Source organism: Molothrus aeneus, chromosome 5, assembly GCF_037042795.1.
Source record: "Molothrus aeneus isolate 106 chromosome 5, BPBGC_Maene_1.0, whole genome shotgun sequence".
Lineage (NCBI taxonomy): Eukaryota > Metazoa > Chordata > Aves > Passeriformes > Icteridae > Molothrus > Molothrus aeneus.
Window position 1 is genome coordinate 48,805,713 of NC_089650.1, and position 72,089 is coordinate 48,877,801.

Sequence of the window (72,089 nt, forward strand, 5' to 3'; positions counted from 1 at the left end):
GGTTCCTGCAGAGACAGTCTTTGACACCTGCATTCCTAAAACAAGCATCTCAGCTAAATGCCTGGAATTACCTGGAAGGGGCTCTGTGGCACCCAGTTCCTACAACTTCAACCATTTATGTCTGTGGACCCAGTTATGTGCCCACGATTTACTCAGTCATTATCAGAAGGAGAAAGTATCTCCTGGCAAGGCTAAATCTACTAGATAGGTGTTGTACAAAGATGGGATGGGTCATGCTTTAGGGGTTTCTGTCTTTTTCTGTCAGTGATAGAGTGTCTGGAACAACAACCTCAGAGCAGGGACATAACTTTTAGATGGGTGAGAGAAATCCAATCCTAAACGATAAAGGAAAGTATCAATTTGGCAGCTTAACAGTCATCTTGCTCAGAAGGATAAAATAGGCAGCAGGATGAAAACTTCACTGTAATGTTATGTGGGTGTCATTTGAAGTTATTAGGCTCCAATTTGCCTGAAGAGTGGGAAAATAGCTCAGTCTTCATTGCCATTAACTCAATTACTTCCAGCTGTACCAGAGATTTTATGCCAGAGCACTGAACATTCACTATACAAATTTTATGTGATGAAACAGGTAGATTAGATACTAACTGGATAGACTGGAACTAAAATTTCAACTTAATTGTGATGCCCATGATAAACAAAAAAAATATATTTAACTGCAGATACTTTGAGCCCTTAAGAGAAGAGATGGGGAAAGGACCAGTATTGTTTAACTCTGGGATAAAGGTGACAGGTTAAAGAAGATTTTAATGTCCTCAAGTCTTGATCATCTGAAAGGGTCTGCAGATCATCTGATTATCCCTTGCTTTCTTAGTCCTTGTCTAAACTCTAGTGGACAGGGAGAATGTAAATGTTCCTTCATCCCTTTTAATATTTTTTCAATTTCATAACAATAAAAATTATTACCATATTTTCCTAATAATCTCTTTTAAAATATCCTTCCTTCCTTCCTTCCTTCCTTCCTTCCTTCCTTCCTTCCTTCCTTCCTTCCTTCCTTCCTTCCTTCCTTCCTTCCTTCCTTCCTTCCTTTTCTCCTAGACTTCCATTGATTTCCATCTTGTGCTCTGTCTTGGTTGTGCTGTTTAGCTGATTACTTCAACCTCAGTACAAATTTTTGCATGTCTCTAGTCAGTAGAATCCAGTTTTTTCTGGTCATTCCTTACATGTGAGAATTAATTTTTTTTGCACCCTAGGCCAGAGCTCTGGCAGAGCTGTAGGCTATAAAAGATGGTCTACTAAATATGGTTGCAAAATGGTTGTGTATCCTGTGGCAATCGGAAGTGATTTACTTATTTGAAAGTTAATTATTACTTCCATAAGCTTTTCTTAAAAAATTAGTATGCAAAAATCCCTCTTTGTGAAATAGGAAACTTTAACTATTGTCTAATCCATTATTAAATGATTCTTTTATCTGGGAGCATGTGGATTCAGAAGTAATAGAACAGCAGAGAAAAAGGTGCTTCTTGACATTTTTTCTTTGCTGATGATATTTAGAACGGGGTTCCTATATTTGCATATTTCACCAGTTGCAAGATCTTTCCCTTTTCCTCAGTAAAGTGATAATTTCCTTTATGTTCAGAGAAACACCTGTCCTAGATGGCTTGCTCAACACAGAAGCAAGAAATAGCAAAAACCCACTACCTAAAACAATCCTACATAAAGCTTTTGAATTTTTTAATCTCTATCTCACACTCATGTTCTATTTATTGCATAATGATCTAATTATAGTTGTTTTTGTTACCAAGTTCAAATATCTGTATGGTTTGAAAAGTGAAATTGGAAATAAGTAATTCACTCTGTTTTACAGAGGCATTCCAGAAGATGGTATATCATCTTTATATAGACAGTTTGCAAGTAAAGTCAAGCTTAGAAGAAACTGTAATGGTTCTCAAATTACTAGTTGAAGAGTATAAAAAATACCTTCCAGAAATTCTGCTTCTATATTGCAAAGAATTAAGCTATTTGAAATCAAATGTAGTCTAGACATGAAATTCTCATGGAAATTGCCATTTCCTAAAGCTATTCCTTTAGGGTCTAAAAGTATTGGATACTGCTGTCTTGCAGTGTAGTGCAATTTCTAAAGCATACAACAACATTTTAAGACAATGCAAGATAAATAACCCATGAACGCTGTCACTGCTGCCTAGAATCACCATTTCATTTACCATGGGTCTTCCTGAATGTATTTTGGCACTAGCCCTTATGACTCCAAGTAGTTCTTTTCATGTCTTTAACATGTAGATTGCTAGCCTGGGAAAACACTTACCTTTTCTACACTGCTTTGCAATCCAAATGAACTGCTACTTTGTAGCTTTCAGAAGTCATTTAAATTAGTTCCCCAAGCAGGTGAAGCAGTTCCAAGGCAGTTTATAATGCAGATTTCTGTAAGGCTGCATTCCAGCTGTGTTAGATGTGGAAACTTACTGGTATGGGAGCTAGCAGGTAAGCAACCTCCTACCCCAGTCCCTCTGAAAAGTCTTGTTTTTTTATTTTTAATTCAAATTCAGGTAGACATTTTCACACAGAACATTTATGGCCGACTTTAATGGGCACTTTTCTCAGCAGGCTTAGTAAATTGGACACTTAGTTTTTAAAGGTAACAGACAGTAGGGTCTGTTGCTTCAAGCATTCATTTAAACTGAGATTCTTATTTATTTAAATAATGCATAAAGTGCATGAAGGCTTTGTCAGACTGGACTTAAAATGACTTGTATTATTGTTCTCAATATGGAAATCACAAGCAAATCTGGGTCTGATGTCTCACTCCACTAGAAAGGAGTAAAAAGAATCTTCTAGTAGTTTTTACAGAGGGACAAACTACTTCTAGATAGATCTAATGAGAAATGGGTACTGATCTATTCCTGATTTCTTCAGAAGTGATATGTAAGCCAGTAACAGAGAAAGAAAATAAACGAAAAAGGCTTCTGGAACCCTTGAATTTTTTGCAATACAGGAAAAATATTGGTCATAACCTTTTAGTATCTATATTCCAAAACTTTCTTCCAGTATACTAACAGTTATAGCAAAGCTGTAAGGAGTTTTCACTCTCCTTGTCTTTACAAGCAGGCTGTGGGGTGAAAGCAGACTCACCAGACAAGTTTTGAACTCTCATGAGAAAGAACAGATTTGACTCCAAGAAGGTCTTGGAAGAAAATCCTTGAAATCAGTCTGAATCAAGTTGATATGTGCAAAGGTGAGGAGGACAAAAACCCTGTCAATCAACTACACTGTGGAAGACTACTGGATGGGAACAGTTTGATCAAACTATTTTTAAAGAGAAATCACCAATCTGATCTAAAAACTAAAAAACCTATCAGAAACTAGTAGGAAATATTGCAGTACTCAAGAAATTAATCTAGTCCACATTGATGAGTCAAATACTGTTTCTCAGAGCTGGAAATAGAAGAGGCACTGATCTCCCTGTTCCTGCTTGCTGTGCTCCAGTAAAAGACAGCTGAAGGTGATTTGGGCTGCCCACATCTGTGCAACCTGTCTTGCTGCACATGTAGAGATCTTCCAGGTGAGAGATGTGAGGGGGCTGTAAGCCCTCCAGTCACCCCAGACACAGTGGCAGAGTTTATTCCCAGGTACTCTCCTTCCTCCTTTTGCACAACATGTTGTGAAGAAATAACCAGGAAACAAAGCCTCCTCCCCCGTGAGCCTTGTGTGTATCTTTGCTTGGGGCAATGATATCTTTCTGTGTTTGGGGTAAAGGCCAAGACTCTGAACCAAAGATAGTTTTTGCTAGTCAGTATCATCTGTTATATTCTCTACCCTGTGTTATTCCCTGTAATGGCTAATAAAAACATCAGTATTTTAGAAAAAAAGTGGGTGGAGAACATTAACATGGATTTTGCATGTCTACCACATGAGTAACACCCAGGTGGATTATATTTCCTTAACAGAAAATAAATGTTCTGGCCTGTAAGACACATGCTGGTACAAAAAAGTAAAGTCTGTCATCTGAGAACAAGAAGCCAGATTTTCTGAGATCCAGTGCTCCTGGTATCCTAAATGACAAGAATTAAGGAGTCCAGGGAATGCTGGTAAGTGCTTCTTGTCCTCTCCAGTATTTACAGTGGCAAAGTTGGTTAAGTTCCTGTTCTCTGCTGTTGTGGTGAGGATGTGTGCTTCTCTCTCTTCTTCCCAAGTGTGCTTTGAACCTGTCCACATGGAAAGGATCCTCTCCCAGATGACCACATCAGTGCACATGAATAAGCCAGTTTACTTAAAGGCATGATTCCAAATACCCACTGTATTAAGGAATGTGGGTTCATTGGAATAAATCTGCAGACATGCACAGTTAATTACCTGCATTGTTTGGGTTTTCACCAGTGACACTTCAGGATGAGATAAGCTTCAAAAGCAGCCTGTGCTTTTGAAGCTTTTGGTTTAAACTGCAGTTTATATTCCCAAACCTTTTTTTCACTTGGGCTCTGTGAGGAAGGGTGTCTCTCTCTCTGCTCATTTGTTGAAGCTACTGTTTTAATTATGTACATGTGATAAACAGGAATATATCTTTCTTGACAAAAACCTATTTCACCTCAAAATAGGTTTATGTCAAGAAAGATATATTGATTTTAGCTTTCACATTGGAAGATATAACTTTAAAGTGCACTGGCATAGAATGACATAAAAGACAATGAAACATGAATGGCAATCAGGTAATTAGGAAAATTTATTAACTGATTTTTTCAATGCCTATTGTCATGGTAGCTTGGCAAGGGATTAGAAAGATTTAAATATAAATTAGATCTGTCATTCTCAAAATGAAAACAAATTAGTTATTCAAAATTGTAGGAAAAAAAAAAAAGAAATGGCAAAAGAGCCTTCTGTGTTGCCCTTAAAAGCTTAGATGTGACCCCTGTGCAAGCCACATTGTAGGAGGCCTCCCCGGGGAGAGTTATGCTGCTCCTCTCAGTATTTTCTGTGCTTGCACAGAGAAGCACAAGTCAGAGGTAGCATTGCATATGCAAATATGCCAGAAGAGGAAAAATAATTGTAACTGCAGGAATGTGATGCTGTGTCCAAACTAAAGGGTTTGCAAAGACAGCAACAGCAGAGCTGCTCTGCAAATGAGGTGTGGGACTGAAACCTGCCAATTTGGTCAATGGCAGCTTTAGGGCTTAGAAGGTGCAGTGCAGAACTATTCCACACTGAGACCATCTCAGGTCCCAAAAGTAGGCCAGGAAAAATAAAAATGTCCTATACTGAACAAATATATTGCAATTTTTAATGCTTTACCATTTAAAAATCCAGGTTGGTGTCTCTGTATTTCATTGTACCCTGCAGGTAAACGGCTTTATTTGGAAAGAAGGTAAACACTTATTTGGTCTCCATTGCATAATAAAGACTCACCCACAGAGCATCAGATGCCCCAGTGGACAGTAGGAGCTGTCAGAAGCTTGAACTGCTGTAATACAGAAGAGGACTGAATTCAGGACATACTTCCACCTGGAAAGTTTCTGCACACATAGGAAGGAAAATACTCTCTTAGGTTAAACAACAGAATCCTCCCAAGCTCCCTGGTTTTCTTGTATGCTTAATGTATACAAGCTCCCCCTCAGGAGGAGCTCACTGACTTCCATGTCTCTTCCCCAGTGTCCTGGTGAAACTTTTTTCCCAGAAACTTGGTGACAAAGGCCAGAATGAGAACACATGTATTCAGGTCAGTTCCCTGACACAGATGCTCAGACAATAAGATTTGAGGATGTCTACAGTATGGGCTTGTTGGTCTGATCTCTCACAGACTCCAGTCCTAGAAAAAGATTTACAACCTCACTAGCACCTGAAGTGACTCTCTCAAACAAAAGAGGACACAAGTGACAGTTGCTTAGAATGTGCCACCTCTATAGGTAGCTTAACCCCAGATGGGGGGACTTGATGGAGTTTAGTCATAGCTCTCCAAAAAACAGTTTGAATTCTTTAGGCTGGAGCTGGCAAAGAACTGTGGAAAAATATTTAGAAAATCTTGACTAAAGAGAAATAAGTGGTAAATCAAGACAAAGGCAACTGACAAAGTCATTCCTAAATGAGGAAAGCAAATCTTAGATGTGCACAGGGCATGCCAAATGCACGTGGTGCTAACCAGAACTACCAGTGCAACTTGAGCTCCCATAATTTACCTGCAAGAGACACAATGCTGCCTGGGTCTGACTGCATGGGAGGGCAAGGCTCACCAGTGGCAAGAATCCTGGGAGCAAGTGAGGAAAGTCAGCCCCATCTGCTGAAGGGCTGAAGGAAAAGAGTGCCCAGAGCAATGTAAATTGGAGGATGGGTTCTGTCCCATGGCTGTGGTGGGTGAGCATGATACAGAAACAGCCCTTCTGCCTGGGGCTTGTGGAGGTTAGGGTGGTACTTTGGGGAAGTGAGGGTTGGAGGTGGAGATGTGCTGGAATAGAGAAAGAGAAGAGGATCTGAGTGAAGGGTGAGCTTAGGCAAAAGGGATAGATATGGTGTGTGCAGGGTAGGATCTGACATGTGTCACCGAGGCTCAGGGGACAGCTGCTGAGAAAGGTTACAGGTGCCTTAATGAGCTGCTCTGCTGAGAGATGAAGTGGCTGGTGCCAAGGAGGTGGCATTCATCTCAGTGGAATCAGACTGGCAGAAGAGCAGGAGATGTGTGGTGAGAAGTGAAGTGAGATCCCATATCTTCAGATCATTCCCCTGCCCCCCATCACTCCACTCCATGTACCCTCAGCCCTGCAATCCATTCTGCCAAAATCACAATGTTGATTTTTGCTACTCATTAATAATGGGATTACTTCCTCCATGTTTCAGTCTTAGATCATCTGAGTTCAACCTTTGCTTACACTGCTTGGAAGCTTTCCACCAGCTCTGCCTTTGCACATTTTGCATCCTACTTTTTATTTATAGTGTATTGTGGTATTTGAATATCTTTACCAGCTTCTCTCAGCTGCGGCTGTTCTATTATTTCATTTTTCCTGCTGCCTCACAGCCAGCAGGAACACTTAATTTGTGTTATATCAAAGTGAAACAGGAGCCACCCAACAGCCATACTCTTATGATTTGAAGGAGCACAGAAATGTTTAGCACCAGGTTATTGGGTTGAGTCCAGCTCATTCAGCAGCAACTGGAAATTGTTAATGCCTGCTGACAGGCTGGCAGCTGTGGGGCGTGATACTGGTGGCTCTTCTCCAGTTGCTCATGGACAGATGTCCACCTCATAAAACCCCAACCAAAAACTAGCACTGTTGCTGGCAGCCTCAGCAGGGACACATCGAGTGGGCAGTGAGGCTGTTCTTACACCGAGCAGTATCCACAAAGAAAAGCCCAAGAGCACTGGAGTGAACAATTTGCAGGCCACCCTTCTGTGAGACTTGTGGGGATGGGAACCTTCTCTACCAGCAACTCTAAGTCTTGTTTTGAAAGAAATACATTGAATATTTTGATGATAGAAGCCAGGGGGATGTTGATGGGCATTGGAGACAAACTGGTAGGTTTTAACAAGGTGTGAAGAGTGGCTTGACTATTGTTCTCTGCACCTCTTTTTGTTTTGTTTCCCATATCTCTGCAGAGCCATTTTTGTAATTCCTCAGGCTCCTTGGCTTTATTCTATTCTGCACCATCACTTCCACCAAGTACAGTAATGATTCAAAGTCCCATTCAAAAGTTAAGAATTATTTCCTTGCATTATTTAATCCTGCACCCAGCAAGAGATAACTCATTCTGTGAGGAAATGCCTATTTGACTAGGGGAGTGAATGCTAGAGTGGTAAAGATGCTGGGTGGGATTTCTGACTGTAAGAATGCTGTGGAGTGGATCCTGTATCACAAAGACGCAATATTACAGGAGACAAAACCACTGCTACCTGTGAAGTGGTAAAGCCTTGTAGTCCTCAGCTTGGGCTGAAACACCACTGCTACCATGAGTGTCTCTGCAGTAATTTGACCTACATAGTTTAATTACTATTTATCTTCTTTTTCTTGTTTTTCTGACACATAAAGATGGCTGCCTATTTTTCATAAAAAAAAACAAAAAAAAAAGAGCAGGTGGAAGAATTCAATACAGACTAAAACATATTTTAGGACCAAATTTCAAAATTTCAAAACTTTATTTTCATTTCTTTTCTTAACTTTAACCAAACAATATTGATTTAAATTGTTATGCAAAATAAGAGTAATGGATATACTAGCATGTTACTGAAGAATGATAATGTTAAAATGTATAATTTGAAAAGTTCTGTCATCTTCTTTCTTCATCATAGCAAACTGCTTTAGAATATATTTTCTCATAATTTTAAAATAATTTCATAAATTAGTTTTTTAAACAAAATAATTAATTAAAATTGTTTTTCTGCAGTTGACCTTTTAAAAAAAGTAGATAGCTGAATATTTTGATTATTTTCTGATTTGGATGATTTATCATTATATAGACTTAAATAGTAAAAAATATTGCACAAAGAAAACAATGTATGACATCTAAAATGACAAAAACCTTTCAATATAGAAATGACTGCCATGAAACTGAAATTGATTCCCAAGAAAAAATGGTTTTATGCCAGGGAAGAAGAAAAATCGTTTTTAAATTGCAATATTGAAAGTAAATTGCAGTATTGAAAGTATAGCAGTGGGTCCACAGCTCAAAACAACTCTAACATGTGGCACTGCCTGCCATCCCTTTGGTGTGGGAAACCCTCAACCAACCCAAAGTGCTGTGTGAGCACAATCAGAGCAGGGAGTTTAATGACAGACAGTGGTTTGTTGTTTAATTGTACAGCTCCAAGGGTTCTGCCTGAATCCCTGTGAGAGCAGTCAGAGGGTCCAACATGCACTCAGCTCAGTGATCTCCAAGCATGGCAATCTTGGTATCTGTTCTCCAGCACAGGATCTCTTCTTGACCTCGTTTCACACTCTGTGTGAATGCATCACCTGGGGGTACTCTAGATTCTGGCAAAGCAGAACACAGTTTTGCTCTCCCCACCCCATTTCTTTTTAACCTCTGTTGGACAAATCCCTGCTACATTGAAAAGCAAAATTAAGGTAAACCATATTTCTTTATTTTGGAAAAAAAGGAACTATTTCAAAGAGTATGTTCAGTAAACTCCAGAACATGGTGCAAGACTTCTGACAAGTAATGTGTTTTGTACTACTCAACTGCAATCAGCTGTGTCAGGAGACACCTTTCATCAACTACCCTATAATTATGCTAAGGCTTTCACCTAATGACAAATCCCAATTGGCTGGGCCAGAGCCCTGCCTTTCTAGAGAAGGATAATAATTTTGTCCACTCACTGGTTCATTCATTTCAGCAAGTCCTGACCTGTGGATTCACTGAGGTGAGTATTTACTGATTATTTTTATGCTCTTTAAATTTTTACTATTTTAAAATTCAAATCTCACAGAGGGAAGGTAAAATTTGATAGGACTTTCTAGAAAGATTTTCAGGAGTTGTAAGGTGGAACAACCACTTACCTGTGTTACACACACTGAGCTGTATCTATCAGCTGAACTGACACTATCAGCTGTTTTTCTCTCAGTGTATTTTAACTTCCTTTTTTCCATGCCAGTGATTCATTGAACTATTACGCCCACAAAAAAATATTATTAACTGCACATATATAGCTGTCAGAGGTATTAAGTAAAATCTATGTCTCCAGACAAACAAAATTGCTAAAACAACCTTATTTTAGTTAAGTCTTGTTTCAAGCCTCTTTGGCTAAGTCCTTAGTCTAGGCAATTTTTCTCAGCAGGTGGGAATAGGTTTCCTTTACAGGTGTGAGTGTGCTAATAGGGATTTCTGTTTCTTTAGGAATCTGAAGTTTATTGGTAGAGACTTATGCCTCGGAAAATTCAATATGAAGTTACTTATTCCTAGTGAATGCTTCTAATCAGGGGTGAAAGAAAAGACACCTGCATGTTTTCAGCCTTTCAACTCAGGTAAATGATATGGTGCAGTGTAATAGTTATTTTTTACATGAAGCCACAGGCAGGCAAGACAATCCACAAAATATCTGTGGCAAGAGGTTTGAGTCAGAGTTGCATGTAAGCAATGGAGCACGTGCTGGGTAATCTCACACAGGTGAGGGCTGGCATGGGTATCCACTAGAGCCTCCCAGGAGGGAAAGCCTGAGAGAGCGAGGGTGTGGGCAGTGAGAGCCAGGCCTGACTGCCACACACCGTCCCAAGTCCCACTTCCCATGGCAAGTGGTCCAAATTTACTCTCTCAACATGTTAAGGTCTCTTAAAACCAGTAGACCCCGTTGTGTTTCTCAGCTTTGCTGTTTAGTCAGAGTTTGTGAGGGTTTGCAGGTTGTCTCAGAGGATGATGAGATGGTGGGGTCGGCTGTCCCGGCTGTATGTCGATAGAGACAGCACCAACTTTGCCACCCTAACCAGTGGCAGGCCCAAACAAAAAGAACTCATTTCCTCAGCTCAGAGCCACTGAAAATCCTTTTCCTTAGGCTTTCTCCAAGGGTTATGCTAATGTTCTTGCTCAGGCAGGCCCAACTGTGCTTCTTTCTTCTTTTCAGTTGAACTGTTAATTCTCTGCATACCCATTTCCCAAAACAATGCTCGATAAATGCTAATGCCTCCTTAATAAATCACCGGTTTTCTGCATAGCTTTGTACTCACTTTTGTTTTGAGACTTTGACATCTGTTTACCCATCTCTCCCACTTATCTCCAGGGATGGGTGGCAATTAGACAGGCTTCTCGGTATTAGTGGGTTTATCAAAATAACAAAAGGCTATGTGAGGGCTGTGAAGGAACAGCAGGTGAAAGAGAACACAGTACGAAAGAGAAATCACTCTTGAGGCAAGGTTTATTTCTTTACTGCAGTTTCATATTTTTGTCAGATTGTATTTATTTATATACAATCGTGGGAGAAAGGAATATGGAATGAGTTACAGTCCCAGGAGAGGAAGATTAAAAAGAGAGAGCATTCAGGTATTACAGAAGAGAACTTGAAATGTCATACTGTGAAGACATATGCTAATGTACAAACTGGTATGAGGTTAATAATACATATTTATTTCCACGACTAATTTGCTTTGAGGACCCCTCCCCCTGCTACTCAAACCTCCTGTTGCTCTAGCAACACACTCTATGGAGTGTGGCTACTGAATATCCAGCAACAATTTCATCCATGCTAGTTTCATTTACCCCAGGGGTGTTTCTGCTCCCTTACCTTTGAAAGGGAACGCCGTTATCACCTTTCTCGAAGATTCTATTTTTTTTCTAAAAAGGATAGCACAATTTTGTTTGTCAACTGTTTGTGACTCAAACAGTTTCAGATACAGAATTGACTGTTGTGTTAATTTTAATACAGCAATACTTCCGAGGATTATGCAAAAGCCTGTCCTGGTCTCTTTTTCAGAGCAATCTCACCTTTTCCAAAGGCACGGTTACTTTTGTACGGTGTAGATTTTTTTTTTTCTTTAATAAATCCTATATTAGGGTAATAGTTTGTGGAAGGGGAAATATACTTTTAACACAGATGTGAAATGATACCTGCTTTGTAAAGAAATGTACTGCAGTTATCTCTGTGCTGCATGTTGGCTTAGAAGGCAAGGAATATATATTTTTATGTTCAGTTCAGACTTTTTCAAAAGAGTACTCATAAGGGAGATGATGATCATTAAGTGCTTACTAATAGTGGATTATAATCCTCCATATTATGGGCCACCTTTGATAGTGTCTGTACACATGTAGGTGTATAACATTGCCTTGTTTGGAAGAGCTCCCTGAGAAGATCTAGGGAAGTGCTTAGGAAAACTGTTCTTGTACTGCAGCATGCACAGTGATCTACACTAGAGCCCTTTGTAAATATTGCTGTCCATAAGAATTTAAAATTATGCTGGAACACATGATGCTGCAGAAAATATTACACTGGGCATCTTAAGTAATATCCCCAGTGGATGTTGGACCAGGTGACCTTTAAAGGTCCCTCCTAACTCAAACCCTTCTATGACTATGAAAATTTGACTTTCTACTTTGAGAAGTAGTCAGAACAAAGAATAGTCTGAATATACAAGCCCAAAGAAAATTGGGTTTGGGGCTTTTGTTTGTGATTATTTTTTTAAGGCTTCTAATTAAAATTATTGAAAAGGTTTCAGCGTAATATTGTGAAAATATATTTGACTAAAAAGAACCCAAAGAAAACTACTAGATGCTTTTAAAAACTGAGCTGTGATTTGCCCAGTATTCTAAGCTGGGATAGCAGTGGTGTAGTACAGTGATCCAAATATGCCTCCAGGTTGTTCTTGCCTTCAATTAGCTATATATTAATAATCTATATTAATGGTAAATATACAATTATATTTTTAAATTCTATATTGATGGCTAATGTATTTTTCTTGCTATAGAGAATATGGTTGGGCTTGTTTTGCCACAAAATAGTAGAGATTCAGCAGACAGTGACTGTTTTGCAGGGTAATCTTAATGAGATAGTCATGTGTGACTGTAAAGTATTCTGACTCTTTATTTTGTCCTTGATTCCTCTGCAATGGAAACTGTCATTATAAAATCTGGGTTCTGCCAAATCTATTTATACAGAGTACAGCAAAGGAAATTTTTCCAAGTACTCTTGGAAATGTGTTTAGATAGTTTATTTAGCTAACTTGCTAAAAAACAAATCAGAATATCAATTAACAGGCTGTTATGGTATTAAGAATTTTTATAAAATTAAGAATTAGAACTTGCAAGAGAAAAAAGAGAATGAAAAGTACAGAGATTTTACTAAATACATGAAAGAAATCCTGGAACACTGGAGCAGTCATCATAAGAGTAAGAAAATAATTGGGTAAGTTTAGTAAAAATTTATATTTTAACTAATTTCAATAAAACAAGTTAAAACCATATAGTTAACTCATTTAAAATATTAAAAATTTGTTTGACTACTTTTGCATAGGTATTTTTAGGGAGAGTTGTCCACAATGTGGATGCTCAGGTCCTGACATTTATATCATGGGAATATTTTGATTTTTTTTTTTTTCCACAGGCAAAAGTCAGGAATGCTGGCAGAAATTTTCAGGAGGTTTTTTTCAGGTCCTCATGCACTCATTGCCCTGTACTCAGTTATGGGAGTAACCAATGATGAAAGAGATGACTTGGCAGCTCTTGATGATAAGGACAGCCACAGCATTGGGGTGTAGTTTGACAAGCATCTCTTAAATCAGACATGCTGACTAAACTAGCCAGTTTTGCTGGTTCATGTACCTAATTAGAAAAACCCCTTCCTCTCCTCTCTATCAGCTGAGGCATTTTCAACCTCAGCAATTCATTACATGGACTCATTAACAGTTGCCTTAGCCCAGCTGAGAAGAATCTACTGAATTGAGGGTGGAGTTTAAAACCACTGTCAAGATCAGTGCTTACCAAATTGACTTTACAGAGATGTCAAGCTTAATGTGCTTGTAACAATGAGGCCACATCCTCTATGCAAATGTCACCTTTCACAGGTTGAACCTGCCATCAGCTGTGTACCACAGATGGTTCATACTTCCAGAGGTGGACCTGCTTTCTGTGGAGCTTCCTATTCCTCACAAATGTTCATCTTTACAACACCCATGTGTGTTTGTGTTAACTGAGTGTCATTGCCTCTTCTTTAAGAAATACCAAAAATGTCACAAATGGGGAATGCAATACAACTACAAGGTTATACTTCCTTTTCTTCTGTGGCTGTTTCATGACTCTGATACCTGCTTGTAATGAACAAACAGCCTCTAGCCAGAACATGCATCCCTAAAAAGAGGAGGGTTTAATTTGAAGTTGCAACAGTGACACTGTCCCCTTCATGCAGAAGAAAGGCCCCTCCAGAACAGAATGGAAGGGAATGGGGCCATTTCCCACAGTAGCACCACTGGGGCACCCAAGGACAGCAGGACAGATACGAGACACATTGACTGTTTTCTACCGATCTATAAAAAATACATGTGCTGACCTCAGAGAGCTGTTTCCCAGCAGTGTGGGCTGATTTGATCCTATCTAGAGAGACTCTGTATGGCTGCATCAGTATTGTTGGCAATGTTAAAAAAATGTTTTGGATTCTCCTTCAGGTTTCTTCCAAGTTTAAATACCTTAACATTTAATATATACTTAGTCTGCTCCTCAGAAGTTTATTCTATCTCTCCTTAGGACTTAATCAGTGCTGACATCTTCACAGAAGCTAGAATTGGGTCCTTAGACATCTGTACAACTTTATATTTTTGTAACCTTCAGATAAAGGAAAATACAAAGCAACTTTTCCCAAGAACTTAAGTTACACTGTCGAATACCTTATTTTGTCTGTAACATCAAGAGTTATTTCTACACTAAAGTAGCTAGTGCTTATATGAAAACAAAAGACTAAGGAATAAATCCTTAAATATTCTGGTCCTATCTGCATTCTTGACCATATGCCTTACATCACAGCCTCAGGCATTTAAAGACTTAAATGCAAAGAGATTCTTCTGTCCCATAAAAGCCTGCAGTTCTACATGCAACTTTTATATCCATATTTTCTTTGGCATAGGGAAAAGACCAGCCAATTTTCACATCTGTATTTTTTTTGTTATTATGCCATTAATTAATAAGCAATATCATCCTGTTGGTGATCAAAGGAACAGTTAATAAACATACGAGAAGTATGTAATCTGTACTCTAAAACAACGACACTGGCACTACAAGTGTTCTTACATGCTGTTGTTCAACAAGATAGCACAGTTCAGTGACACCCACCTTCTGCCTTAGAAATCATAAAGAGCATGCCTGCTTTCGTGTGTTCAAACTAAAACAGCAGAAGTGCAAGATTTTACAGACTCCTGTTTGAAATTCAGTAAGTGTAATTAACACTATTAACATAACAGATAACATCAGATACTCTTTTTGTTTATTGGCTTAAGTTTAATGTTAGCAGATCTGACTTGACTAAGCAATGTCTAATTATATCAAGGCTGAATGTGGACTCTCATGTCTTATTTTCATAAAAAGCCTCAAAGCTGAATTCCTCTAATGTTTAGTGGCAAGCTTTGAACATAAGCCAAATGGTATGACCACTGCTTTTTGATGCACTACACCATCCATTTTGGTGGATTATGTGAAGTCCAAGGGTATGTATAATACTTCTTTCCCTTTTGTTTTCAGACTCTCTTTGGTCTAGTGGAGCCTTTTCAGAGTCCACTTTTTCGGGGACATATGGCATGGCCCAAATTCATGATTGTGTAGTTTCCAAAACACCAAGAGCACACTTGCACTTTCAACCATGTGTGTTTCTGCAGTCCAGTTTATGCCGTGAAAAATGATGCAATAATTAAGCCAAGAAAATTAATATGATTTCCTGTAATGCTTAACCTTTACAAATGCCAGATTTGGGAAAATGTAAAGTCAAAGCTTTTTCCCTAGACAAAAGGCACTTAGCTCCATCAACATGTATTTCCAGTCAGGTATCCCATGAACAATTAGTGTTAATATATTGTAAAGTAAATGACTTTTTGACAAGGAGAAGGGCAGCTTTCTGACTCAGCTCACTTAGACCACCGTCAAGGAGACTGAAGAGATTAACATTTATCAGAGCTGTCATTGTTAGGCTGGGATGAAGGCAATCCTTTTAACTGGAAACTATCACATAAAATAATCTGTTAACTCATACTCAGTAGAGTACATCACAGTAAGATTTGGGGGAAAATCATTTCCCAACAAACTGTTACATTTAACTTTGCAAAATTAGCCAATAATAAATGAGTTCTAGCAAAACCAGTAAATATAACGTTCCAAACAATGTTTTCCTCTTTTACTTTACATCAAGTCAGCCTATTACTGAAATCCACTCATAAAAACAACCTGACAGGAACAAATAATAAAATTTGTGTTCTGTAGTTTTCTGACTTCAATGGGGGCAAGAAATATCTTATAATCAAAGGCAGAGGAACAGAAAAAGCCAAACTACTCCTACAGCTTCTTTCTGAGGTCTTCCCACTTATGATCAAACCAATCACATAAAAGATCACCATCCTGGCAAATGCTGGTGTGCATCAGCTGGTTATGTGTGAAAATTTATTTAATTTGAATAAGCTGTATTTGCATAAGTGGAAAAAGTATTTCTGCAGAATTTCAGTACAAAATTCTTTAAGTTTGTCCTGTAAGTCTCCATCTGCATTCTCTCAGGGAGTGTCACTTAGGATAAGGCAGGAGCCAGGAAGAGAGATGCTCTGGTGTACCTCATAGTTACAAACAGGAAATGTGAAGACTGGGTCTTGGCTGTAGTGATTATGAGATGGTGGAGTTCAGGATCTTGAAAAGAGGCAACAAAGGAAATAGCAAGATCATAACAACTGCCTTCAGGAAAGCATGTTTTGGCATCTAGAGATCTAGAGGCATCAGCTTGGAAGAATTCCTTGGGAGACAGCCCTGGAGAGAAGGGTCCAGGAGCTGACTGATTTTAAAGAATCACCTTTTCCAAGCTCAAAAATCTCCACATTCAGGAAATCAAGAAATGGCAGGATGAGCTCTTGGCAAAGCTCAGACATAGAAAGAAAGCACACATGAGGTACTAGCAGGGACAAGTGAACAAGAAACACTATTTGAGCTGTTGGGATCTGGTTAAGAAACCCAGAGCCCACCTGGATCAGAATCTGGCAAGATGTGTGAAGGGCTTCTAGAGGTATAGAAGCAGCAGAAGACCAGAAAAATGTGGGCATAGTGCTGGCCGGAGATCCAGTAGCAAAGGACAAGCAAGGTCAGGAACATTTATGCAGACTGGACACACACAAGTTTATGGCACATAATGGCATGTGCCTGCAAGGAGTGGTATGTGCTGAAGAAGCTGCTGATATCATTATAAAGTCACTCTTGATAATCTTTGAATAGTCACAGTGACTGGGGGAGGTTCCAAGGTCTAGAAGAAAGCAAATGTAACTCCTTTCTTAAAAAGGTTAAAAAAAGAACATCCAAAGAACTACAAGCTGGTCAGACCAGCCTCACCCCAAACCCTGGGAGGCTGAGAGAGCAAATAATCCTGGAAAACATTTACATTAGGAATGAGAATGTGATTGCAAGTAGTCAGCATGGATTAACAAAGAGAAAATTAGGCCTGCCCAACCTGGAAGCCTTCTCTAAAGAGATGACTGGCTTGGTGGACAAGGGGAGACATTGGATACTGTTGATTTTAGCAAGGCTTTTAACAGAGTCTCCTGTAACGTTCTCACTGATTAAGTACAAGATAGATAACTGGATAGTGAAACTGAAAACCAGCTGAACTGTCAGGCTCACAGGGTTGAGATCAGTCCAGGATGTACAGCTGGAGACCCATCAAAGTCCAGCTGGAAGCCTGTTTCTAGAAATGTACACTAAGGCTTCATACTAGGTCCAACACTATATAACATCCTCGTTAATTCCTGGGAAAGAGTGTTCCTGTGGCAAGTTTACAGATAATCTAGACTTGAGAGTGGTTGATATGCCACAGGATCATGCTGCCATTTAGAGGGACCTCCACAGACTGGAGAAAGGGACTGACAGGAACCTCATGAAGTCCAATGTATGAAAACATTGAGCCCTACACCTGAAGAGGAATAACCCCATGCACCAGTACAGGCTTGTAAGCTGAATGGCTGGAATGAAGTTGTAGAGTAGGCTCTACAAAGCTGACTGGATTGAGCAATGAATCTTTGCAGCAATGAAGACCAACAGCCTTTTGGGTGGCATTAACAAGAGTATACACCACCACCATGTCAAGCACTGTGTTTGTTCCTTCTCTTTAGCACTGATGATGCCACATCTGGAGTGTTGTGTCCACAACTGAGCTTCCCAGTACAACAAAGCAATGGGCATACTGGAGCAAATCTAGCAAATTGCTCCAAAGATGAATAAGGGATTATAGCATTTGTCATATGAGAAAAATTTGTTTAGCTCGGAGGAGAAATGACTTTTTCCTGCTGTCACCTCTGGGCAGCTGTGGGAAATGCATGCAGACAGCTTTTCTACAAGTTTCGTCAAGCAGATGTCATGCAAATGAGGTACTGCTCTTGAAGCAATTTAAGTGAACAGAGCTACCTTCCTTCCTAGTAATTGGATCTGTGATCCAAGTTTGGTTTATAAAACTGATTCTTGGCAGGGTTTCTTTACTTATCACATCAGCAGCTGTGGAATGATGAAATATCTGCATGAATGTTTAGATTTCAATCCATCTGCTGATTCTATACAAAAATTTGTAGATTCCACTCCTGGCTGAATTCAGTAAATACAAACTAAAATATTATTTGCTTTTTTTCTTGAATCTGTCCTTAGAGATTTTACATTGCCAGCCACTCCATGGCCCACTTCATGGTGACTGCAATATTTTTGTGTACACTCTTGTATAATCCTTACATACTCTATTGCCTCATCACAAGGTCTCTACTACAGAAAGTGTCAAATTGAGGTTTGAACCATTTCAAAATCAGAAGGAATGGAGATTTAGGAGTTACTGCACAGAGAATGTTTCAGCTAGTGGGATTCTATGTAAAAGCTGATGCCTGCACTGAGGCTGTCACCACTAAATGTGACTGCTCATTGTGGGTGTATGGACAGCCTCAGCTTTCCTATTGACCTACCCCCCTGGGCAGACTTTGACTCAGGGCCACTTAATCTGTACATCTCAAATGGCCTGAAATAACATAGAGCCAGCCATATACCATAGTGATTCACAGGTTTTTGAACCTGTTTAAAAGAGGCCTGGACAGAAGATAGAGTGCCTATAATATTTCAGATACCTCACTGGGTTAAATGAGTATCCATCAATTGGTTTTTTGCAAGTGTAAAACAGCCCAGGTTTGTTTTATATTATCTTGTGTCTTCCCTTAAGGACTCTGTAAATTTAACAAATGAAGGATCAGAACTTTATTTTGATGTAGGTGAGAAATATTATATTGCTGTTGATTAAAAGAAGTCACTGTGAAACTGCTCATTTTTACAGACATTTAACTGACAGTCTGGAGTATTTCTGAGCACACTTACTCTGATCTATGAGCCACTGAATACTGTTCCACTGCCTGTTTTAAATCTAGGTTTTTTTAAAATCTATTTTTTAGGCATAAAAATGACAGTGGAATAGTACAGTTTATTTCTCTATGGTTGTACATTGTTCTTTTTCTTCAAAGGGTAATTGTATTCAAGCATTACAATATATTCAATATTAGAAATGGTACTTGTTTCAAGGTTAGAAATTAAATAGTTATAATTTCTTACTTTGCATTTGCTTCTTTTTCTGCATTAGGTCTGAGAAGCTGCTGGAAAGTTTCCTGGAGCCTGAAATGACAGAGAGCCTTGTAAAAAGGACACCCCTATTTCACATCCAAGGAATATTGCTTAATAGGTATTAATCTGAAGAAGTATATTTTACGATAAAGTTTTTGACAGACTACCAACCTTCTGAACACCCAGAGAGCATTTAATTTTTGTCTGATCAGAAGCACCTAATGTCACTGCACATACTGCAATGGAAACTGTGAGACAAAGTTTTGGCACCTGTGTTACCTGTACATACCCTGTAGCAACTGGTGTGGTGTTTGCCACTCTTCTAGTTTCTTGCTGCTCATCTCTGAACATAAGAGCTCGTCCACTTGTTTCTAATTCACCTTTCCTTTCTATCTGGAATGCTCCTACAGAACTTTGTACTGAAAGGACTGGAGTGCAGCTGGACATGAATTTTTTCCCTCTAATTGGAAGTACACTAAAGACATCCATTGGGCAAAACATCACTCTCTTCTATCCAGACAGGCTTGGATACTACCCTTACAAAAATGAAGTCACAGGAGAGGCATTCAATGGAGGACTCCCTCAACTCTCACTGCTGGAAAATCATTTAAAAAAAGCCAAAGAGGACATCCAGTTCTACATTCCTTCAGATGAACAGCTTGGATTGGCTGTCATTGACTGGGAAAACTGGAGACCTGTGTGGATAAGGAACTGGGGATCAAAAGATATTTATAGACAGGAATCCATTGAGTTAGTTCAGCAGAGAGACCTCAGTCTATCCGAAGCCGAAGCCAGAACTATAGCTAAAATGGAATTTGAGTTTGCAGCAAAATCATTTATGTTGGAAACTTTGGAGCTGGGCATAGAAACGAAACCAAATCGTCTGTGGGGATATTACCTTTATCCAGACTGTTATAACTATGATTACAAACAAAACCCCCACAATTATACAGGAGCCTGTTTAGATATTGAAATAGAACGAAATAATGAGCTTAACTGGTTGTGGGAGAAAAGCACAGCACTTTATCCATCTATCTATCTAGAGACAGCCTTAAAATCTTCCAGAAATGCTCAACTCTTTGTTCGCAACAGAGTTCAGGAAGCCATTAGAAATTCCTATGTCTCTAACTCTAGTCATCCCCTTCCAGTTTTTGTATATACACGTCCAGTATTCACAGATGTCTATGAGGAATATCTCTCTGAGGTGAGTGAAGCTAGACCTTAAAGAGTTCAAATTTATATGGCAAAAAATCACCAGGTGAAACTTATTTAGCAAATATACTAACTTGCATCAGAAAGAAGTGTGCAATTTTGTCTAAAAAATTAAATTAATCCATCAAAAAAATTTAACCAAACAAAACACTAAGAGGTCTATTTTCAAACTGTTCTCATTATATTTATCAAATAGTGTTTTATTCTCTGAGTTGTCCTCACATGTAACAAAATATCACAAAACTAGAAAACATATTTAGCACACCTGGTCAGAGGAAAGAAATATGAGTAAAGTTTTGCAGAGAATTAGTAATACTGGGCTCACCTACTGCCTGCTTTTTAAGTTATAAGAAAAAAATACAAAACAATGGAGTCTTTCTTTCCTTAAAACATGTTTAAAGCTAGTGAAAAAAATCTGTCCTCAGTTGTACTCAAGTACAAAAATGGTATTTCAGCATGTCATGGCTTAGTTAAGGTTAGGCTCTGATTAAAATCCAATCATCTTACTGCAGTTCTGGCTATATTTCCCCTCACATTTTTATAGACACCCACCCTATAGGAGATGCCACCACTCCGGAGAATCTCTTGTTGTTGTTCCAGCCCATGAAGAAGGGGAAGTTAGAGTCCTGGTGATGGCATTCTACCTGGTGTCCTCCCACATTCTGGACAGAGCATTAGCAAGTGTTGCCCCCAGTTCTGTGGATACTTTCAGGGAGCAAGGGGTGCTTCAGGGGCCCTGCTGGGATCCCAATTAATAATTGAAATCCTATAATCTTTACATTAATTTTGTGTGTGCGTGTGTTGTGCCCTACGGTAACTTTCTTTTTTATTGTTTTGTCTTTATCATAGTCCTCTCCCACCCCATATACGCCTTAACATTTTCTAGGGCTGGTCTAAGAGCTGACCCTAAAAGGATAAATGAAGAGAAACAAATTTTCCAAATCAATCTCTATAAAAGACCAGAGACATTCTCTGGAAAAGGGAGATTCCTACTGTTGAAAGCTCTTTCTCTTGCATCTTTTCTGTTGTAGCAGTTTGTGGTAACAGAAATTAAATTTAAAAAAAAAGAAAAAGCAAGCTGTGCTTTCCAGTATTTCTATCCCACAGCATTACTGAAACCAGTTGCTACCAACTCTGAGCAGCCAGGAGGCAATGCAGCAAAATAAGCTGTAACACGGCTGGAGGAGTGTATGTCATATGTCTAAGCACTGGCTCAGTTTTACAGCCTTGTTTTTTCAACCAGATGACATTTATAAATTGGATATTGTTGGCATCATTTTCTGGTGTCACCTGTGCAATCCAATTCCAGGATAAAATTGTGCAATTGCGAGTAGGACATTTGTATTGTGTATCATTGCTTGCTGTCTTAAAGTAGTTGTTGTGGATATGTCATTTACTATATGCATTTTTTCATTTGCCCTTATGTTATAAGTTACTTACATTTATATGATTCTTTGCATATTTTCCTTCAGGATGACCTGGTAAATACCATTGGAGAATCTGCTGCACTGGGTGCTTCTGGAATTGTGATTTGGGGTGATATGAATTTAACACAAAATAAGGTATGCTACATCAATTATTATATGAAATTTTTAAGGAGAAATAAAGTAAAAAGGATGTAAAACATTTTGATCACTTACGTCTTCTACTTTTAAAATGATGACTCCATATTGCCAGCAGTTTCTTGTAGTCAAAACTCAAGCATATCTGAGGCTTATTAAGGTCATCATTGGCTACACAGAACAAGAGTTCAATCTTTCAATGTCTCAGTTCTGTTGACTCCGGTAACTGGACAAATTACTATGATAACCACAGGCAAGTTAGCACTTGTTTAATTAGTATACAAAAGAATTACTATATCTTCACTTCATTTTAGTAATGAAGTAAAAAGAAAATTACGTGGGCTTGCCCGGAACAATTTTTAGAAGACTCTTCTGCTTTTTGGAGCTGGTGAACTTGGCAACAATAGAAGTCAGTCTGTAAAAGTACAGCCCTAGCCTGTTCTGCGTGTTGCAAATACTACTTTGATTAATTTCATTGTATGAAACATCTGAGTCAAAGAAAAAAGCTCTAGTTTGTTTTAGGAAGGGGAAATACATAGTTTGAGAACTGTTACAAGGATGTTTTCATAATTCTTTCCAGGTAGTTCATTCATAACCAGGTAAGTTAGATTTAACAAACTATTGTATGGAAAGAGTCTTCTGAGGGCAATAGTGCAATGAACAAAAATTCTCCATCTCTGACAGACCTCCTGTCACAGAAAGCATGGCAAAATACACCTCCACAGTTCTGTAAGGTTGTTATTCCCCAAAGCATGATACCTTGACTTTTTTGTATGTGCCTGCCTTTGAGAAAGAATATCAGTTACACCTGGAACTTTTCTGCCCATTATCTCAATATCAGAATATAGATGAGCAGCAACTTTTATTGTCTTAATTTTGAGATTCCTGTGAGAAAAAAAGAACTCTCCACAGACCAGTCAGACTATGTATTTTTAACACTAATTGCACCTGATTTTTTACAGCTTTCACAGTCACTAGCATTTCAGCAATTAAATATTTCTGTAAGCCTCACTTCTGCATCAACCAAAATTTCTTGGAAGTATTTATATATATACCTAGAAGAAAACTAAAAAACCTACATACATCTTAGATTCACCAAAGTGATCTTCATGGGTATAAATATTAGGCACATCCACATGCAGTATTGGGCAAAGGCCCATAATGTCAGAAACAAAGAGAGAGCTCCCAAACCTTCTGGTTATTAAACTGTGCCATGAATGCACAGAACATAGGCCAATTTCATGATCAGTTAGAACAATCAATTGTCCTAGCATACCTTCAATTTGACCATTCAACCACAATTCTTTTCATTTAAAAATGCCATGAAAGGTCCCTACCCTGTAGCCAAGCTATTCAGGTCAGGGGAAAGCTGGAAAGGCTCAGAGACTACTTGATAGAAAAAGTACTTTTTTAGACTGAAGTAGTGTGAGTTTTTTTTCCCAGACTCATTCAAACTATTTAGATCTTAAAAAAGAACTTCAAGTCTTCATGAAACATCTTTAAATACATCTGATTCAAAAAGCTACATGAAATATAGAGATAAAATGAAAGCTTAAAGACAATTGTTTTCTGGTCTAACTGCTTTTTGTAACATCTCCAGCAACTATACAACATGAATTTGCTAGGATCCTTGAATTTTATAACAGCTTCTCAGATAAATTTGCTTCCAACAACGACTTATAGATATTATCAAATCCTCAGGGGAAACATTTATAGATATGTACTGTGGTACTGTTATTAGAATGACAGCATTTTAATGGTTTCCATACTAAACTGTGGAGGTATAATGCTCTTTTCACAGAACACCTGTAGAACTCTGGACAACTACCTCAGGAGGACTTTGACCCCATACCTCATCAACGTCACAATGGCAGCCAGAATATGTAGCCAAGTGCTATGCCAAGACTCTGGTGCTTGTGCACGGAAAAAATGGAATTCCAGTGACTATCTTCACTTGAACCCTGAGAATATTGCAATTCAAATGACAAAGGATGGAAAATACACTTTACAAGGGCAACCATCATATCAGGATCTGCAAACATTCATAGAAAAATTTGATTGCCATTGTTATGCAGGCCACAGCTGTGAACCTAGAGCTGACATAAATGACATCCATTACCTCCATGCTTGCATTTCAGAAGATATTTGCATTCAGATATCCTCAAATTCACTTTCTAACATAGAAGGCTCTGAAGAAAAGATCCTGTCTAACAGAACTGCATTTTCATTAACCTCTGAGAGTAAGGTGTCATTATCTACACATCCTGAAGTAGATTTCCAATCTACCTTTGGAAATAATATACTTAATATAACAACTGGAGAATATAATAACACTGTTACAGCTGCCAGTAGCTATGATTTAGAAGAAAATGATACTCGTACTTTCATTAGTTCTTCATCCTATAAGATAAGGATGTTTAGTCTGTTTCACTTAATTCTCCTTTTGAGAAACTTAATACAAATGATCCATGAAAGTGAGAATATCCTTTTCCTTGACTATATTTGAAATTCTCAAGGTTTTTTTTACAAAACAAACAAACTAAATAATTCCTGAAAGGCTTATGGTCTTATCAGGTAACCTTTTCTAATCCATAGGTACCACTTCAGCTTGAATGTATTTCCTCAGTTTAGTTCTATAAACTACTATCTGTGCCAAAGAGATATTGGTCTATATATACTGACTATGCTACATGAGAGGATAATCCAGAATAAGAAACATTTTTTTACAGTTTACATTTTTAACTGTTATATTTGGAAAAAAGTAATGGTTGACAATGCGCTTTTGTCTACTTCAAGTTAAGACAGATAAATATATAATATGTAAAATAAGTCATCGGACTTGATGCTCTATGCAAAAATTAATTTCATTCCATATGAATGGAATTATCTCTTAAAATATTTGGCTTATCTTTAGATCTGTGGAGCTTTTCAGCATAAAATTTATCTTATTAATGTAATGTTCCTCCACTTTTCATAAAACCTTTAGGGATGCGGTAGCTTTTATTTTAATTAAATATATTTGTAACTCTTCAAAAGGTTCTAATTTCAGTGTCAATGTTGACTTTGAATATTACAGCTTCATTATTTAAAAATTGAGCTGTAGCAGTTTATCCTTTCTTCTCACAAACCCTCTCCCTTATTTCAGATATCCCTTTCTTAGTTTCCAGTTGTTTTGTCTTGCCAGTACTCACAACTCATCTGCTCTGCCTGTGCATTCCCTGCAGCACAGGTCACCAGTCCTAGTTTCTCCATCCAGCCATCCCTAGGAAGTGCATAGGGCTGTATGTGCCATGTAGACAAAAGTCTGTGCATGGGACTGTGTGCTTTGTTATTCCTGAGGGGTCTCTTTGGTGAAAACCATTTTGCTCCTTAGGAAAACCCAGCAGTGGAGGCAGAAAGATAAGTGTCACTGGAGACCTGAGACAATCTCAGGACCACCTTTCTGATTCAGTTTGCTGACAGAACTGAAAGTATTTGCTTAATACTATTCCATTGCCAAAAGCAGTGAGAAAGTAGCAGAGATACCTCAGAAGAAAACTACTCTCAGTATCACATCAGGAGTCTAGTTATGATAAACATATAGTCAGTTGAAGCATTTAGAAGCAATTAGCTGCAGTTTAGTTGATAAAATAACCTTTTCAAATTATTATGTCAGATGCTTAATAGACAGTTGGCCTTCCGATGGGTGAAGAGTGGCTGCTGGCATGGATACATTAAAAATCTCCCTAGAGCCAGGCATGATCTGCATAAATAAATCACCACCTCTTACAGATATAGCCTGCCTCACTAATGAAAATAACCAGGACTTCAATATAGTGGCCATTTACTTATAAAAAGTTCATCCCTTAATCTAGCAGAAAACATATATTATTATATCCATTTTCTTTGAATTTTCAGGTTGTTGGTCATAACAGAGACGCAGAAAAAATAGATGAAGCCTTTAGACTTAACATGGAGAAATAATGTTTTATGGCTTTTGAAGAGCATGTTATCAAGAGGAAGTAACAATTTTCTCATCCCAGTTACAGTGATAAGTCCACGAATCAAAGCTGTTTCTGCCATTACAGTTCCAAGTGGAATCATGAATAAAAAGATATATGTGCAGCAGACTGTTCAGCACAAAAGAGTCCATCTGCTTTTGATCACCTGTGCAAAAGCATGCTTTTTTCCACTGCAGCTTTGATATTGGTTATTTCATCTTGGGCAAAGAAAAGGCTTGGTATCATAACTCCTGTGCCTGAACTCCCTTCACACAGCATTTGTGGTAACTATCAAACAGTTTCTAAAAACTGGAAACATCACTGGTAATGCCTTAACAAAACTTGTATGACTTATATGAAATTCTATTTTTTTTCACAACACTTTGACATGGCTAAACTGAAAGATACTGGATCTGAGCACTTTATGGCAAGACAGCTTGCAGGTTGTTCAAAAAGTCTGCAGGTCTTGCCATGAACAATTTTGACTATCAGCCAGGTAATATCAAGCAGAAAATTTGTGATGATTCAAGCAGGAAATCACCAAAAAAGGAGGAATGAGAAGAAAAAATCACAGAAGAGTTGAAACAGAGCACCCAGGACCTCCCAATGGACGCAGAGGAAGTGAACTGCAGAAATGAAAGAGTGAAGCAGTAGGGAATGTGGACAGACCAGTCTCTTCCCATTCAGCATTTTTATCTACCTGTTACTTAATATTGAAAACCTTTCCCCAAGGCTCACTGTAAAGATAAAGGAACACACTAACTGATATATTTGACCTATTCATCCAATCCCATACCTTTTTGTTTCTTGAGAACAGCCAGGACCAGGAAAGTAAAGGGAAGATGAGAGGAAAGCAGTCTATTGCAATGAACTGTGCCTTCCTAAGCTGTATGTGTAGCTACCTGCCTTGTGCTCTGATGCACAGTGCTTTGCCAGCCACCTTTCAAATGTTCATTCAGAATTATTTATGTTACCTACGTGTATCTGCAATTCACTCTTTAAATCCTACAGACTTCAGGATTTAGGTCTGCTATGTGTTAAATTACAGTATTTTCCAAATATATTATTTTTCTCTTTTTCTCTTATTATATTTGTCTTACCTATATTCTATGATAAAGAGTCACCATGGAGTCAGTGAGTCTCCATGGAGTAAAAGGAAAAAAGGAAAAAAAGAAAAAAGGAAAGGGCTGCTATGGCTTGCATTGCCAGTGACTGTCATATGTTCAAAGCCAAATTTATTTTCTCCTAAATTGGACCCTTTTCCAATGAGATTTTCTTCTATTCACTGTATTGCCTGTAATCATAAGTTAGCATTTTAGTTTTAATTTCTTACATTCTTGTAATTTTGAAAAGATTAAACACTAGAGGAACAGTTCACTTTGATTGCCATTCATTATTTTTGTATTTCTCCTTTCTAGAGAAACCTCGGGCTGGCAATACTTAGGGACAGGGAAATGCAAAGTGGGTTTGATGAAAGGGTCTGTTTAAGTGAAAGCTGTTAAATACCCTCCTTCGATGTTTTGACATTATGCTAAAATTTTAATTGACATTCTGCTTCTCTAGCTGAAAAATCTGGATCTAGTTTCTTGTGTTGCTTATTCTGGGACATACAAAGATATTAGTACTTCAAAGGGAGATGGCAATTGGCACTTAAAGAATCTGAATAGAATAAAAACATAGTCTGATCATCACCTAACAGGGTTTTTTTGGATAAAAATGACAATATGGAGAGATGTTTTGAGAGGCCAGCAAGATCACTTTGTAGACAGCTTAGGATGTGATACGAATCCTGAAGTGTTCAGCAAAATTTGCTTTATTCCCTGCATCACACTGGGATACCCTGTTGTAAATATATATATCAGCAAAGAATTGTACAGAAGATTTCAGACCTGTGCAATAAGTTCTAGACAACTTCCAGACAGATTAGATTTCTACATGTACCTATCCATCACTTTTCAGTACAAACAACAAGACAGCAGAGACAGTTACATAATTGTAAGACACATTCAGTTATGGAGCACTGATGACCTTTTTAAGATGACAACTAAATTCCATCCTTTAAGCATATGCACTTAAAACTTACTTGAAAGATTTTTTCACACTGTGTTTGTGCCAGTTTTTTTTTTTTTTTTTGCACTGGCAGATAGCCAGCAAAATAGGGCCTGAGACTTCAAGTTGGAGTAATGAGTTTCATTTAAAAAAAAACCATTGATACAAAAAAATGTTTATTGTGTGTCTTAAAAAAATAGTGCTTTGTTTAATGATTTCATCTTTCCTAAAGACTTTTTTTGTTGCTAGTTCTTGTAATTTTTTTACTTGTGCTACTGAAAGCCATTGTATAGATAGGTGGAAACAGATTCAAAAAGCTTACTAGACTAACTTTATCCCTTACCACTTCTGAGTGATTCCCAAAGTGTGTCTATCCCATACCTTCCTGTCTGTTTTTCTGGAAGTGCTCCATTGGATACTAATTCTGCTTCACAATATTTTTCATGATGATGATCATCATGTAAACATGCTGTATTCAAGATGAATTCTAAGCTTTTGTGTATACCAGTCAAGGATCAGGGTCTTTAGAGAATAGTTCTTTCATGCAGTTGTTCCAATACTCTTGCAGCTCTTCACTGTCATCCTCTCTTCTTTGTTACTGACACTCAGGACTGCAAAGCTTCCCACATTTGTTGTCCCTTTGTTAAATATAAGAAAGTAAAGGGCAAGAATGTAAAGGACACCTATCAATATTAACATCCTTAAGGGAATAAATTTGGATTTAATTATGTTCACTACTGTGTTACCACCATCATGGTATATTGATTATAATTCTCCTTAGTAGTAATTAGATGACTTTTTTAGTATATACTTATATAAGCCTTAGTTTGTAACTGACAAAGTATTTTACTGATTAGTAATTAGACACAAACAGACAGCATGAAAATTAACGTGGATCATTACTTTATCTATTCAACTGACATTTTGGCTCTGTGCACACAATTCCAGAGGGTGGTGTTCAGCACAATATTTATGTGGGCTCTAGACAATATGCAATCACCTGTCTCTGCCTTTGTTCTCATATCAGGAAACATATTTATTCAACAGAACTCTTCAGGATCCTGCAGAAGAAATATACCATATGTTAGCAGTCTCATGGACCACACTGCTCCCTCAGGCTACCAGCAGGTTGAGACAAGAGACAGCTTGCCTGTGTCAAGTGATGATTTCCTGAGGCAGGGACAAAACAACCACCCGTTTAAAGGGAGGCTAAGGGCACCCTGCAGCCCCACAACAATAATATGGTTAATGTCACAACAGAGTACAAAGTACCTTGTTGCTGGGGCAGGCAGTAATTAAGGGCACTGGGCTAATAAGAGACTTAGGCTGCCTGTAAATCCTATCTACTATTTCAGCACAAACTGCATATACCAAGCTTAGGCATCCAAATCACAGAGTTTTTGAGTTAAAACCTTAATCTGCCACTTTAACAGTCCTAACAGAAATCCTTCTTCACCTTTTCCCTCACCAGAGCATGACAAGAATTTAGGGCACATACTAGAGCCTCAGGGGCTGCAGCCAGCAGAGGGCACAGATGACACATGCAGACACTGGTGGGTATCTCACTAAAAAGTTCAACACAGTTTTCTGTTCCCTTCAGCAGTGCAGCAGCTTGACTCTGGCCTACAAAAAGAGAAGTTGACTAGTCATTCCCTAATGTAGTGCCTCACTAGTAGAAGTGACTGATTCTACAGGTTTTTTTTCCCCCCAAACATCTGGTATATCAGGACAAACCTGAATATACCAGTGAGACATTACTTCTTCTCATGCTCTCTTCTCTGGAGATTTCATTCAGCTGAAAGCTTCTTCTCCTTAAGACCTGCCCAGGGAGGAGGCTGAATCACCATCCCTGGAAGCATTCAAGAAATAACTAAATGTGGCACTTAGTGCTATGGTCTAGTTTACAAGGTGGTGATCACTCAAAGGTTGGACTTGATGATCTTGGATGTCTTTTCCAATCATAATCATTCTATGATCTTCAGCTGTTTAGTGAATTTTCATGCATTTTAGTGAATGCATGCTTAAAATACAGATTTGGGGTTCAATCTCTTTGGTAGTGCTCCGAGCTACAAATCTGAGTTTCAAACACGTCGTTTCTCCACAAATGTGAAAGATCTGGATATGCAGTGTTGGTTGAAGTCATTTTGCTGACCATGTGCTTATTGCATCCCCACCATTGTTACCTGAAATGTAGGATACACTTTTATAAATTTTTATAGCATAAATAAGTCTCTGCAACAAGTAAGCTGCTTTGCTATCCCTTCAGAGCACTTGGAAGACTCAACAAGCTGGGTGCTGCATGGTCCCATAACACTGCTAAAATGGTCCTGCAGTGTGTAAAACTCAGTAGAAAAGACAGAAAACTAAAATACTTTATCAATGGTTAAATGTTTCCCAGAAAGGTTAAGTGGCTTGTCTGTCTACAGCAACACAGGATAACAGAATAGCTTTTAGCTATGAAAACAAATGTCCTCTGAGCTGCTAATTCTAGCAAGGCAGCAATATGCTTATGTACAATATTCTATTACCAAAGAGTCTGTAAAATAAAGAATTACTTTTATAATCATGCAGTTTTGCAAAAGATATAACAGATAGAACAATATAACAGAAGTTTAAACTTGGACAAACCCCTGAGACATTGTAGAAAACTTCAATTATTGTACAACTGAATTAATGTTTTAGAATTTATCTGTGCATCTTCTGCCAGCCTGTTATGAGGATATGCCTGTAATACCTTTTTCAGTGTTACTATATCTACAATGCATTGTTAAGTAAACTTCCAGCACTACTTTTAAGTAAACTTCGAACACTGAGTCAAGCAGTAAAAATTTAATATTTCTTGCAAAAATAGGGACTGCTGAATTTTATGTGAGTTGTCTTCCATGTTGTAATCAGAGCCACTTCATTCCCAGAAATCACTCTCACAAATGGACTGTCTTTATTTTACACATCACCAGATGAGGAGAGATGGGGGAAATTCTTATATTTATCAGTTTTAAGGCAACTAGAAACATTTCACCTATTCACCCAAAATTCAGTAACTGCTTTGGCCAAAACAAGTTTTTAAAATTGCAAGATACATAGCAGAAAAATGAAAGTTTAGTGACTTGCCTTTGAGTTGTTTCCCAGTCCAACCAGAATAAATCACTTCACCAACTTTTCCACTCATTTCCCCAGTGAATTCCCCATTTAGTTGTAGCGTAAATGGTAAACTGGCCAAAACATTTGTGACTGCTGCTGAGGATGCACCTACGTGTGGAGCAGCCATCTGGCTGCTGCTCAGAGACAAGTAAACCAGCAGAGTTCTGCTACACTCTCCCTCTGTGCAGGATCTGACCTGGTTCCTTTTACTCTGCCACCAATTTTCAAGCAACTTCAAGAGCTGTATCATGCTTTGAAACTGTCGAAGACATGATCAGTGTCACAGTTTTAAGAAGAGGAGCATTCAAAATTCTGACTCCACCCAAAATACCAATGCTAGGTAACAGCATTAGGAGAAATGGACTACCTGAAGCCAGAACAAAACCTGATGCTACTGGGAAAAAAAAAAAAAAAAAGGAAGTGCCCTCTTTTGTTTATTTGAGACTTGCCACTGAATAGAAAATCTGGACTAAAGTAATCAGACTTAAGAGAAGCAATGAAAAATTATTCCCCAATATTACCATTGGGTGGCAGGGCCAGCTCCAGTGCCCAATTTAATTTTGGAAATGTGCAATTAAATTTATAAGACTAATAGCTCAGTACTTTAAGAATTACACTACTAGTAATTTTGACTGTATCTCAAACCAAGGCATGAAAAATCATGAAGTTTTTCACCTCTACAGCTAGCCCACAACCAACTGCTCTTGGGAGCTTCATGATTTTGTGGTCCAACTGACATAACCAGTGAAGTTTTGTCACCAACTGCATCCTCTAGATTGCTGAATTATGTCTCTAAAAAACCAAGAGAACCAAATTTCAAAATGCTTTGATGATTGTGCCATGTTTCAATAGAAAAGGTATCCACAGTAAAGGTGTATATGCTTTTATACCTGTCCTTCATCAACCAATACCACCACAACTGTGACCTTTCCAGAGCATCAAATTTCCAACTGCATCCTCTAGATTGCTGAATTATGTCTCTAAAAAACCAAGAGAACCAAATTTCAAAATGCTTTGATGATTGTGCCATGTTTCAATAGAAAAGGTATCCACAGTAAAGGTGTATGTGCTTTTATACCTGTCCTTCATCAACCAATACCACCACAACTGTGACCTTTCCAGAGCATCAAATTTCAGTTCCAAGTTCTGAGACTGGCAAATGGATCCAGAAGCGTTAGCTCTGTGTGTATGGGAAAAACAAGCCTTTCTCTAATGCTCTATGGCAAGACGATACTGAATGTTGCTTACTCGGTGCAGGCAGAAGATTCTCGGTGAAGTGGCATGTCTTATCATTGATTACAACGCAAAACCACCATCACAAGCATCTCTTGAGCCAAGGAGTCATACTACGGGTGATTTTCCAAAAATTATCACAGGAGAAACCAAATAAAACCATAGGAGGTCCTGGATCTAGAAGCGTGTCACTACACAATGAAGAATTCAAGCAGATTTTCCTGGGAACGGTGGAGGTCCTAGCCTAGGGGTGTGAGAACTGCCACCACCAAACGTGATGAACCTACAAAACCGATGCTGTCACGCAGCCCGAGCCCAGCAACTCTCGTAAGGCCTCGGCCCACCTTCGCTGGGTGGTGGATGCTGTAAAGCCCGCCCATGGCAGCAGGACTATGCCGGGCCGTGCCACCCTTCCACAGCCCAGGGACCGGCTGTTCCCGCACAGGATCCGCGCGGAGTCCGGAGCCGCCCTGCCCCGCCCTGCCCTGCCCTGTCCCTCCCGCTCCCGCCCCGCGGCTGCATCCCCTCGCTGGGCGCTCAGGGCCGCCCGGCCCCGGCCAGCGCCAGCTGCCCGCAGAGCGCGGCTGCCGCTCTCCGTCCCGGCCCGGCTCAGCCCGGCCCGGCTCGGCTCAGCTCGGCCCGGTCTGGCCCGGCCCCGCCCGGCCCCTCCCCTGTCTGCAGCGGGTGGCGGCGGGAGAAGGGCGGCGGCGCCGTCACGTGAGGCCCTGCCTGGCGCTCGGCTCCCCGCCCAGCCCCGCCGCCGCCGCCGCCGCTGCTGCCAGCCCGGCCCGAGCCCCGCCGCCGCCTCGCCTCGCCTCAGCTCGCCTCGGCTCCTCCGGCGCTCCCATGCCCAGCAGCGAAGCGGTGCCGCTGGGGCTGGGCGCCTGCCGCAGGTCGGGGGCGCTGGGCGGGATGCTGTCGCTGGTGGCGCGGCTGCTGGAGTGGCTGCGCTCGCTGTTCTGGAAGGAGGAGATGGAGCTCACGCTGGTGGGGCTGCAGTACTCGGGCAAGACCACGCTGCTCACCGTGCTGGCGGTACGCGGCCCCCGGCCCGGGGCAGGGCGGTGCGGAGCGGAGCGGTGCCCACCGGCGGGGCAGGCCCGTGGGGTGCGGCGGGCGCGGCCGCCCGGCGGGGCTGGAGGGGCCGCCCGCCCGCCCGGGGCCGCCGCCCCGCGGCCTTTCCCCGGCAACAAGTGCGGGCTTTGCTGCTGCGGTGATGCCACCGCCTGCCATGAGGTCCCGCGGCGATGCGGTGGGATGTGGTGGGATGCGGAGGGAGGGAAGGAAGAAGGGGGGCCGGGCGGGAGAGATCATGAGGCAGCTTTTGCATCGTTGCAATCTCGAGAATTTCACAGCAGGAGGCTAAGATGTATGTGAAAGTGTTTTCAGAGGGAGGAGGAAGATGTCTTCTGGGTCTGGCTGCAGAGCGTGCCCATCTTGGAGCAGATTCGTGGGCTTGGACTCTTGCCGTGGTTCAGGTTGCCTTTCCATGGTCAGTGTATCCCGGAATAATACACCGTGCATCCCTCAAGGCCGCGAGTTGTCCGTTACTGAATTCTCTCCTCCCAGCAGCTGCAGCAATACTAATGCCTCCCACAATTCCTCCATAGCTCTTCCCCAGCATTCAAGTCTGATTCCAGCATTCCGTTCCCTGTCTGGTGATGGCCTTGCAGCCTCCCTAGTGCTGACACCTACCATGACATTTTCTCTTGTGTCACCATGCTGAAATACATTTCTCGTCTTTGTTTGCTGTGCCCTCCAAACTGAATTTGGGTCTATCCCAAAGATTTGCTTTCCATCAGAGGATGGAAATATATACATATTTATGTTATATTTGCTTACTACTAATCATGAAGCTTAGTGAAGCATTTCTGCAAGGTGGTATGTCTTATTAGGTGTATCGCAGCTCCAGCTGCTAGAAGATGAAAATTTCTAGATGTTCTTCAGTCCTTATTGTGAAAAGCTAAAAACTAAACTGGGAGGTGTATGGGTTAAAGTCAGAGATTGAGGCAATGAAAACCTGAGATATGATATTTGGTACTTGCATTTGTATATGATTATAGAATAAGGGAAAAATAAGAGAGTGTGCATTAATGTGAATGAAGAAGTGGAGAGAGAGTAGGAGAAAAAGGAATGGCAAGTGTCCAGTGAAAATATGTTTTGGGTCACATCAGCAATCAATGGAATACACCTGTAGCTGGTGTTTTAGTTGGTTTGTCAGGCACGCAGGTACTCTTGCTGAGATAGGCCTCGGTGCATTTTATGCCCATTGGAAGTGTTCATTTCCCAAGGGAGGGCCTTGCTGAGGAATGGGGAAAAGGCATGACAAATTACATTGCTTCTTGCATTGTTTTCATGAACAGAGCAGAGAAGAGCACAGCAGCTCAGAGACCTCAGTAGCATGTGGTGCCAGACGTTGTGTGTGTAACTGTTTGTCCACTCCCTTGTACTGTACCACCAGTGGAATGGCACCGTAGGTGTTTGGGATGTTATCTTCAACATCAGAGTGCTCCTGTTACTCTAGGTCTGATTTTCCCTGCAGATGTTATTTCTTAAGAGTATTCTACAAGGCATTCATGTTTTGTGACTTAGGGAGGGTCACACATTGCAGGTTTTATAGATTTTAGATCTTCCCGTCTGGAGATGACATACCATGATAATCACCAAAGAAAAGTAGTTGGAGATTTTTGAAAAAAAAAAAAAATTAGGACAAGGCTAACTAATATTATACATAATAACTGTATATTTAATAACAATAAAATAATATTCATATTAGAATATTAATAATATTTTCCTGTTGAATACCGTTGATATGTGAATGGCAAACAGATTTAAAACTTTATGTATGTTTGTGAATACTTATCTAGAGTGTGACAATGAAAATAGCTGTTGCAAAATAGTGGCTACTTAAAATGCATGCTGCAGAGGATCGAGAAAAAACATTGGAAATTACAATTCTTTTCACTTTGCAAGAGCACTCAGAGATCCTATCATGCTAAGACTGAATATATACCCTTTGAGACAGTCTCTGCTCTTCAGAGTTTGAGCCATATTTAGTCCTTAGCTACCAATGGAAAACTTGGATAAAGTCACTGCCTTGTACTGTGGATGTGCATTGATATAATGGAGTAGAATCTGGTTTGATTGTTGATATGGCAGGGGGTAATGACACTGTTCATTATCAGCTCAATATTCAAAAACTTTTAGAGGACATTACAAACTTCTTAGCATCAGTTATTTTTCATTTGTGTCAGGAGGTAATCTGTTTTTATTGAAATATGACAATAAAGTTTTTTGCACTTCTTAAATATTCACAAAAATAGCCAATTTTAGGTCATGTAACCTTCCTTAGCAAGCACAGTAGTACAGACTTTTTACTTTATGGTGGTCAGGTCATTACAACACAGTAAACAGCTCTTGAACTAACTTGAGCAAACAATTGAACCTATTCCTGTCTTTTCTTCACTGTGTGGAAAAATAAAAATCTGTAGACATAATACTTTCTTTGTATCTGATTCCCTTCAACCAGAATGGGGAATTTTTAGAGCAAAAGACAGAAGACCAATGAAGAGCATGTTAATTCTTTACTTTCTATCCCCAATACTAGAGGAGTTATGGTGGTTTGGTTTTTTTATTTATTTTTTGTCTTCCAGTTTAGTGTATTACAGATGATGTATAATTTGCTGACAAAAGTAGAATTTTGACTTTCTAAAGCCTCCTGAATTAACTCAGATTTTTCAGGCATTCCTGTCCTTGAGTAATGATGCTACATTTTCAGTGTTTATGTGTTCATATGTGTTTATACATCAGTCCTCCACAAATACAGGTACTACATATTTTTAAAAAATCATATAATTACAGAATCATTAAGATTGGAAAAGAACTCAAACAGCATCAAATCCAACATTTGACCAAACACCACCCTGTCAACTAAGCCATAGCACAAAGTGCCACATCCAGTCCATTCTTGAACGCTTCTGGGGATGGTGACTCCACCATTTTCTTGGACAGACCAGTACCTGTGTGGTACTGGTCTGGTACCCCCACAAGAGGGTTTACTGGTTGGCTTTGTCTTACTACATCCAGCTAAAAACTTCTGTCAGTGCTGGGTATGTGCATCTGTGTGAAACTGCATGGGCTTTTATTTTCACTTTATTTTTCCTACTGCTGTTGACAAGTTACTGATGCAGGGAGGAAAAAGACAAAAGATGATGAAGATGTATAGTACAGAATTTAGCAAGAAGATTCCCATAAGTAATGTTGAACAAACAGCTGATGGAAGTTGTTTCTTTCCTCAAGGATCTAATTCCAAAATCTTGTGAGACAATCATGTAATTGTCAAAAGTTGCACAGCTTTTAAAGCCCCAAATTAAAAATTGTTAAGCTTTAAGTGTAAATGCAAACTGGAGGCTGAGTGTATTCTCACTCCACAAACAGGAAAGGGAAAAGTTTCAGAACTTGTACAGATCCCAGGAATAGCCCTGGAGGGGTAGACTGAGAGATACATTGCTGTTCCAGTGCTCCTTCAAGCTCTGATACTCCATTTCTCAGATGAGAGGGAACTGATGGAACATGGCTGCATCCTGCTTTGTCCATATACCCATGTTTTCTTCAAAAAAAACCCCCAAAACAACTAACACCCTATGGCACAAGGGTTGATAGGTAAATATGGGCTGATAGGTAAGATTTACATTGGTTTGATGAGAAGTGTCTCTGTTGTGAAAATATTTCTTGAACTGGGGGAGAAGGCAGCATTTTTGTGTTGGGGGTGTATGTTTGGGGTTTAGGGCACACTGAGTTGGCACTTTGTACTTTTCTGTCTTAATGGCATTCTCTTAGCTCTGCAGCAGGATTCCTCTGCTGTCACCTACTCAGAAGGAACAAGTCTGCACATAGTACTCTCTGAATGGGTAATTGTTAACTATTTTTATATTGGGAGTTAAACTACTGGTAACAGTAGTAAGAAACTACAGGAAAAATCATGGTGTAGCCAGTTTTATAATATTTTATCATACTGGGTGTAGGACTAGGTGACCTTTGAAGGTTTCTTTCAACTCAAATCATCCTACAATTCTGTATTTTGGCTGTGCTGCCAAAGGATCAGATAAAGAATTATCTGAAGTCTCGTGGTTTCTGGGGTGATCTTTGTTGCTGAAGAGAATAAAAGATCATTTAAAGGGACTGAGATGAACAGTCTTCCATGATGTGACAATGCAGTAATTGAAGTGCTGGCCAGTGCTCTTGCTGAAAATGAATGTGATAATTTACAGTATTGTAAAATAACATTTTTTAGATTGCAAATGAGAACCTTTCTTGTACATATCAACTGTTTTATAATAAATACAATTTTGGTTTTATATTCCAGTCAGGGCAGTTCACAGAAGATATGATTCCTACAGTAGGCTTCAATATGAGAAAAATAACAAAAGGCAATGTTACCATAAAGGTAGGTGTGCATGTTTGAATTAATACAGAGTGAATAAATAATAGAGTAATTTCAACTGGAAATATGAAAGACAGGAAATTTCTTTTAAGCTTATAGGGTCCCTTATCTGTTTTTCTAGCTCGAGACTAACTTTTTTTAAAGCAATAGTAATATATATCTCTGTTATATTAATCTGTGTGATTTCATTGTATTCCGTGCCAGTCAGAAGCTTTGTTGCACTTTTTTGATTTAGGCAGGTCATAAAATGTGGAGATACTGAGTTAGCTGAGTTGACTCCTGGGGATATATCTATCTTCTCTCTTCCCCTTCCCCCTCCTCCCAACTGTAAGTAAAATCTGGAGCAACTTGACTCCTTACTTAGGTATCTCAGTGGAGAGTGTGGTTTAGCTCACATGCTAGCTATGCTGAAATAGAATATCTAGCTTAAATCAGTTATCAGAGAACCATCTCTGACAGCTCTAGAGACACATAGGCATCAAAATAGAGATAAATCACTCCGGTAGCATTAAGACACTGCTGTTTTTTGATTATGAAGGGAGCCTGGTTGATTAATCTTGATGAAATTCACAACTTCTAGCTAAAATTAGATCAAGGGAATCTGGATTTTTGTCTTTACCTTGACTTTTCCCTCCTTTTCCATAATTTGTAAGTTCTTGTCTCCCTCAGTTCTATAGTTACTCTTCCTCTGGTCTGGCATGACTCCTAAACCACTGATCAAATTCCAGAGGTGCCATGGTCAATAAAAAAGTTACTGCATTCAGCCATAGTTGATAAATAATCCACAGGAATAGGAGTTTCCTTTGTTTTTTTTTTCTTTTGCACAGAAGCAATGAGGCCATGATTAATAGAGAGAAAACATGAGGCGTAGTTGGAGGGGTGGTGTACCAATGCTGCTGCAGAATTGTCAGATGTAGAAGAAAACAGAAAAGTTGTTGATTGTTCATTAAACTAGGCAAAAATCTTTCACTAGTAAGCAGTTGTCAAGATAAAGTATTTTTTGAGCCAGGATAGTTCAGAAGGAACTGACTAATAGTTTATACCAGGGTATAAATGAGCAAATGATGTTGCAAGATTAAGTTGTGCAGAGAAGGTGTGGGTGAGTTTCTGTGGAACTGTGCCTTGTTTTACTCTTTGATCTCAAAAGTAATTTTATATATAGTTACTATTATAGATTTTTTAATAATAAGGAGATAATGCTAACATATTGAATCTGTTTATTAGTTTCAAAAAACATATTTAATTTGGAAGCCAGACTGCATAGGACGATATCTTGACTCATTCTCACAGTCTCTCTGCTACAACAGCATTCAGTGCAAGGAGGGGATGTAGGGCAATATGACTCTTAGGCATAGATGCTTATTTCCTGAAGAGTCTGTCAGGATAAACTACTTGTATGTCACTATTCCTGTATCTAGGTTAGAATCTTACAGGTTATTGCTACATAAGGTTTGCAAAATCATTTTACTTAGAGAAAAATGACATAATCTTTTGATAAGTTGGTGACTCAAGAATGATGGGGCAGTGCCTCTTGCTAGAACCCTTTTATGAACAATTTGCAGCCCTGTAGCAAGAATTCACAGTAAATTTTTCTTTAGCCTTTTTATCCCAACAAAACAGGTAACCCTTCTCACAGAAATATTATGATATTCAACTGTCAGCTATTAAAACTAATGGATGAATTATTATTTTACTAAACCCATGAAGTTCTTTAAACATGACAGAAATGTTATTTATGCTAAGCAAAGACCTGACATTGTGTCTGACCTTTTTTGAAGGTTTCATGGGACACTGCAAAACAGAATCAATTAAACTTACTATAAAGTTCAGGCTGAGAAGTCAGCTGGGTCAAAAAGTCATCAGGTGAAAAATTGGCATTCTAGAAATATTAAGATTGATCACTTTTGGAAAAGTAAGTTGCAAACCCAGCAATTAGGTGATACTAATCCTTTATCTGTTTTTTGCTCTACCTTGGGGTAGGCCACTAAGAAGGAAGTACTATGCTAGTGCAGTGTCACTGCCTGGTTTGTTTACTTCAGTTCTATCTGCAGATTCCACACAATTCCATAAGGCAGAAAGAACTGAAACCCATGGTCTTCTTTCCCTTCTTCTGATTTTGGCAGTCATTTCCAAAAGGTGGTAGATTTATTCTCATTTTTAGTCTCTAATCTTAATGTGTAAATGTATGGTCACTGGTGTGCGTGTATGTGTATTTATCTGAACCACACTAAAAGAAAAACACTGATTATTTACTTGAGACAAAACATTTTGTAGGAAATGCCAGTTTCAGATGTTCTCGAATTGAAGCTAAACCTGTTTAGAAATGTAAGGCTGTCAGCTTTAACCATGAATTGTCAAATTTTGACTTAACAATATGTTTAATAACCTGTCACCTGTTACTTCCAAGAAGAGAAGGCAATAAAGGAAGGATTTTGCCACACAGTGTTTGAAATCTAAGCAGGGAGCTTTATATTTTGAGGTTGTGGTTGAGGTATTGAGGTACAGGATGATTTCTAGCATCAAAGCATTTAATATACTGCAATGTAGGGATCTGCTAGAACTATTCTATTGAAGTTCATTACAAAACTGATGGCTATATTTTTTTCCCTGAGAAAAATATCTGACTGAAGTGCTTTGAGATTTTAACTCCAAACAAGTTTTTCTGTTTGGTGAGTGATTTGATTTGATTTTGATATTTTTTCTGGATCTGCTTGGTAGCAGTCCTTTTGCTTAGGTGAGATTTACTGTTCAACGAGCTAGACAGCAATTAAAAAATTTTACTTTAGCAAGCCAAGTTTTAAGAACCTCAGAAGACTTGAATTGTGAACTGCTATTTAAAGTGATTGGGAATCTCCAGCCTAGCAGCCTTTGGTTTTTGCAGCAATGGTCTTAGAGCAGTCTCAGTTAAAAGGAAATAGAGCACCACAGACATGTGTATGCACAGATAATGCCATAGATTCATTTCCCTTGCTCTTGCATTGGTTTTTCTTAAAACAGCATGGCCAGGCAGATTCTGCACTTCCCGGCCATGGTGCTCCGGAGGGAGTGGAGAGCAGGTGCTCAGGGCGCTGGGGCTGGCGGGCTGGGCTGTGGTCACCCCGGCTGTCACCGCTAGGTGCCGGTGTCCCTCCACCGCAGCCTGCACAGCCTGCCTGCTGGAGAGCACGGCTGGGCTTCCTGCTGCTTGCACTTTGCTCTGGAGAGGCAGGCGAAGGATACCGGCTCTGGGCATTCCTCTGCCAGCTTCCTTTGTTGCAGCACTCCTGCTCTGGACAGTAGTGTTTTCAGGTCTCTATGCATCCTCACAGAAGCAGAATCCTCCTGCTTTATAATGCTTCCTCCTACTAGTTAGGATTTCTTACCTGTCACATTGTCATTTCAAATGCCGTGCAGTAATACAAGCTTAGGTGTGTACTCTTGAGTGTAGCTCCAGCAGTGTTTCAGCACATACTGGCTATTCTGTATGACTTGGATCACTCTGAAGAAGCTGTGCTGTGTCTGGCCTGATTTCAAGTTAAAGTGATTATTTCTGTAAAAAAAGAATTTTTGCTGGATGTCCCAGTGTTTAATGATAGTTGTCTGTAAGGAAGAGCTGTACTGGTGGTTCAAAAGGGCTGTGATCCACAGCAGGAAGCCCAGTTACTGGTGCTAAATCCCAGGGATTGTTTAGTGTGTTCATTAGTGACCTGGCTGGTGGGACAGGGTGCACCTTCCACAAGTTTGCTGGTAGTACAAAACTAGGAGGAGTGGCTGGTGCAGCAGAGGGTTCTGCTGCCATCCAGAAGAACCTTGACAGGCGAGAGAAATAGACTGGTAGGACCCTTAGGAAGTTATGGAAGTACAAGGACTTTGCTTTTGTGTTCTGTTGATCCTTCTAGCGTTGCGTTTTGTGTCTTATAAAATGGCAAATAGCCTCTGATCACTTAGAAATACTCCCTCCCATGAAAATGCCTCTGTGCTTGTTGTCAAGAGTTGAAGATCCTTTGTGAACATTTTCTCTTGCAATTCTATCTCCAGTTCTTCAGCGGAAATATTATGATTAAATTATGAACATTGAAACATGCATATAGTTTTTTTCTTTTATTAACAATGCTGTGTTTAAAAGTTGGACTTTATCACCAGGGAGGAGGGAGAACAGAGTTCTTTCAAGGGCCAAGACTGATTTCAAAGAACATACTGTTCCAAGAAATATTGCCTGCAGAAAATGTAACCACGTTGCACATTTTTTTTGACTCTTAAGGGTGACTATGAAGGCATTTCCAATATCTAGGATAACAATTAGTAAGTATTCTAAAGTAGTAAGATATTCTAAGTTCCATATTAAGTTACATGGCTGGTAGGTACTAGAGGTCAGGCTGTGTAGATTTGTATATGTAGGGCAATTTATTAAAAAAATTAAGCTTATTAGGTTTTTTATTCTTCTGTTTATTAGGCAAAAAAAAAAAGATATTTTTGGTTTAAGATTCCAGTCTAGAATAGGTGATTGTTTAGGATTTGTCCCTCATGAGCTTAGCCAGGCACTGAGTAACCCAGCCTGAGCCAGTTGTCTGAACTTGCTGGGGAAGCAGTGGGTGCTTCACCAGGTAGCTAAGGTGGGTGAAACAAACAAAAATTTCCTGCTGTTGGTGCCCTCTGAGCACTTCAGTAGTCAAAGAGAAATTTTGGTCACCTGGATTAAATGCCTAAATTTTAGGTGATTGAAGTTGTCCCATGCTTTCCAGTTGCTCCCTATTACACACTGAGTTGGCCGTGAGTGCAATGACTGCTGTGTATGTGTGAGCTCATTGGTCACATCTTAGGCTTCTCTGTGTACATTGTGGTAGTGGATGTTACTGGTGCTGCCTTATTCTGTCCAAATACTCCTCTCTGCTTAACAAATTCCTCACCTGTTTGTTTAGGTTAGGTTTTATGGCTTATACTTTTTGCATACTTCCAAGAGGAAAGATACATTTCCAAGTTCGAATATTTGCAGTGTTGGATTCATCTTGCAGGTTGAGATGTCTGCATGTAAACAGCTATATGTCTGCAGTGAGGCTTAAGCTCTTTTAATAATAGTCAGAGGAGCTGTCATCAGTGCTGTCAAGCCTAGAGCATAATTCTGTCATCCTAAACAAGATGTTATATCTGATCAGCTGAAAGGCTGTCTAGACTTTGCTGACTGCTGTGAGATTGTAGGTACTGAACCCACACACTGACATCAAGATAGAAATTTGTCATTGTAATCTCTGTCCACAAGAAATCTCCTACCCAGCATATCTGAAAAAAACCATGCAACATGACATCTAGAAAACGCTTTTCCTGCAGCTTCCTCATGAACCATCAAGCCTTCCCACAATATGAGCTAATTTGAAGAAACACAGCTAGAGTGTTAATGAGCCTTTCAGTAACGGAAAGCTCTCAAAAATCTTTGAACCTATCCATGTGCATTTTTGCTCAACTGCCATGATAGAGCTCTGTGCAAAAGAAAAGAATCTGCTCCTTAAACACAGCTAATAGCTACAGTCTTAAGATGGAGCCTTCGATCCTCCTGAAAGAATTGGAAAGAGATAAATCCAAAGTTTCCTCTTTTAGAAGAATTCAATGTATCTCAGGTAAGCACATGGTAAACAGTGGTTCCATCCTGGTGATCTAGTTTACAGATTAAAACATTGCACTAATTAATGACACTGTAGAGCTGCAAGTACAATAAGAATTACTACACTACAGAAGTAGATAGGAATGAATAAAATAGATTAAAATGCAGTACCAACAAGATATGTGCCTTTGAGATTGAGCCTGAGCAACAAATCCTTGAGATTTTAATCTCCTGTGAGGCAGTGGTACTGTGTATCAAAAGAAACTTTCTCTCAATTTGGTCATTCTGTAATCTTTGCTGATTCTTAAAATCACAGTTTTTATCAATCAGAGTAAAATTACCTTTAAATATTATGAAACTTTTATTCCTGAGGGGCCAGTAAAAGCCATGGGAGGAATTTGAAGACCAGCGTCTTTTAAAAAGCAACCAGACAAAGTAAACTTCTTGTTATAGCTAGCTGTATGTTCAGCTGTTAAGGTTTAGTCTCCTGCCTATCCCCATTCATACCCAGAACATACTTTTTACCTGTGTATTAAATACTGGGATGCAAAAATAGTTGATACACAAAACATGCAAGGCTCCTGCAGGAAAACTTCTTTAACACTAAGACCTCTCCCCTTTCCTTCCTGGATACCTCTTGTATTCTCACAGTTCTGTCTGTTCAGCCGTGTACTATGAAAATGGTTTGGTGCAGCAATTTGTGTTTTGAATTAAGTAGTTAACTCTTTCTATGGCTATTCAATATAATAAAGAGTATTAGAAAGTTACTATTAAAACCATTTTGATTTCAAAGAGAAAGAAGGATTTTTTTTAATTTAATGCATTTTTTTCATATATCACATAATTATTACTATGTTGATGTAAATTTGTTTCTAAAGCTCTGTTAAAAACACCTAGTCTATATTGTGTCCTTCATGTTGTACTTTAATGAATAGTTGTAAGCCTGATTAGGGAAACTGACTGGAAATGACTTATCTTTCCATTGTTTCAAGGTGACTTTTTCTCCTAATGAGAGTAATCTTGTTCTGCAGTGCAATTTAATGCTGCAAGATATGTCATCAAGCAAGGACAAACCCAGGATTTTTTATCTTGTATTATTTATTTTGTGATTAGTCCATGCTACATTGTCTTGTAGATTTTCATGGCTATCAGAATTCCAAAAATCTAATCTGACTACTAGTCTGCCTTATCATCTTTCCCTTTTTTTTTTCCTCTGCTCTACCAAGAAAACAATGTAGTTTCTTTTTCAAGACATGCAGATGTGCACCAGATGGCTTTGGATAGTTTCAAGGTCTTGATGAGTTATTGGAGTAATTAGTGTTGGTGTAAGTTTTGTCACCTAACCATAATGCTGAATACTCATTACATTCAAGCTTTTAAAGTATAAAGGTTTATTTTACTAAGACCTTTGATACAGTGCTTCAAATGTCAGTACAGATATTAATTGATACCCACTTCATGATTAGAAGGTCTTTCATGTGTAAAATTTTTTGATCTTATTCAGGGGATCAAAAAGCACTCTACATTTAGGTGATACAATAATTTTATGTTGGAAGGACTGTTAAGATATCAATCAGGGAATTATTTTTATTGGTGAATTGGGAAATACTTCTTTCTAAAATAAGAATTTAAGATATTGAAAATTATATAGAAATTTATACATAAAAATTATTTACAGGCTGTGAAATTAAAAAATAGTGGACATTAATTGAAAAAGGGCTTACCCCATGGCTCTGTGAAGCCTTGCTCTTTTGTGAAAAGCTTTGTTGCCACAGAAGGCATAATTTGGATTTATAGGGTAAATGTGAGGACAACTCTTTAAAAAATTTGTTTCTTTATATATTACTTCCAAATTCAGTTGCTTCTGTAATATATATGCCTCCTAGATCTGGTATACAGTATATATTGTTTTGATAGCTAAATCTGCTTAAAATAAGAAATAATTACTTCTCTTTGTCCTTGGCAGAGGAACAAATCCATTACTTTTATTTTTCAGTGTTCATCACTGTCTTAATCTGTGTGTCACTTGTAACAGGTCTGTCTTTGGATGTAGCTGTAATAGATATGTTACCATGTAGCCCCAACCTGTGTGATGTGTATATGTTAGCTGCTACTTTGATCTGAGAAACAGTTTTGAAACAACATACTGTCATCCACCAAAAATACCAATTGTTTTGCAAGTAAAGCAAAATATGTAATTCCTGTACAGAAAAATAGTGTGTTAATGTTTTAACAAATTTAGGAATTCCATGGGGTTGCTGGACACTAATAGCATGTGTAAGTATTTATAGGATTTGAGCTTTTGTAATAGGATAAGCAGAATTTGAGCTTTCTTTCTTTAAGAAACATTGCTTAATCACTTCAGGCCTACCTATACTACTGTTTCCTTTTTGGTTCTGATTAATTAATCCTAAATGTGTCTGTTAAAGCACATTTGTTGAACCAGTGGGAGAACTGTGGAGGTAGTGGAGCTCCTTGGAGTGGGGAGCATCATCCCTTATGTGGATTCAGTCTGCTCTCTGACCAACTCTTTGTTTATTTACTATCTGTCTTTATTCTTTTTAAAATCTGATACCTTCTTAACTCAGGTCTCCCTAGCTACATTAAATATTAACTTGCATAACTGTTTCATACAATGATGATACTCTTTTTTGTTTTGAGACTGTGCATTTGCAATAATTCACTTCAGTATCTGAGTAGGACTTTTCTTTCAGTGAGTGGGAAAGGGTAACATTCTTCAAAAAACATTTGGAGCTTTTAGTGTCACAGGCCTGACATACTCTGTGAATGTGCATGTCCTCCTCCATTAGCTAGAAGGTGCCAAGAAGACCTTTTAATAAAATTTTGGAATTGGCAATGCAACCTGCATGCTGCATGTAAGAGTTAATTTATTCTGTTGGATTAGGGCTATGTAGTTAAAAAGTGTTTTGAGGCTGGAGTGTTTGTACTTTTTCAGGTGTGGGACATTGGAGGACAGCCAAGGTTTCGAAGCATGTGGGAGCGCTACTGCAGAGGAGTCAATGCAGTTGTGTAAGTTTTCTTTTGTATGTCCATAGAAAATGTTCTTTGTAATATATATTATTATAAAATTAGGTATTACATTATATCACACATAAAGAAAATAGATTTTTTTTCTGTCCACCTCCATCACATAAGAAGACCCAGTATAATAAAAGTAGTGTGTTTTGCACGTGCAGCAACCCAGACATGTAAGTAATTGCATATTCCGGGCCATTTTCCCCCCACAGGCTGTATTTAGCAGCCTAAATCTGTTATCTTCCTGGATCAATATCTTCCTATCTCAATAAATACAGGGCTTACACAACTTTGGATTTTTCTAATGCTCTTGTCAATATCAACACGTTTGTCACATTTCAGATGTTTTAATGCAAATTCCTGCAGTTAATGGTCAATACCATAAATAACTATTTTTTGTTGCAGTTACATGGTGGATGCAGCAGACTTAGAAAAAGTAGAAGCTTCAAAGAATGAGCTTCACAGTTTGATAGATAAGCCACAATTGCATGGAATTCCAGTAAGTATTTTCCTTATTATTCTTACCTGAATGTTGACAGTGGCCTAAATCCTCCTGTGTTGGTTTCTCTGGTCTCTTAAAAATACTAGGTTATATATTGATGCAGCCTTGATACATTGAGCAGTCTTAGAAAAATTACTGTGATTTTTTTCTCATACCACTCAACAACTTAGGAGTGCTGCTTTGTGTTTGTACATTTTCTTGTCTAAAGGTGAGAATAGATTTCAAAAATTTGTGTTTTCACGTGTTGCATTATCAGACAGTAATTACTTCCAGTCAGTCCCTTGTTGGCTGGGTTTCAGCAGTGACCCAGGTATGTTTCTGGCAGTTATCTTATGGCATGTGAGATCAATATTTCTGCAGGTTGGCAGACAGTAACATCAACTAGTGTCCTCTGCCTCCAGAGATTGCGAAGGAGCTTTTTTTATTTGTCCTTACTTTTTCTTGACTTAGTATTTCAAACTAAATTGTGTGGAAAAAATGCAAATATGCATCTGTTCTCCAGTTGGAAGTGTCAAAGAATAGTGTATTCAGCTGAAATTCTAATGAGGAATACAAAGGTGGAGACTAATGTTGTTTACTTAAATGTAATCTGCCAATTTAGGAATCCATCAGGTTGTCATTGGTCTATGTTGACATCACCAAACAAGAGTTCACACCTTGATTATAAGAAAGAAAACAGTCTCACATACAAATGAGGAAGAAATAACTCACAACTTGATGGCTATTCCTTGGCTCCTTTTTTTGTAAGCAGTAATTTGGACACTTGGCCACTACAAGTAATCAAAGTTACCTGAGGGTGAGTGGACAGTGTAAGGACTTAAAGAATGCACTTGAAGTGTGTCAAAACACTGTCAAAGCCACAGAAGAAACTTCCCATAAGATAAGCCACTGCAGCAGGAACATGAGATAAGCACAGATGCCACAGCAGGCAGGAGCTAATTCCAGCCTAATGGAGCATCTAAACATGCTGCCTGTCTGGATGTTGCCACCATGGCAAACCGTGGGGAAGGAAGTGTTTGTACACATGCCATCAGGTATGGGAATGGCATCCACACCCATGGATACCTGAGACTTGGTCTGTATCAAAATGGTACCTTCAGCATGCAGTCAGCCTCCCTCTCTCTCTCTCTCTCCTTTCCTCCCACTATTCTCAAATGAGAGTTTTTCAAGTGATTCACCATCTTTTTTATAAGGTTTGCTCTTTTTGTTGTGATTTTGTACGTTAATTATCTATTGAAAAAATCCTGCAGAAATGGACAGTTATGCTGCTCATGGAGAGTGACATTGCCTGTCCTTTGCACTCTCTTTGCTTGCTCTTTTGCTTCTCACTTTTCCTTACTGAAATGATTGGTCTCTCATATCTTCAGTAGTATTTAATTAAGTTCCTTGCCACTTATATGTTATAATATCACATTCCAAATCCCCAGCCTGACCCACACAGTAATTTCCAAGGTGCAGTGATGTATTTTTTACTTACTTTTATTTCATATGTAGTAATTAGTATTGAACTTCCTTCAATTTATTGTGCTCAGGATCTGGCACTGTAGATTTTAGAGCAACTTTATTAATCTGGACTCTAAATTACTGCAAGTAATGACTTTAATATGTTCCAGATTCATGGGGTATAATGGGACAGTCTTAGAATTGTAGCACATCTGGAAAATAATAAAATGCAACCATAACTAGAAATACCTTCCATTGCTTACTTTATCTTAGTATGTGCTCAACCTATTTATCTGACCTTCATTTATACTTGAAGCCTTAAACAGGAACTCTGAAGTTCCAGCATCTATTCAATAAATTTTCTGTATTTCATGGACTTAATTCCCAGTGTCTGCCTTCAGATTTCAACCATGGATGCTCAAATTGGACAGAGGGGTGGCTGGTGCCCAGGTGATACTTGGTTTGTAGGCTGAGCTGTTCAGTGCATCAGTGTTAAGAGACAAGAGAGGAAAAAAACATAGAAAGAATTTTTTCTGAGTCTTTAGGACCAACCTCTGCTGCTGGGGCCCTACTTTTGATTAACATCAATCTGTCCTCTGAATTGAATATCCTTTGGTGGCTTGAGTGCACCTGATACATGCTGGCTTCTAAAATTTCTTTGCATTTAATCTGATACCATCCTGTAATGCCACCCAGTATGGAGTGATTCACTTCCAGAGAGACTTTTGATACTAACACACCCAGAAATAATTCAATCCAGTTTTCAGAGGGTGTACATCCAGCATCTGGTCCTGACTAGGTGCAGGATTTCCATGATGTTCCCACAGTCATTGATAATTTTGAATATATCCTCCATTTTAAATAGCTGCAAGATCCAGAATAATGCCAACAAAAAGTTACAGACCAAAAGAAACTTTTGTTGCCCCTGGATTTAATAGGTATATGAATTATTTCTTTCAGGTGTTAGTTCTTGGAAATAAACGAGACCTCCCAGGTGCACTGGATGAGAAGCAGTTAATTGAGAAATTGTAAGTAGCTGGCTTTTGTAAAAAGCTGAGACACTTTGAAGTTTGATATGTAAGTCAAAATTATTGGTAGTCTGTGACAATAACTGGCTATAAAAGATTCTATTTTGCATGCTCAGATATTCCACTTCGAGCTCTGCTGGCGCCTGATGTAGTGATCTAGGCTGATAACTGACCACAGTAGATTTGAATCTTTCTTGATTGTTGTTTGGTTGTGTGAAGTTATTTCAGATAATCCTGTTTTCCCATCACTGAGGAAAGAACTGCTAGGGATACTGAAAGGGTCATTTTGACTTCTTGCAGTACAATGCAGTGTCAGTTTAATGCCTGAATGGCATTAGAACAGAGCCATATCAATCTAGTGTTGGTAAATTTAAGCAAGTCAGGTATTTTTGCCAAATATCCAAAGCATAACTTAGGGATTACTGAAAGTAACAAATTGATGCATAGTAAATGTAATTCTAAAGAAAATATACTATTTTGTAAAAATGACCAGTATAGTACTAATTCTGTAAAATTGGATTCCCACGTCACATAATTTTAATTAGTGTGAAAGTGAAGTTTTGCTGTAGTAAGGGTGGTCCAAAGACTGGGCTACTAAACTGGGGCTCTTAGAATGGCTGAGGTTGGAAGGAACCTTGAAGTCATCTACCTCTGCTCAAGCAGAGACTTTTGCCCATTGGAGCTGCTTGCTCTGGACCATGTCCAGACAGCTTTTGAACATCTCCAAGGATGGAGACTTTGCAGCCTCTCTGGACAGCCTTTGCTAGTGCTTGGTCACTCTCAGAGCTAAAAAGTGTTTCTGTGCGTTCAGAGAGAGCTTCCTGTGTTTCAATTTGTGGCCATTGCCTCTTGTCACATCACTGGGCTCCATCTTCTTTACAGGCTCCCTTCAGATTTTTGTACATATTAATAAGAAGTTCCCTAAGCCTTTTCTTCTCTAGGCTAAACAGTCCCAGCTCTTCAGTCTTTCTCTTAGTATGTGAGTTGCTCATTAGTTTAGTTGTCCTTTGTGGGGCCCTATTCCATAGATTCGTATCCCTCTTGTACTGATGGTCCACAGCTGATCAGGTACAGCCTTCCTGGTGCAGAGTAAAAGGGAAGGTTCACCTCCCTTCAGCCTGCTGGCAGCACTCCTAGTGCACCCCAGAATACCATTAGCGTTTTTACCACACTGCTTGATGGTGTTCAACCTGGGGACCCACCGAGGCTCCCAGGTCCTTTCCTGCAAAGCTGCTTTTCCAGACAGTTGGCATTTGACCTGTTCTGGTGCCTGGGGTTGTTTCTCCCCAGGTGCAGGACTTTGCAGTTTCCTTTGTTGCACTGCATGAGGTCCCCTGACAGCTCTTTTCTCCAGCTTGTGGAGGTCCCTCTGGGCGGCAACACGACCCTCTGGTGTATCAGCCACTCCTCCCAGTTATCTGTCATCAGCAAATTTGTCCTTTGCCCCATCATTTGCAACAAATGAAGTTGTAGAACAGGATTGGACCAGTATTGGTTCTGGTGTACACCGGTAGTCACTGGGTTCCACCTTGCCTTCATGCCACTGATCACCCCAGTGTTCAGCCAGTCTTCAGTCTACCTCGCCATCTGTGCATCCAACCCATACTTCCTCACCTTGTCTGTGGGGATATTATGGAAGGCACTGTCAAAGCCTTAATCAAGCCAAGGTGCACAATATCTGTTGCTCTCCTGTCATCTACCAAACTGTAGATTTCATTGTAGAAGGTTATTGAGTTGATCAAACGTTATTTCCCTTGTGTGAATTCCTGGTCACCTTCTTGTCTGTCACATGCCTGGGAATAGTTTGGATTATTTGCATTATCGCCTTCCCAGAATCAAGGTGGGGCTGACTGTCATGTACTTCTCCGGGTCCCCCTTTTTCTAAAGAGTGGCATTTGCCTTCCTGTGCTCTCAGGCACCTCTCCCAGGTGACATGGTTGTTCAAAGTGGCCTCACAATGACATCAGCCAGTTCCTTTATCACTTGCAGGTGCTTCCCACCAGGGCTGATGGACTTCTCCATGTCAAGTCTGCTTATTTATTCCCTGGTTAGATCATTTTCCATCAGGGGTACAACTTGTTTGCTCTTACTCATGATCTCCGGGGTTTCTGAAGGCTAATCTTGTTAGCAAAGACAGCATTTTCATGTCCTGTGTAACCAGGTCCCCTGTCTCATTGAGCAGTGGGTGCACATTTTCTCCTGTCTTCCACTTGTCACTCTCTAGTTTTCTTTGATATCCCTCATGAGATCCAACTTCAGCTGGGCTTTGGCTGACCTGCTGGTGTCTCTGCATTCTTGGACAATGTTGCTGTATTCCTCCCAGGTTACCTGTCTCTGCTCCAACCTTCTCTCTGCTTCCTTTTAATTACCACGTTTATGAACTCATTGTTCATCCACTTGATGTCTTTTGGCTTTTTTCCCAGGCTAGTTAGGATAGGTTATTCTTAAATTTGGAGAGGAACTTTGGATATTAGCTGGCTTTCTTTAGCCCTTCCTTGCTACAGGGCCTAACTGCATGGGACTTTACCAAGCAGATCCCTGAAGAGGCCAGGTCTGCTCTCCTGAAGTCCAGGGAGGTCTCTCTTTAGTTCTCTTCTTTGCTACTCTTGTGTGGTCTTCAGACATCTCAGTGCCTTCACTTCCCACCTGTCCCTAAAAAATTTTTTGTGCATGTCTGTGTCACTTGTGTGAGGATAAATAAATGAGAAAATAAGAAAGTGTTCAGAAGCTCTGAGGGGAGTTGGAGAATTCCCAGAAAGAAGTTGATTAAGAATCAGTTTCTTCCTAAATGCAGAGGCATCCTTTCAGTAGGAGTCAGATGTGATATATTAAGTATATAGTAAACATCCTAAAGATAAATGGTGTGATCATTTGAGCACTAATACTTTATTATGATTTACTGGAGAAAAAAACTCTGAATTCTTAGTGAAAGGTGAATGATAAGACATGGGTAATACTTGGTTGCATAACAAGATATAAAAATAAAAATAATAAAATGTTATTTTTGGCTTATGAATTTCTGTGGTTTTATTTCTCACTATTACACTGACCTAATGAGAAATTCAAATTTTTGTGAAATGACTTTATAAACTTTTAATCCTTATCGTTTAAGAAATGTGTAGTTTTCTATGTTCAGTGGCATATTTTAAGAATTTAACATCTGAGAATAGAATTTAATCCACTGAGTAAAAAGCAGAAAACATATAATTTAATGGAAATATCTGTTCTCAGTGTTTATGGGGTTATAACAGCACTTACTGTTTTCATTTCTGTAGAAACCTTTCAGCTATTCAAGACAGAGAAATCTGTTGCTATTCTATTTCCTGTAAAGAGAAGGATAACATAGGTAAGCTTCTTCTAGTGTCATCAGTGTATGATGGGTTTGTACTTTGGATCAGATCAGGTTTGAACATCTACCTCCATTATATTATTGGAGGTCTCAATAGATCTCAATTTACATTGAAAGATACTTGGCAAATATTGTAGGCCACTGTATTTGTTTCAACATAGAATTATGTTTAATTAAGAAAAACCTTGTAGAAATATTTAGGTCCATGAGAAGTTAATTTGACAGGGACCATGGAAAAGTGTATTTAAAGCCTGGAGTAATTGAATCCTTTACAAGAAACCTGTGTTACTTTTGAAGAAACAGTAGCTTTCTATGAAGGCCTTCCAATTATTAGGTGATCCTAAAAAAACTGTTGGGGATTTACTCCACACATGGTTTTATTTGGTAAGCAGGTTTTATGAGTGTGTGGCTGTTCCTCAAACTGAGGGATGGGTGCTTTTTCCAAGAGGAAATGCAATGAGTGTATCCTGTCATCAGTGAAGATCTATCTCCCTGTCTTCCATCTGCCTTTGATTTTGCCTTTTCCTCTCTCCCCTATCTTCCACTTTCCTGTCTCTTTGCTCTGTCATTTTCTCCCATTCCCTTCCCTCCACAGGGCAGGAGGAAGGGATGAAGCACAGGCTGAGCTAGCAGCAGCAGCAATTGTCTGGGGCCGTGCCACCTCTGTGCCACCCTTCTCTGCATGCTGCTGAAACAAGTGGTGCTGGGTGGGATGGGATCCAGCCTGGCTGGATATTTATAGCTGCTATGTGAGGAAACCAGACTTGATAGAAGAGCTGGGCAGCTCTGTAGGGCTCAGCTGAGTGAGGAACTGTGAGATTGGGAATAGGAAGAAAGCCACTTCCTCTCAGCTGCAGGGGAAATTTCCATCCTCCACAGAGAGAACCAGGTAATGGAGATGGTGAGGAGACTGTACCGTGGCACCTGGACTTCATTGAGCTGGGGGAGAGTTCAGCTGTGTGCAGAGATGTGTTAGGCAGGAGGGCCTCTCCTGCAGGTGGTGTAGATGACTTGGGTGTGTTAGTTAGAAGGAGACTAGACACATGTTTGCAGCTTGGGGTGCAGCTGTTATCTCTGAGTGAGGAAGATTAGCCTTCAGGAGATAAGGACTGTAGAAGACAACACAGGATAATCTCAGTAGTTGAAGTACAGTGAATTTGATAGAGGTTTTTGAAATGCTGTGCTTGATCCTTATCAAATTGGCAAGGCTGCAGTGGAGGTTCTTAAAAGTGGGATTGTGACTGGAAACTAGTAAAACCAGCTTAATTTCTGAAATACTAATGGAGAAAATAGATTTTGATCCTAGTCTGTTTATCTGGATGTCCTGGAGGAGAAAAGCATGCAACAAAAAGTATCCTAAAATTTGCATGAAAGAATGATCATTAATGCAGAACAGTATAGATCCCTTACTTGTGGAAGTTCTGGGAGTAGTGATGAAAAAATCCTGAGACTTGGTCAGGTATCTTCCAGTGTAATATTGTGCCTAGAAAGACTAGATAGGTTCTTGAATATTTGCAAAAAACAAAATAAAGAATGGGAGCACACTGCGTGTACCATTTCAGACTGTGGGCATTGTTGGAGCACCATATGCCATATTTTGAGGAAGACCTTGAAAAAAGAGGTTGGGTGAGAAGCTAGGGACACCAAAGGACTGGAATGTACCATTTATAAAGAAAGACTGTTATGCTAGCTTATTAAAGTGATGAAACTACTAGTCTGTTAAGGAGAAGACTGGCAGCTGTCTTCTTCCTCTGTGTTCTTGGCTGATGCCAGCACAGTTGAATGAGATGATACTGGTTTTTCAGCGTGAACTGCAGCCTAGTTAACTGGTCTCATCAGGAGGTGTAGGTGTAAGGCTGCTAGTTACTGTGTCCTGAGAGACTGTGGAAGATAATTATATAGTTATTAGCTTTGATGTAAGTGCAGTGAGTTGCTTTTTTCTGCAGTCTCAGAGCCTAAGCAGGTTTGCAAGGATATTCATGGAGTGCTGTCTTGAACTTAAGACAAATATGGCAACAAATTTCAATTTGAGGGCTAGAGCTGCTGCTGCCCCCTGACATCCTTCCTGCCTTCCTGACAGATGTTACTGCCTTGAGGCAAAAAAATCTAATCTGCTCATGAATCAGTTTGTGAACTGCTGCAGTTTTCAGCTCAATGCCTTGGATTGCATCAGGAGGGGTGCCAATTTCAGCTATCAAATTTTAGTCCAGTGTTGCATGTCTTTCAGAGACCTTGGACTCCTACAACCTATCTAAATAGCTTCTTAATATATTGTCAGATGTTTGCCCTTCTCATTCCTTCTGTTTGTGTATTTGCCTTTGTTCTCACTTAGCATTCCATTCTAGTCTGGATTTTACAGTTTGTTTTATGGTCATCTTAAATCTTTGCTTTTTCAACAGTTCCTTATCTATCTATGGCTTAGAGAACTTGATGTCAGTCATTGTATTTCAAGAAAACAAAATGCACGTGATTTAAAAACATACAAAAATAACCAGAAAAGGACCACCTGGAGGTTGATGTTCTGAACTTCAATTATGTGTGAATGAGAACCTGTGGGTTTCTGGGTTTTGTTTGGTTGGGGTTTTTGTATTTGTATTAACCTGCTGGTGTTCTGTTGTGCTTCTACAGTCTGCAAACAGGCTGTTGAGTTTTTAATTTTGTTTCATCTATCCTGACAGACATAACATTACAATGGCTTATTCAGCACTCCAAATCAAGAAACTGTTGAAGAAACTTTTGCTGAAGATTACTCTTCCCCAATCACTTTGATTCCTATCACCTATACACACTGAAAAGATAAGGAATGCAACTGTCTACTACCAGGACTCACTGTGGTCATATTTGTTAACAGAAGTAATCTGACTTGCTGACTTGTAACTTGTCTGTCTGGTTTCTTTTTTTTTTTTTTTTTTTTTGAATCCAGATATTTGTCTGCCTAGGTGAAATTCCTGAACGCCTTAATACAAGACTGGAAGAAATCAATAATTTTTTGAGCTGAAATGTTTTGAGTTTATGCATGCAAATTGTCAAATACATAGTACTTTTTTTCTAATTTGAAACTTAATAAATTGTGCAGTGGAAACAAATGACTTTTTTTTGAATGTAGCATATAATTATTCACACAGAATTTCTTCCCTCTGAACACATGTAGTTAAGTACATTCAATCAATTAAATCAATTAATCAATTAGAACTATAATTAAGAGCTTCTTATTTGAACAAAATGCTGATATTCAGAACACTTTCACATACTCTGGAGAAAAGTTATTTACAAAGTTATGTATCTGTAGTTAATTAGTTTTTCCAGTCACTAATGTGAATTATTCATATGAATATTCTTTTGGAATTGAAAAATAAAATATTCTAGACAATCTTCTCCTTCTTTATTGGGAAAGGAAAGAGTCTGGAATTGTAGTGGGTATTTTTCTTTTTTAAACAGAGAAGGAAATAGCTGGTGAGATCATGTACATCTTCTCTGACGTTAATAACCCCCAAAATTCATGGATTTCTTAAGCATTGTTACTGTAAATGAAATGGTGTTTATGGACTACTCTGTCCATTCCTCAATCTTTAGAATTTTTGAGTATACAACATAAAATAGCTGTGATCTGAAGTAGGATTAGTCCTTTGGAAACAGATTAAAGAAGCAATTAACTTTTTAAATTTTGATGCTTCACAAGCATCTTACAGATACCTTCTTCCAAGTACTTCACTTAAAATGCACTCTGATGGGAACTTTTCTGTGAATATGGAAATTCTATTTACATATGGAAATTTCATCTCAAGAAACAGTAGACACACTCAGTGGCCAAGTGTTTCAAGGACACTTGCAGATCTAAGAGGGAGAAGTTCAGGCATGGTTTTCTAAATATGCTGTAAATCAATCGATTGCTGTAGTATTGAAAGGGCTGTAAGTCATGTATGCAGTTCTTGCACTTCATGAACTATAGAAATAGCAACTTTTTTCTCACTTCTATTTGAGAATGCTTTTAGGCTAGTGGCTCTGATAAACCGCTAAGAACTTAGAGCACAGACTTGATAAAATCTTTCTTGAGTGTTACAGGAATGCTACTGCAGACATGGTAAACGTTACAGCACTTGCTGATAATATCTGCAGTCTCACCTGTAGGACTGTGGCTACAGGGGCTCATTGTTCTGTGGTTACATGAAAATAATTTGGCTAAGTGCTGAGTGCTCAGTACATAAATAAGTGGTGGATGTTTCTGAAGGGATGGTGCATATGACCTTCCGAAACCTGACATGTAATCCATCTAGCGACAATTCGCATCTTGAAAAAACAGCACTCGGTGGCAAAGGTGGTGAATTTCAAATGCTCTTGTTGCTCATGGACTTTTGAAGGCGTAGAGCCATTGTAAAATACAATGGAGTTGTACTCACTATGGATACAACACATGAGAAGAGCTACTTCTGCATCAGTGGTCTCAATATCATCCCTTTATCATGATTTTTTGGCAGTAGTGCCTCATCCTTCAGAACAATCATCCTGGCATGGAAAGTCATGCTTCTGGCATAAGAGCTCCCCCTCACTGAATCACTCTTTAATCTGAACTTCTCTCACCCCTTGCTGCAGAAGGCTTGTGGGAGTGGACACAATTTCTTTGCAAGTTTATTGCAGTTGGTATAAAAGCAGTGCTGGCTCCTATCCTTCCCTCGCTTTGCCCAGTGTAATATTTCCTTGGGAGGTGACCAGTGAAGTAACCTTCCTCTGTGTGGTGCCATCAAGTACCAGTGCAACCTAAGAACAGCCCGTGGAGGGAGGAGGTCAGGTTCCAGATTAGCCAAATGAATCTTTGGCAAAAAGAGGTGAAAATAAGCAATTTTTAAATTAAAATTATCCCATTATGCACCATATGCTAATTTTTTTCCTCATTTCTCCTACTGTGTGACCTTGTATCCATACCTTAGGCAAATCAGCACGGGCACTGGTCTCACTGTTCCTGTTTCCAACAGCCTGTCTGTTTTTCAACAATTTGCCTTCAAGTAATTTTTCAGAATGTGCTTAGCTGAAGGTGTGTTTACTGTCACATCCAATAGCTTTGTGGGAAAGATGAATTGTCAATGACTGACAGCTGTGGCATCTTATTTCTGAAACTGTATTGCTGGGAAGGGTTACAGAGATCGAAACCACCAGAGAGATCATTGCACCAAAATTGTTTGGAGAGGTCACAAACATGCCAGCCAGGGAGCCTCCGTGCAGGCAGTGTCCCCTTGCTCAGGCAGCAATACATAATGTGGTGCATGGATCCACACTTGGTGTTTCAGAAACAGAGACAAGAGACACTGCTTCCTGCTTCTCAGCACTCTGAGAAGGTGACTGACTGAGAGACAGAGCATCAGAAGCTGCTGTTGTGCTCTGGTTCTGCCTGGGAGGTGGTGAGTACCCTACTGTGCCCACCCAGCATGTGTGGTGCTGGTACTCTGATCTACATGCACAAAATCCTCCAGGCTCTGGGAAAAGAGCGGTGTTGGGGGATGTGGACTGACCTTCAGTTTAGGCACAGCTAGAAATCCCTCACCCTACAACGTCAAGAACCCTAAAGTATTACAAATGTAACAGTGATACAGACGAGTTCCACTTCCTTTTTTTCCTTCTCCAAGTGTAGGAACAGTTCTAACTGTCACCCAGGATTATAAAGGACCACCAGGTGCCAACCATCTGTTTAACTTCCAGCACATTTTATTAATTTTTTTTCCTGCTAGCGATGTAATTTCCCCCATATTTCTTCTCCATTTGCATTGTGTATTGTGGGAGGCAATCATGAACATAAAATTTTAGTTAAATGATATTAAAAAAACCCCAAAGTCAAGTTTTTAAAAAATGCACTATAAAACTTCTACATTTATTGCAGGGAGCAGTGACACATACATAATTTGTTCCTGAATAAGCTATTTTGTAAGATGCTGTTTTTTCAGTCACCTGAGCAGCATGTTAAATTGAATGCCTCTGTTCTTGCTTTAGGACAGGGTGTACGTAGCAGCTGTCACAAGACTTTTGAGCAGGTGATGGAACAAATACAAGAATTGTGTATAGTGACCTCAAAATTTTCAAGTTTGTGAAACAGAACAGGCTGTAGTTTTGGCTCGTGTCTTATCTGCCTCTGGCTGTTCCCCAGCCTGGTCAGTGTCATGCACACTGTGATCCTGCAAGGGCCAGCACAGCAAACCCTGCCTAACCCAGACCACAATGTCTTCACTTGGAAGCCTGTAAGGGAGTGGGGTTTGGGAGAAGGGCTGGCTTCTGCTTGTTTTGTGCACTGTGGTTTCCAGGCCAGTTCATGCCTTGGAGTCAGTAAGTACCCATCTATAGAGTACACCTGTGCAGCATTTGTTCCTATGGATTTCTCTTACTCAAATGCCCTAATAGAGCAGGACACATTTGTACATTTCCCTTCAAAGATCCCAGGGTACACTGACCAGAGCCTTAGTATGTCTTCATTATAGGCTTATGCTTGGGACCTAAGAAACAAACATACTCTTTTGTGGGGAGTGCTTGTGAATCCAGTCTACAGCCAGAGGTCAACAGCACAGAGTGTTTGATAGGGGACAAGGTATTGAAATCAAGTAAGTGTGAAGTGTCCTTATGTCCTCCTTACTTCTGGAGAAGGATGGTTTTAAGATCTGTGGGGCAATGAATAATATCAATCATCATGTGACATCAAATAGGATATTACCAAATTTTATCCCTGGCAAGAGATGGTGTTGCACTATGCAAATCAAATGATTCATGTCATCATGGACTACCCATCACTAGTAAATTAAAAGAACACAGTATTCCAGGTTCTCAGAAAATATGGTCATCTAAAAGCCTCAGGGCATGGAACAGGGTAAGCTACTTTTGGTTTCCTCCACTGCAGAAGAAATGGGAGGTCTGTGAGGAGTCATACTCTGTTCCCTCAGCAGATACAGGGACTCCACAACAGACTGCAGACTGGATGCTTTAAGCAGAAGACTTTCCAGATTACTTGTAACACACTGGCAATGGTGTCACTCTCCAAAGCAGCAAGCTCTGCCTTTCTCAGTTGGCCCCCTGCCACGACAGGCATTTTCTCCTGCAATTCAGACAAGTGACCTGGCAGCTGTCCATCCTGGCTTTAAACCTTTTCAGGAGCCGCTGTTTATTTCTATTCTCCCTACACTTTGCTTCCTGGTAAAATGGGCATAATTCAAAGAGTCTTCTCAGTGCTAAAATGATCTTGAAAGAAAACATCATATCCCATTTCTTGAGGACACTGTCTTCATTGCAGCATCACATCCAGGACCCCAAGAAGAAAAGGAAATCTGGAACTGGGCTAACAAGAAAAGCTGAAGAGGAAATGCAATCCAAGTTGTATGGGCGATGTGAGAAAACATGAATTTGTAGTGTGCTACCATCACGGATAGTCCCTTCACCAGGCCCCAGTTCTGCAAAGAACTGCAGCAGAGCCAAGCAGCAGACAGTGGCAGCCCTTGAGTGCTGCATGCTTGGACAGTGTCCAAGCCCCTCACTTATCCCAGCCTTTTCTCTACCTGTGTGGTTATATTTTTCTGGCCCTGGAATACTGCCTCTCTTGCCTTTTCAGGTGTGGCTGCTGAGCAGGTCTTCACCAACTCCTGGGGAAGGGCAGAAAGCTGATGCTGCCATAGTCCTGCGGCAGCTGAGGGGGTTGGCCAGCCCCCTCCTCAAGGCTCAATGCTTCCTGAGCCTTGCAGGCCTGATGGCTTGGAAATGAAAAAGGACAGGAAATGTGCAGCTCATGGCAGCCATCTGTGAGTCTCTGCTTTCCACTTGGAAAGGAGGGAGCAGGATAAGGAAGACTACTGCCCTGCTGTACAGTTTCTCCTTGATCAGTTGGGTGCCAGACTCTTTGTGACATGATTAGGTAATCCTCCTTGCAGGCACCTGGAAGTGCACTCATTCTGATGAAGGATGGGATCATTTATTGTGTCGGGGAAATTTTGAAGAAGCACAGCTTTTAATAGAGTGGGCAGGCAGTCCTGTGACCTCTGATGGAACAGACTTTGTCCAGCTGCTGCTAGGATGCACTGGTGGCCTTGGTCCCTCTGGAGGTGACTGTCAGCCAGCAGAAGCATTTGGATTTGCACTGAAATAAAATATTGAGAAAGGTTAGCCATCTCTGTATAGATTTTCCCAATATCTCTCCAAGGCCATGATAGTGTGGACAAGGTGTGCAGCCTTTTAATATTTTGGTTTGAGAGAGCTGCTGCACTGGATGGGTTTATTTTTCATGGGCTTTTCATGTTTCCAGCACATCCTGTGATGGAGTCAAAGCTCCACTGAGTTGAAGAAATAGGCAAGTGATTTCTCTGTAATCTTTGAACACCTAATCCCTGCTAATAGAGGCAATTTGTTCCTCGGAATCAAAGGTAGTCATTTAGAAAATGCTTTTGTTTTTTGTCTGAGTTGGACCAGATTGCACCTAGTGCGTATAATTTTGCAAAATGGTCCCCAAGGAGCGTGGCTTGTCTACCTTTGAGTTTCAAAAACTGAAGGACCATGATGCATCTGTGTAGGCAGTATACTTTGTCAGGGTAAGTTATTTGCAGGTAAGTGCACTTGAAGTGAGTAGATTTGTTAAGCAGCATTGTCTGACTCTTTGCTTATTGTTATCTATAGATTTCAAGGGAAGTATTTTCACTCTAGGGGAAAGCAAGTCAATATATTTCCCTAATCCATCCCTCAATGTAAAACCAGGCATGTGCACTGCTGGTATTTAAAGTTATTTGCCAATTAAAGGACAAGAAATCCAAATTTGCAGCATGTCACTTGATTTGGAGGTAACATGGTACAGCCATATTGGACCAAGAACTGTGTTGCAAAGATCCAAGAATAAAAGATGTCCCATGTTTTCAAACAGCCTGTTGCTTGTAATGTTGATAACATTACCTAAGCAAGGTTATCCTCCTTATATGCTATGGTGAAGTTGTCCTCTAGTCTGAAAAAGAGACTGGAGTAGATCCTAAAGTAGTCAAGACCATTTATGCAGCATCTTGTACCTTCCTTCATCTTTTTTTTTATTCCCAAAGTTTTTAGCAGTAGGACTTGAATAGAGTATTTTCAAACACCTAAATAGCTGTACTTTTTTTATTTTTGGCAGGTGTTATGAAGTCTGGTGGTGAGATACGCTTTGTCAGCTTCCCCTTTCTGCTCACATAGGGTCACAGAAACTCTATGGATGAGTAGATCTCACAGAGTAAACTGCTGCTTCTGTATCCAGAAATGCAACTTTCTGGCTAAGAAAGAGGTGATCTGATGCCTCTATAATTCATAACCCAGCATAGAAATGTGTATATATATATATGTATATATTAGTGCATGAAGTGGTTGAATGTACATCAGACATAGACAAGGAGAATTTCTTGACATCTCTTGGACAATATGTAAGTGTATTTTTCAAAAAATAGCTAAAATTAGACTTTTAGGAAAACAGTCACACCTTTTCAGTCCATAGAAAGAAGTAAACTGTATTTTGAAGGCTTAGGCTTTAGCTTTATTTTTAAACCTTTAATCTAAATCCACACCCTAGGTCTTGATCCATTTGCAACCCCAAACACACATGCAGGAACTTTGATGGGATATAAAAGTGTACATCCATGTACTTTACATGTAGTTGTGCATGCAGATGTACATGCAGCTGGCTACCTGCCTACTTGATTAAGGTCAAAATGAACCAGATATTTGGAAGGAGAGGTCATCAGTCACCAGGAAGAAAGAGCCCTACACAGCCTCTCTTCTGTAGAAATTAATGTGGATTATCTGTAAGCATTTTTGGTGTATTTACGATGCATGGAGGTCTTTAAGTGCTCCAGAAAGAATCTATCAAGATATTCCATGTTAATTTTGATATTTATTATACACTGTGCCACTCAATTCAGCTTTCAGATCAGATGAATTAAGAGCCTGTAATACCACTCCACATCTGACAGCCTTCGGCACGTGCCATCTTGGATCATTCCTCAGCATCCCAGAGTTCAGCTCCCAAACTATCACTCTGCCCATTTTCTTGTGTGCAGCAGCTGGAAAATGCCCTGAGCACTCTTGGTTGGACTGTTGATCTGACAACTGCCACATTAAGACAACTTTTATGTTTCTATAACCTCAGCTTCCATGCTGAGTGAAGGAAACAATTTTTATCATGCACCTATTTATCAGATGATTTATCCCCTTGTACTATACAGAAAACTCCACTGGTTTTCTTGAGGACCTCCTGAGGAGTGGAGAAATGGGTTGGTCAAAAAGTAAGTTTCATTTGCCTTGAAAAATTGCATCATCTTTGAAAAAGATAAATTACTGTCACTGTAAAGCAAGTCTCCCATGAAATGAAATGGAAGAGAATATATGCTCTTCATATAAAATTCTCTGGAGGGCTGTCTTCTATTTCCAGGACTTGAGAGTTTGATTTTGTTAGTTTTGCTTGTGAGGAAGCCAGATATTCCAGGCAGTGAGCCTTTTAACTTTTTTGTCACCTCAGACCCTGTTTATTTGGCTTTGCACAGTCTTCTCTGCACTCTGAGATTTTTCCATGTTTATGACCCAACCTGTACTGAACTTCTGAAATGTTATTAGCTGTGAGTTTCAACCTTTTGGGTTAGCAGCTCTTTTGTAAATGCACTGAGTGAAATAAAAGTGGATAGAACATAAAATACCTGTTTGAAGATACTATTTTAGTTAATATAGTGATGACTTAATAAGCCAGAAGTGCTTTATGTTTTGCCCATGACCATCAGCAAATACACATGATTTATTCTACATGCTATTCCTATTGCTGCTAATCTCCTTGGTCTGTTTGCTGCATGCTCTAGAAAGTAAAGGTATTTTATCTGTGAAAAGTTAAGTTAGCATATCACACAGCATGGCTCAGGTTGAAAGGGACCACAGTGGATCATCTGGTTCAACCTCCCTGCTCAAGCAGGGTCATCCCAGAGCACATTGGATGAGATTGTGTTCAGAAACTTTTTAGTATCTCCAGTGAGGGAGACTCCACAGCCTCTCTGGGCAACCTCTTCTGGTGTTTGGTCACTCACACAGTAAAGTTCTTCCTCATATTCAAGTGGAACTTTCTATGCATCAGTTTCTGCCCATTGCCTCTTGTTCTGCTGCTCAGCACTACTGAGAAGAGCCTGGCTCCATTCTCTTGGCACTGTTCCTTCAGATATTTATAGTCATTTGATGAGACCACCTCTCAGCTGGCTCTTCTAGAGGCTGAACAGGCCCAGCTCCCTCAGCCTTTCCTCTTAATAGACATGCCCCAGTTCCTTAATTATCTTTGTTGCTCTCTGCTGGACCCACTCCAGGGGCTCCATTTCCCTTGTCCTGAGAAGCCCAGGCTTGAACACTGTGGCCTCTCCAGGGCTGAGTAAAGAGCCAGGATCACCTCCCTTGGTGTCTGTCAATGCTCTTTCTAAGGCACCCTGGGATTCCATTGGCCACCTTGGCTACAAGGACACATTGTGTGGCATTGACAGCTTGTTGTCCAGCAGAACCTCCAGATCCCTCTCTGCAGAGTTGCTTTCCAGCAGGTTGTTCCCCAGCCAGTACTGGTAACCTGGGTTTATTCTTTCCCAGGTCAGGGCCCATTCAGGCTTGGAGGCAGAAGAGGAGTTGGAAGGCATTTTGATCAGTGGAAGAATGAAATAATCTACTGTGTTCTTAACCTTCTTTAACTCCTCAAATTCTCTTCATTCTCATTTCTCCATTAACTAGGAAGTCCTAAAGCTGTTTTTCATGCATTTAACAAAACACTATTACATGCTTCATTTGCATCAATTACACAAAAATCAGAACTGAATGGCCTGTAAGTGGGGGTAGAATGATACCTTTAGTGCTTCAAGAAAGCAAGATTTTAGAAAGACTACTCAGAAAAATCTATCATGCTAGCACCAACCATTCTCTCTGAAAATACTGTGCTTTGGAAATGTAGGAATGAAGAAAGAGAATGGAATACCCTTATGACTTATATTTTAAAGATATTGCTAATGAGATTAGCAATTATTCCCATACAAATTTGCAATTTCGTTGCTTGGAGTATTTCTTTGAAATCACATTATAGTAAGGTCACTGAAGCCCTTTTTTCCTTTATGTTTACATGATCATCTGGAAATATTTTATGAGTGGGTTGATAGACTTCTATAAGCAAAAACCAACAAATTAAAAGAATTGAGAAACAAGGCAAGTTTTATTGAAGGGAGTGATTAATATTCACAAGAACTTTGTTTTTCTACTAATTTTCTGACTGGTGTTTATTAATTGATTTTCATTGAAAAGAAAGTCAAGCTGCCACACTGCCTTACCAACACAAAGTTCAAAATTGTAGCTCAGTCTATGTTGAACTAAGCATAAAAGAAGAAAACAAAATAATGCTGCAGTAGTCAAACTGTTGGGAAACTGAGTGCTAATTAAATCTGGCATAACTGTCAAAATAACTGTGCAATATATTTGAGAAATGAGACTCCAAAGTCACATGTAAGAAATCTGAGCATCAGAATTTCTCAATTTATTTGAGCTGTAAACTAATAAATCAATGTCTTTAAAATGAGATGAAATATGAGGGAACAGCAAGAGATATTTTCACATTGCACAGAAAAAAAGGTATTAATAATCTTTGTGGATATTTTTAATGACCTTTAATTGCTGCACTTTAAGTCTTAAACAGAGAATTTTAATGGGCACTGTAAAAATTTTGCCATTAGTTTTCAGTGCAATAAAATTTAATGCCTGATGCTGAGCTGGTATAAATCAGTGAAGTCAGTCACTGATACATGGAGGCTCAAGTCCCTTATTTTACACCAAGTGCAGCCAATCTGCACTATCAAACAATCCAAAACATGCTGTGTGAAACCTGGAGTGGGAATGGCATCTTTTGGGGAGGAGAGTTGGAGGTCATTATTGCTGACTGAGGCTTGCTGGTCCAGGGGCAAATGAAAACTGACAGATTACTCCTCAGGAAAAAAAAAATCTCACAAAAATAACAACCATGCAAATTAATGTGATACACAAAGGGGGTGAAGATTTATGTGGCTGTTTCCCGCATCCCTTTCATCTGGCTTCCTTTTTTTGTGCTGCTCCCTAATGATGCTCATTTGTCTGCTTCACTTACTGCTGCCTCCCGCTCCTCCCATGCCACTCCATTACTGCTGGAGTACATGGGGCTGCACCTTGCTGGCCTCTCCGCCACTGAGGTGGTTTTGATGGCAGTGGAGCTGTTGCAGCTGAGGAAGCTCCTTAGCCCATTTCTTCATGCCACCTCTGTGCCAGAGTGATCTCCTCAGAGCACAGGTGCTGGGATGGGCTGCAGCCCTGCACTGCAGCTGCAGCAGCTCACAGCCTTGGTGCTGTGTTAGTTAGCAGTCTGTGAGGTGCTGAGCTAGGAGTGAGCTGGTTTATTGCCTCCTTGGTTAACCTCTGCCTGCCAGGCTTCACTGACAGAAGCAGTGAGGCAGAGCTGGGCTGCTGAGGTGGCAGCCCAAGCCCATGCTGGTCAGCAGGAGGATTCCTGCTACTTCCAATGAAAATAGTACAATGGCTTTAGATTGCACACAAGACTCAGTTCTGCTGGGACTTTTACAAAGAGTAAGGAGATTCATTCAAGCAAAATATGAGTAAAGCTCTCATTTTTGTCCTGCCATATTGCACCTAAACTCAGCTGAGAAATAATGCAGTTACCTTTCTTTACTTCCCTCTTCCTTCTTACAGTCCCTCACCTACTGTCTCTGCGCTGGTGCATCTGAAATTAAATATTGGCTTCTTAGAACAAATTCCCTGGCTTTCCATTTAAAGTGCAAGATATTAGAATTTTTGGAATGTCCTGATATGACAAATGTGTAATGGAAAATCTGTTTTCTGCACTTAGAGAGTAATTAATCCTAGGTCTTTTTCCTTCCTTCTGGGAATGGAACTATCAGCTACCTCCTGAGAGGGAGGCAGTTGGCAAGAGGCAACCTTCTTGATGAAGTGAGATGCAGGGTGGATTTCCCTGATATTGAGCAGGGTCTGTATATGACCAGAATGAAGGGAAAGGAAGGGAAATGGAGGAGAACTGAGGAAAACCACTTTGTTGCCTCCTTGTCCCCCAAAGCCAGGAACATATTGATGTCAGAATACAGTAGTCACTCAAGGCAAACTTCATCCTGCTTTTGATAATGGAACAAGCACTTAGGATGGATACTACAGCTATCTATTTGCAGGCTAGGAGGGTTAAGTGGCAGAAAGATATATTGGTTACCCAGAATCATTCACATGTTCTGCTTGCCACCAGCTGATGTACCTTCATCATTCTCCCCTGAGAGTAATAGTGATATTTTCCATTGTCTTTGTGCATGTGACAGACCCTGAGCTGAATTCAAGGGATTGCAACAAGATAAATCTATTTAAAGCAACATAAATCACTGGTAAGATTTGGGGTTGCTTTCTTTATTTCTTTTTTCCTTTCCTGTAGGCTTTCCTGGAGCACGCTTGGCTGTGTGTTAGAGTGAATGCTGTGTTTGTTATTGGTCAGAGCAGTAAGTTTGCTGAAATGCTGCCTCTTCCCTGAAAAGAACAGCAATCATCACTCCATAGTTTGGGAGCTATAGTTGGGAGAAATCGTTGAACGCTCTTTACTCCATGGAAAGTCTGTTCCTATCTTAACTGAACTGGATGAATGCAGGGAAAGAAGGGATTTTCTTAGTTCTTCACTGTTCCTTGAAAACACTAGATTTTTTTTAAAAATACATAATCTTAGAATAGTGGCTTTTAGCTAATACCTCTATAAAATGAAGTTATGCCTTGCAACATGAACTAGTGTCATGCAGTACCCAAAGAAAGGGAACAGCTTTCAATAGAGTGACTTTATTTGCAGTGTGACGGAGACACACAAGTTTGGTGTAACATGTCACTGATTGTGAGACAGACTTCACAGAATAAGTACCAGGCAGACCCTGCTGGCACTTAAGGTACAACAGGATAAAAGACCCCACAGATTTGGGAAGGATCAGTACTGTCTTTGCTCATGCCATTTCAGACAAAGCTGTAATTTTGAATATCTCTACCAAATGTTGAGTAAATGCAAATATAAGTGATGGGTATCTTTATTGCAATTTTGCCAACTACAATCACTGATGTATTCAAGCTACAACCTTTCTTCTGCTTATTGTATCATGATAAAACTATGTAAGGAGTTGGACAAAGATTCTTTTTTCTTTAAATTCCATTTTTTTTTTTTAAATTCAGCTTTCTACCCCAGAGAGCAGCAAATTCTCTGAATAGACTACATTCAGGATCTTGGAGGACATAGGAGCAATACTCCTGGAGATGTCTCCATCATCCCAGAGAGGTACTATATGTGCACAGGATGGTTTGATGACATGCACAGTAAAATGCAGCCGAGTCTTTGAACATATGGCACAGCAACAACTGTCTGCCTGCACAGATGGGGTGATTTATCTGTTCATGTGCAGCAGCAGCTTCTGAGACACAGCACAGTCACTGTGGCCATGGAACACATACGATGCTAGCTGGGCTGAACAGCCGTTCCAATACTGATTAATGCATCCTGTGACCAGTCCAAGCAGGCTTTTGTCCTTATACTGCAAGATGACATCAGCACTCTGTTATCTGCCTGTATGAGGCTGAGCAAAATAGGCACCCTGAGCCAGGTTCACAGGTGTTAACAAGATAGAGGGAAATACTAACTTGTATTGCCTTGAAAGTTACCTGGTTATGAGAGCCTGGTCTCAGTGTCTCAGCAAGCTTTTTCCTCAGGGTCCTCCTGGAGATATGCAGTCTCCATTAAGAGACTGAAGAATCACAAAATAGCAGAACATGCTGAGTTGAAAGGGCCCAACAAGGATCATCCAGTCCAGCTCCTGCCCTGCACCATCCCAAATAGTCACACCCAGTGACTGAGAGCATTGCCCAAATGCTTCTTGAGCTCTGTCAGGCTGGTGCTGTGACCACTGCCCTGGGGAGCCTGTTCAGTGCCCAAACACCCTCTGGGTGAAGAACCTTTTTCTAACATCCAACCTAAACCTCCTTGACAGGATTTCAGGCCATTCCCTCAGGTCCTGCCACTGATCACCATAGAGAAGAGATCAGTACCTGCTCATTCTCTTCCCCTCATGAGGAAGTTGTAGACTGTGATGAGATCCCAGAGTAATTTCTCATGTTGCTTCAGTCAACCATTTTCCAACTGCCTCTACTTGATGATTTCCCCTACAGACCAAGAGCTTTTCTATCTCCTTATGCTTTTATGAGGGTAAGAGTTAAAATAATATTTTTAGGAATAATAATGGGAACCATATCATAACCATACCATTATAATGTGATCAAATAACACTTGAAAATATTCTTTGTAATCCACAACCTGAAAACTTAGAATCTTCCTACCTTTTCACCTTTAACTGAAATGATTATGTTTTAACTAACTCTTTAATTTTTCAGCGATTTCTGTAAGTTCAGGAAAGCCTCATAAGGTTAAGTTCCACAAACTAATGGTGTGTTGTGTGAGGGTCCTTAAAAACCTGTAGGTCTCTCTCCTGTCATGGGAGGCTTTATCTCAAAAGCTACTGTATGGTTCAAAGGCCTGTACAGCAGATTTATCTCTAGTGGGAGAAATGAACAACTTTAGTTTTACTGTAAAGCTCCAGGCATTATAGACAGCCAGGTAATATCCTGACTCTGCTTAAATCACTGGCAAAATGTCTGCTGACTTCAATAAAGCTGGGATTTCATCCACGACATCTTTAATAATCTGTGTCAAAATGAGATCAGTTCTTTGCTGTGAGTGGGAAGACATGAAATTGTTCTAAAATGGAAAATGGACATGTTGCCAGTAACTAAGAGACATCAGGGAATTTGAGAAGCTTCCATCTGGGAAACATCTTCAGTTAGTCTTCCATATATATAAAAATATGTTTCCTGTCTTTCCCAGCTAATTAGCTAGGAAGAAAAAACAATTCTCCTGTTGGGTATATCCAGTACTCAGACTATGATATAAAATCAGCCAGTCTGTCATTGTCCAAAATACTGCTGGAATTTTGACTTTTATTAAATTATCATCATGCCCCTTTTTTTCTTTAATCTGTACATCAGTCTGTAGCTGTTGAGCTAAGCTGCTCTTTACAATTAATTAATATAATTTAATATTTTATAGAACAATTAAGATAAGAAGATAGGACTTTAACCTTCCAGGTTTCAAAAAATGTGAGCTCCAATACAGAAAACACCATATATACCACTATTAATTTTGGCTGAGATTAACTGACGTCACTAACAACAGACATGATATTATATTTTAAAATTCTGTAAGTAACTTTTCTGCCTTCTTTGAGGAGTCAGCAACACTAAGTTAATGTTATAAAAAGGGAGAAATCTGATTTCAAAAATGTATACACCAAAGTTCACAGGTTTTCCATTAATTATGTAAACTAATACCATTACAGAACTACAAGGATAAATGAAATTCTCTGATCTTATTATAATAATAAAGTAGTTATTAAAGTTATAAATGCACCTTTATATCATTAGATAAGTCAGACAGGTTCTCTGGTAAGTTTTTGCCGTTCTGTAGACTTCTAAACGTCCATCTATCAATTGATCAATCCATAGCTATAGATACAATTCCCCCAAATTAAAATACACCGATTTTCCTGTGAAAAGCAACCAGATTCCTTTTCACCTGATGCTGAAGATTTGCCCAGAAAATTTTGTTTTGTATCTTTGCTTTTTAAGCAGTGGCTGGTTATCCATCTGTGGTCCTCTGTGATAATCTGTGATAATCACAGCTGGATTTTTTTTCTCTCTTTAACAGCAGTAATCTTAAGAAAGTAGCTGTTGGCTTAATCAAAGTGGCTTTCTTTTCAATTCCATATGCAGTGGAGCTTCTAAAAGGCCAAGGCAAATGCTCTGTTGCATTCAGGAAATATTTCCAGAGAAACATTATAGCTATAAGTTAAACAGAGAGCATCTTCTGCTAAAACTTGACATTTTTCTGTGGCAGCGTGATAAAAAGAAAACAAAGCCAATATAGCCTCTGAAAGACCTGAATTGCTTTCTACTCTATGGTAAAGCGAAGAACACAATGCTGTGGAAGTCTGGGGAATAGTATTGGTTTCCTGTATTTTGCCCATTTATTGGGATAATCACATCAGTAGTAGAACCACAATTTTCAGAATAGGAAAAGTGTGTCTCCACTCATTTTATAATAGCTGCTGATATAGTAAAATTTAGAGCCCTGCAAGAAGGGGCCTTTACCTCACTTACTATTGATTGTAAAGCTAAGTTTCTCAATTGTCCTCAGATTTGTTTGCCCTTATTGATCTCGCTGTACCACAGCAGAGACAAAGAAAGAACTTATTTATACACAGAGTCCCAGATACTGCAAATATACACCTAATGAATTCATGTTGCACGTTGAGGAATATTATCAAACTATCAGGCAGAAACGAGGAAATGTGAAAGAGTTCTTGATGGTTCTGCTTGCCAGTCAGTCCTACCCACCCATAGGATTGTTTATGCATCTAATGACTGTATGAAAAAAGTAGAAATAACCCAAAGATATCACATGGCTTTGCCATCTTCTAATGAGAGCATAACCCTCTAGGTAAAAATCAGATTTTCTCAAGTTACCATTCTCCCAGTACAAATCTTACGTTTGCCGGCTTTACAGTGGTTTGGACTGAGCAGGGAAATGGAGGAGTGATCCCACATGAATCCTTTCTCCTCTGACCCATGGCCACCCTCCCTGGACCAGGGAGCTGGAGAGCAGCACCCATTCCAGGCTGTGGAGAGCCCGGATTCAGGGCCTGCTCTTGCTTGGCAGGGGTCTCTGGAGAGCAGACTGCTGTTCAGGAAGCCAGGAGCGGCACTGCTGTGCTTCAGACGGCACGAGCAGGGCTGAGAGCCTCTGCTGAGTGCTGGCTATTGATCAGCTCAGGCTGGCTGCCTGCTCAGCTGTGCAGGGACAAGTGGCCCTTTGAGTCTCCGCATACACTGAGAAGTTGAGAGATGCAAACTCCTGATTTAGGCTCTCTAAATTGCTCTCTGGAGGTGTTCAGAGCTGTCTTGTCCTGTCTGTTGTGCATTTAAAGCAGTTGGGCATGTTTCCTGCACAGCTTGCACTACATATAAAAGGACAGTTGCCTGACTTTAAGATGAGCTTAGTTTGGTAGGGTGGAATCCAGCTAAGGCTCACTGTGTGGGTGTTCTCCATCTCTGACATGGAAATGACAGCTCCCTGCATGGAAGTTGTGTAGTTTTGTAAACATTAAGAAACTGATGTGCCTCTGATTATGTTAATGCCATCATTGGACTGAACCCCTTCAAACCCCTCAGCTTGTCTGTGCTGCACCCTTCT

At 39.6% G+C, this 72,089-nt stretch overlaps 2 protein-coding genes across 2 annotated transcripts; both read left to right on the forward strand.

Moving 5' to 3' along the window:
• The first annotated feature begins 19,295 nt into the window (after positions 1–19,295).
• Positions 19,296–27,319, forward strand: SPAM1 (sperm adhesion molecule 1). Its single transcript, XM_066549905.1, has 3 exons — positions 19,296–20,392; positions 21,873–21,962; positions 23,764–27,319. Exons 1-3 carry the CDS (start codon positions 19,430–19,432, stop codon positions 24,466–24,468), a joined length of 1,758 nt encoding a protein of 585 aa, XP_066406002.1. The 5' UTR covers positions 19,296–19,429; the 3' UTR covers positions 24,469–27,319.
• A 5,801-nt stretch (positions 27,320–33,120) lies between these two features.
• LOC136557083 (ADP-ribosylation factor-like protein 8B) lies at positions 33,121–55,618 on the forward strand. The gene is made up of 7 exons (XM_066550657.1): positions 33,121–33,400; positions 37,731–37,811; positions 46,340–46,413; positions 46,825–46,918; positions 49,325–49,392; positions 52,668–52,738; positions 55,420–55,618. Exons 1-7 carry the CDS (start codon positions 33,212–33,214, stop codon positions 55,467–55,469), a joined length of 627 nt encoding a protein of 208 aa, XP_066406754.1. The 5' UTR covers positions 33,121–33,211; the 3' UTR covers positions 55,470–55,618.
• The last annotated feature ends 16,471 nt before the right edge of the window (positions 55,619–72,089 follow it).

Bases quoted from the DNA above. Each gene is read 5' to 3' on its own strand.
- SPAM1 (XM_066549905.1), top strand. From the start codon at position 19,430: ATGGAAACTGTGAGACAAAGTTTTGGCACCTGTGTTACCTGTACATAC. The intron at 20,393-21,872 runs GTGAGTGAAGCT...ATTTTCCTTCAG, and splicing joins ATGAGGAATATCTCTCTGAG to GATGACCTGGTAAATACCAT. The intron at 21,963-23,763 runs GTATGCTACATC...CTCTTTTCACAG, and splicing joins TGAATTTAACACAAAATAAG to AACACCTGTAGAACTCTGGA.
- LOC136557083 (XM_066550657.1), top strand. From the start codon at position 33,212: ATGCCCAGCAGCGAAGCGGTGCCGCTGGGGCTGGGCGCCTGCCGCAGG. The intron at 46,414-46,824 runs GTAAGTTTTCTT...TTTTTGTTGCAG, and splicing joins AGAGGAGTCAATGCAGTTGT to TTACATGGTGGATGCAGCAG. The intron at 46,919-49,324 runs GTAAGTATTTTC...TATTTCTTTCAG, and splicing joins CACAATTGCATGGAATTCCA to GTGTTAGTTCTTGGAAATAA.